General features: G+C 34.8%; 1 protein-coding gene across 1 annotated transcript; it reads left to right on the top strand.

Annotated features, from left to right (window-relative positions):
* Nucleotides 1-12,079: 12,079 nt before the first annotated feature.
* On the top strand, nucleotides 12,080-63,161 carry LOC132548480 (tyrosine-protein kinase Mer-like). Its single transcript, XM_060212350.1, has 21 exons — nucleotides 12,080-12,202; nucleotides 18,858-18,941; nucleotides 19,177-19,239; nucleotides 23,310-23,397; nucleotides 32,154-32,368; nucleotides 33,024-33,153; nucleotides 33,474-33,572; nucleotides 33,733-33,815; nucleotides 43,729-43,900; nucleotides 47,735-47,949; nucleotides 50,688-50,802; nucleotides 51,416-51,478; nucleotides 52,193-52,320; nucleotides 52,739-52,952; nucleotides 53,265-53,452; nucleotides 55,598-55,673; nucleotides 57,568-57,635; nucleotides 57,994-58,208; nucleotides 59,021-59,158; nucleotides 59,490-59,651; nucleotides 62,804-63,161. The coding sequence occupies exons 1-21, from the start codon at nucleotides 12,080-12,082 to the stop codon at nucleotides 63,159-63,161; spliced, it is 2,997 nt and encodes a 998-aa protein (XP_060068333.1).
* The last annotated feature ends 3,852 nt before the right edge of the window (nucleotides 63,162-67,013 follow it).

Here is a 67,013-nt window from a genome sequence, read left to right as displayed (position 1 = left end):
TATCGAAGAGGTAGCACTCTAAATAAACAACTTGCGAAATGGACAAAATTTCTGAAAGAGCAGTGATTCAATATTTGCATAATAGAGGACTAGAACCTAAGAATATCCATACTGATATGACAGGAACACAAGGGAATGATGCCCCTTCAGTACTACAGTGAAAAGGTGGGTTGCAGAATTAAAGCTCGGCAGACAGAGCCTTATCAATGACGCCTGCAGCGGAAAAAACTGTCACTAGCAATCTCAGAAGTAGTTAATAAAGTCGATGATATCGTTATGACCGACAGGTGCGTTACAAAGTGACATATAACCAATACAGTCAGGATTTCACAGGAAAGAGTACATTCTATTCTTACGGAAGAGCGCTATCAGCCCGTTGGATACCAAGACTTCTGACAGTTGATCAGAACCACACCAGATTGATTTTGTCGCGTGCTAATCTGAACCTGTTAGAGGTAGATCCTGCTAACGTTCTGCAGAGGTTTGTGACTATGGATAAAACGTGGGTCCATCAATTCACCCTAGATGCCAAACAAAAGTCTAAACATTGGAAACACCCTGGTTCACCACCGCCGAATAAGGCACATACTGTTCAATCAAATAGAAAGGATATGATCTCGGTTTTCTGGGATGTTCATGGTATTCTGGTATTAGATTATCTGCAAAAGGGACAAGCATTCAATGAAACATATTATGCATCACTTCCTAGGCAGTTGCACCGCGGAACGGTCTATTGTTACACCAGGACAATGCCCCTGTTCACAAGTATTTCATTGCCATGGCTGCCGTTAACGATTGTGGATTTGAATTTATCATGCATCAGCATTATTCACCTCATCTCGCTTCATCAGACTTTCATCTCTTTCCAAAATTGAAAAAGGCCATTTCCGGTATCCAATTTCGGTCAGGTGATGACGTCGTACATACAATGGAGAATTTTCTGAACGGTAAAGAAAAAAAGGAAAAGGACGTCTTTAAAAGTGACAATGATGCCCTTAAACATACCTGGCAAAAGTGATGAATATGTTGGAAAATAATGCAATAAGTCCGCCAAAAGTCAAACCCTTAAATGTGAGACTTACAATATATAAATCATCCCTCGTAGCTGGAAGCAAAATTCGACTGTGCCCAATTTTCATTTCTTGAAAAACTGATGAAAAGCATTGAGTGTATTATGTACTTAAACAAACGGCGGAAAACATCAGTAAATTATATAAAGCATCTAATTAATTCAGTATGGATGATATGAAAATTTTACAGTATCCATTTGCACACCGTATTTGTCTTCAGAAATATTTTCGCCAGACTTTCCACATGTTTCAATGTCAAGAACACAGGATTTTGTTTTCAATACATCTTCATGACTCGTTCTCAGTGAGAGACGAACCCCTAACTTAACGCAGATTAAAAGAAGTCCCAACTTAAATAATTTCTTAAAATCGTGTCCTTATATGGTGTAACGGGATGAGCATGTTGTTCATATGATAGCAACGACAGTAATGCAACACCATGTCTACATTATTTACAACACTTATTTCTTATGTACAATATGAACAATAACTACAAGCTTTTTCACCATTTACAAAGGATACAGTTCCACTCCACCAACGGTCTGATCATGTCTTAATACTAATATCTACACCAGTTCACCATGGAACTCCTTAGCACATCAAATTATAACTTTATTAGTCCTCATTGGACATAACTACAATTTAATGGAAATGTTCCATTATACACCTCTAAAACCACCTGTTATAATACACTATGTTCTAAATTCATCTGGAGTCAAATTACATATTTACAATTACCTACCTACTATGTTTATTATTATACATAAATTCAGCACAAGACACCTTAATATACCGATATGGCCCACATTACAGGCATGAAAACATATCACCAGACTAATGACACTAATATCATACTGACGTCTGACGCTATAAACATCATCAACTGACGTATACCCTATAATCTTAGAATACTACAAAATATCCGTAATTTCCGCATAAAACACTTTATATTGAATAATAGCTAATAATAAGACATGTTTAAGCACGTGACACCTAATACCCGATATCTATAGATAACTATACAAACAAAATGTGGTTGTTTATCTACACAGCAGTTTCGAATCGTATACAAATGATATTTACAGATGGATCTATATGTACAGTACTCACCGGAAGCTGTAACTTACGTGGAAATGCTCAGTATAAAGGTATTTCCAGTAGGTAACACTACACATACTCTCCTTTGGTTACCGCACGAGATAATGTTTCTCTCGTGTATTCCCCGCTCAGTTATCTACATCCGGCGCAAGTTGTCTCTGCGCGCGAAATCTAAAAATTGGATGGTTGATCTTTGCCAGGCCAGCTTTAGGAAATCCCTTGTAAATCAATAAAAATAAAGAGAACTTTGTATGATTGCACTATTTGTTTTGATGCATTAATGACCGTCAAATCAGGTTATATCGCAACTTATGATACCTACCACTGGTTATTAAACGTTTGATTTGTCCGCAAGTGCGATCGTTCGACTGTTTCCTCATCCTCTCGTGAATGTTTAGTTAATGGATTTATCTCACTACAGATGTGTCACGAGATGTAAACACTTTTTGTTTTGTAACACGTTTTCATAGCTGTCACATTGCAACCTCATCTGGAAGTCAAACCAGACTCACCATGATGCTTGCGGAGACCGTTGCATAAAACTAAGACTATTACATGAGAACAAGTTCACTGACTTCTGGTGTTCGTAAATCTAGATTAGCGGGATAGTCAATCATCACCCGGGTAAACCATGACCAATCAGTAAAATCTAGCAAACAACACTGAACAAAACCATTTTTCAACATAAGCAAGATTTGGAAGAAATTTGACATACACCATTAACAACATTAAAGTTTCTAAAATAGCAAGAAAATAATCAATATGTTAATATAATCATAACCCATACTTAAATTCAATAAAACTAGGGGGCAGCACATAAACAAGAGAAAGAATACAGCCAGATATTCCAGAAGAGTAAGCTTCAAAGTTTAAACAGCTATGGTGGCCATTAATGTTGTTCTAACAAAACCTTAGTGTATCGTTCTATGTCTTACATACGACAACACATATGTATCAAATTTTTGTCCAAAATCGTAAGATATTTAAGGTCTAAAATAAATTTTGACGTGGTCATCAACATTCCCACAAACTTTCATTTTAATCTGACCTTAGACAATCAGAGTTTCTGGCCGCAATGTTTGACAAAAGATCGAAATCTAAAAATAGTCGAAAACACTCCACACATCTATTTACGCTCATGTGATATGTTGGATTTTGAGAAATGTGGCGGATGTATTAAGATAAGTAAATAAATATTTATAAAGCTTATAATTAAGTATTTATAAAAGATAATATGATTTTTTATGTTAATTTCTGAAGTGACTACACAACAACTAATACGTAATTATCCTAATTTTATGTTAATGACCGTAGCGACTAAACAACTGATCTGAATACGTCGTGACTAAATTAGATTATCTATCCACATGGGGATATTGTACAGGGTTCCGAAATAAACGGTTTTTAATGTTCAGTCAATAAGCTGATTTGTTTTACAATCATCATTTCGACTGTCTGTCATGTTTAAACGTTTGAAAGAGTCAGTATTGCGAAACTTCTAAATGATCAATCTCAAAAGATAAACATTTTGTAGTCAGCGTAAACGAGGCAGGCTCATATTCTGTTAATCTCAATTTTTGCTGTACTGAATCATGATAACCTTGTATTCCTTGATCCTAAGCTTGCATTATCTGTAGGCAGAGATACCTTGTTTGTCAATTAAGTTTAGTGCAGGAAGATAGCATTCGTGCAATGGCATATTACGAAGTAAAAACTCTTAAATCATTTATTATGGTAAACGTTATGGATGTATGTATATAACCCAGGTGAACATAGCCGACAAACATCCTCTATGAATATCACTAAACATGACATTGACCGTACATATTGTAGACTTACTGGAAGCAAAAAACATAACGCAAAGCCCTGGAGGACTGTGCATTTCCGTCCTAAATAGGTCGCTCTAGTAGGTACTGTATCACTTGCAATACAAGTGTCACGTTAAACCAGGTGTTTGTTACACAAGCATTTTACAAGCCTTCCGTTTGAATAACATCATGTGTAGTTGGGTCGGTTTATTACCTTTCTGCTTTTTACATGATACTTTCACTATCATGCGACTTGGAAAGGATGCAAAAACCCAGTCATGTGTTTATCATACACGATTCATCTTATGCCACCCTAGGTTTTTTTCTGTTCTAGCAATGGTTAACCTTGCTGAATACTTAGTCCTATCATCATGACACCAATTTGTAGAATTTGTGTAGAAATTAAGGACATCTCAATTTCAAATAAATTTAATCCATGGCTTTCTTTTTCAAATCCGATTTTCTCAAATGTCAATTTTTTTGTGTTCATTACAACAACCCCATCATGAACTTCACACGCTACGAGAGCGTTTAAATCTGTGTATTATTCGGCGCGGTTATGAGAAAGGATGTATTAGCGAGCAGTCTCAAATTTAATAAAGTTAACAACACTTGTGTATCATTCGCTGACATGTTTTCTAAACAAGGCTAGAAAAGATTGTTATACACATAACAATCACATTTAATAGCTTATGTTGTTAACGATGCCATTTCCAATCAAATGAAATGCACATAAAATTATATTAAATAAATAACAATCACTATTGGTATAAAGAAAATTGTAAATGCTGTTCTCATTATTTTAGACCTTTAAATTATATATAATGCAGGATTTACTGGAGAAATAAAGCTATTTCCTTCAGCTCAATATATTGAAGTGTCGCTTTATTTCATTTAAAATCATAATAATATATACCATGGTGAACTACAACTATAAGATATCAAGTTACCTAGCCCTGAAAATATAAAAGGAACATTTCCAAGAAAGAAGAAACCAAATGGTCTACCTACCAATCAAGTTATACCTGCATATAGCTATATTTTTAACTATGATTATTTAATTTCAATATTTTAGTTTTTTTCCGCAAAACGTGACCTACTGTAATTTATATTAACACTTTTTCAAATGCGTACCAATCATCAGTATTATCATGGTGACATGACAAAGAAGTGGTTGTTTGTTTGAGGTATACCAGGGACGTGACGTATATCTCTATTATACGTCCCTGGGTATACGTAACAAACAGGATACATGGGGACGGTTTACAAGCAAAAATAAAGGGACGTATTTGTAGTGTGTAACACTGAAGTGTCATTAACCTAGACACAGCACTCATCTGGTCACATCATGTTGGTGATGATATAGTATGATACGGCAATATGGCTGCCAGTTCTTAATCATATCATGTTCTATTTTATTTTACACGATTTGGACAATTCCATGCTACATAACGTATGTCGACACTGAAGGACGTTCGAGATTACGATCGTTTAAAGTATAACAACCCTCCTAAACTACAGGTACAACGAGATCGAATTGACATAAATCGACTTTACAAACTAAGTTAATTAGATGAAAACACGTAATTAAAAGAGATATTCTATTACCCATCTTACACTACTACCAGAGTGAAAGTAACAAAGTTATATGAAAAACAAAATTGCGGTAAAACTATTATTCAAGTGTATGGATAAGTCTCCCTGACAAACAATTTCTAAAAGCCTTTCAATTTAAAATCTAAAAGTTGTGAGGTATTAACAATTATTCTGCCTCTCCTTAATACTATTGATTTTTTTTTACTTTTTATAATCCGGATTACCTAGATTTATCTAGCTGTACAATGAACAATGTGCTCGCGAATGAGATTTATGTCGACATAAGAAGCTGCTGAGAGTTCTCACAGTGTTCAGTATAGCAGTGAATCAATGAGTCTCTGCAGACGCTTCACGCTTGACAAATTAACGAACGAAACAGATGGATTACTTCATACTAAGTTATCAGTGTGTGGTCTGGTTGGATGTTTGCTTAGATAACGGCTACATGATAACATCTGGGAAAATTACAATAATTAGTAAGAAATATGAATTAATCATTTTGTGTAGTGAACCATAAAGTTTGTTCTTGGCTGATTTTCACACCCTGGAAAGATCAAAGCATCCTCTTGTCATCATACCATATCTGTAACAATTTTTGATACTTAAACAAGCCTGATATTATCAGTATTTTATCCATGGATATAGACTTGTAGTGAGTTAATTCAATCAAAACTTTATGTTGCTTATACACAATGACGTCAAATTTCAAAACCCAAAAATTACAAAAAAAAATTAGGAGCTTATGTATTATTCAAATTACAAATCGGCGTTCCGTCGGGGATAGTTTTGTTCCCTCATGTTCCATTACAATCAACCAATTGCTTATCTTGGAAGCATAGATTAACTTACATGGTGTCTATTATTAGCCAGCACTGGCATTTACAGAAAAACATACAAATATATAAACCTTTTTTGGTGATTATCTGTTACAAATGGTCTATTATTAAGGATGTATGGTGGTTCATACCTGACATTTCGCCTTTTCACTTTGATACCCGCGAAAAGACACCGGCCGAAAAAGCAAAAACAAAAAGACGAAAACCAGCCAAAGTGATAAAATGAAATAACACAAATCTGCTAAAACGAAATTACTGAAAAAAAGCAATCCAAAGTAAAAAAAAAAATTGCCAAAGGTTTGCCCGCTTTCAGTTCTGACGAGTTTTCGTTTGTCCGGTTTGGAAGGTTTTCGTCTTTCCAATATTTCCTTTTGTCGCCATGCGTCTTTTCATGACTGACGAGTCCACGAATGACGAAACACAAAACAGCATCATTTCGCGATACAGTACCTTAAACTAAAGAGTGTTCTTCAAAGATATATACTTTTGTAAATTCTGCATAACTTCACACATTGCAGATTAAACATTACCTCCGGTGGTTTCTGTTTTGGAAACATTGGAACGAGCAGGATGGGACCTGCCATATAATGTTCTAGGGAGACGTTGCAGTGGTTTTAGTCCACGATTCTTCTAAGGGGAAGTTGAGAAGACGTCATCAGATCTGACGCCTCTATTGTAACACTTTGAATCCTGTTCAACTCTTTCTTTCTGTCTTTCTTGACTTCAAATGTCCATGGATGTTGCATGGACAATGATCAAGTAAAATCGAGAAAAATTAATTGAATATCGTTAAAGTGCTCTTGTTTGTATAAACAAAATCATTATAAAGTTATAATTGTACCTTATACGAGGGCCATTCCAAAGCGTTGTCTTATTATTGAACTTTATTTGACCTGTAAGCCGCGATGAACATTTCCACTTAAATTACAAATTGATTTTTCAGTGTGGAACCATTAACCGAAAGGATATTGCACCAGGCGCGCCATTGTTGCAGGTGTACTTGAAGCTGTCAACAAATCTCAGTTCATCAAAATAGATCCGGATAGATGCTCGCATGCCGTCTACACACACTATCGATTTCGTTTGTCCGATTCGTAGGAGAGTAGTTACTTATATATTACAAACGTTACGGCAATGGCGTTTTCTTTATATTACCGTGGCATTTATCAAAACTGTACTCGGCCGTCAAAGAGTATTTAGTAAACATGAAATTTCATGTAACTATTATTCGAAATCAGACATGACGTTTGTGATGCCGTCGTCATGAACAGGTCGAATATTTAATGGAAAGTGTTATGTTGTTAAATAACACGATGTTGGTCAAGTTCTGATTGAATTATGATAATTTATTATTGTCATACAAGTCTGTTGATATTTAAGGATCTTCAAACAGAAAAATGTAAAACCAATTACATAGGTCATTGTCTTAATGCAAAGTTTACAAAAACAAATATGATAAGTGAAATTTTAAAAATTCTTGTTTATATAGGTAATTTATTATTTCATTCCTCCTTTTGTCAATTGTGTGCCCATCATGTGATCATGGTTAATTGTCATGTCCTCCCTGTAAATTCATAATTATATGTAATTCAGATTTCAATAGAATCTGCAGCAAATCTTCGTTGGCTTAACTTCCTCAGGCAGATCTCCATTTTATTTCAGATTCATTAACCATTCTTCCGCAGGCAGATCTCCATTTATTTTCATGATATTTGCCTTAACTTCCGCAGGCAGATCTCAATTTATTTTCATGATATTTGCCTTAACTTCTGCAGGCATATCTCTAGTTTTATTTCAGATTCTTTGCCATAGATGCTGCAGGGAGAGATCCAATATTATTTTCAGAAAATTGTATTATAAGTACTCTAAGCACGTCTCCATGGCTTCAACGATTACATGCTAGGTTGATGTATTTTTTTATTTTTTAGCTCAACCCATCACCGACTTCTCCAAGAAATAACTGATATATGTCATTAGCAACTATATTACTATGTAATTCGTCAGGTGACTGTCTTCATAACTATTTGCAATAACATATCAGGTTTTTACAATGTATGACATTACTCATTGAAAGGTTGAACCTTCGTTCTATCTTTAGTAATAAATAATTCCTTCTATTTCGGTAAACTGCAGCGCATTGCTTCCGTCATGCTTTTTTCTCATTCTTTATCATATTTAATTCATTGCTTACCGCTCCTTATGATACCGTTTTCATGCTATTTTACATATTACCAGAACATTTGACTAGGTAAATTGGTAAATTAAACGTTTTCTTAATAAAATGATAAATATGTTTCTTGACATGACAACATCTTAATTGACAAAGCAAAATGCATATGTACATAATTGAATAGCTTCTTTTTGACTTAAACATATTTTATTGTATCAATATATACATTGGAATTGGGCACAAGTTGGCCAACTTATATTAAGCCCTTTCCTGAATAGCTTCTTTCACTAAAGATACAAAATTTGATACGGTAAGGTCAAATGAGGAATGGAACTACTTCATACAGTTGTTCCTGAACATTTTCATCAGGTTGATAATGTCAATAGAATAGAACTTTTTATAACACAATCAGTAGAAGATTTGAGTGTGACGTTTCGATGACTACACGGTCACCTTCATCAGACAAATGAGAAGTGTACTAGGACTGACGTACGTAGTGTTCAGGATGGTACGGCATCGATCAACCTTTTCGGCTTCACCGTAATCCTATGTACACTAAGGTCGAAAATAGAGTGACGAGATGGTAAAGAGATTAAAGACCAAAAAGTACACAAGATGGTAACAATGTACTGTAGTCAATTCTACTAACTTGTTAGTGGTGCTAGAGTTCAATAGTGATAAAGTAACGTCTGTCAAATTTGATGTTACAAATAAACGAATAGGGATACTATCATTACCTATACTTATGGCGCAATCATAAAATGTTTTAATATCAGGCAATATTTTTTTCCGAAAACGCAAGTACATGTCCTTATTCTGTATCATTTCACTATGCCTACTAGTGAAAATATGACATGCAGGATTACGTCAAACCCTGAGGATTATTAAACACTAGCAGAGTTTACCTCATTCAATTTCAATGGATTAAAATATAGCTGTAACATAATCCATGTTTCTGAAATCCATTACATGTAAATATAAAGAGTATGAATCTTATAAGTCATCTTTAGAAATCCAGTAAGGTACCTATAACTGTTCAATATATTAAATATTGGATTGCAATATTGGACTGCAGAAGTTTACTATAAAAGATAACAAAGGCTTTCTTCGATCAAAGTAAACATTATTTTATTCACATATTTCCCTACTAACAGTGTTAACCTTATAACTGATGTATCAAACACAGTTTTCAATAAACAGTTAGAGTAATCCTAAGAATTTCAAAGTGAAAGACACATTATAATTATCACCTTACCCCGTGTTTTCTCTCCCTGTGTGGTGAAAAATATTTTGCTTATCACACACACCAGTTAGCAGCTTACCTACGAGTATTCCCCTGTATGATATCACTGGTATGTTCATAACATTGCACCACCAAAAAGAAAATATCTGTACATCTTATCCAGAATTATGAAGTCCGGTAGCCGTAGAGCCTTTAATGATCCGTACTGCCCACCTCCATGTTACAATTAGACTGTTTTACCTCACTTTGGAAATGGAAATGTATGATGGATGAGGGCATAACAGGCCATTGTAATATCCGGGATATTGTTATCAATAACGATATATAACAAAGTATCCAAAATATTAATAAAATAATTGGCAGGCACGATCTGTTGTCCAATTTAACACAAAACGGGGGCTACGAGATACCTACATGTTGTACATTATAAGCTTTTAACCTATACGTAGCCAAATTACTGCGGAAAATTAAGAATGGTTGAAATGAATATTACTTGTAGGTAGGAAGCTGTATAAAGAGATGTAGATTGATGAGACTATTGCTAAGGTTAATGATATCCATACTAATCTCATTAGAGTATATTCCTTGTGCAATTCGAAAGAAGATGGGGTCGACATAGCAATTATACACGATATCATGGTTATTGATCTTGTGACAGAGCCTACTTTGAGTGACCAAAAATTACTTAGCAGGTATCGTCGATTAAGCAGATGGCGCCTTTCCTTCTGGAAAACATGGTCTTATTCACCTTCTCACCATGTCAATGGTTACGCAGTTGTTGTGACATTACCAGTCGATTTTGGTGGGAAAACATTCAAAAGATCTGACGTTACATACTAATACCAATAACTGTAATTAGATGATCCACAAATATCCATGAAAACAATTTGTTTGGTTAGAGAAGAATAACAGAAATATGGATTCCAAGTCATCTACATATCGTATTATCAACAATTAGGTATTCCTCGACTCCAAACATCACTTACTTTCACAATATTGACAGGCCATCAAACCTCCTGCAGGCATTCATTCATTTTCAACAAAATGAAACCTCTTTTATAAGCAAGACACGAGTACAAGAGCATTCCCGTCATTAAAACCAGTCTATGAGGTTTTTTCTGACAAAGATACGGAAAAACCTTCCTTGACGTGAAAGCATCATATTTTAATAATCGATAAAAATTCATATTTTAAAGGCTGACATTGATTGTGTGTAACAATTGTACAATTAAAATACATATTTATTTAGATTTCATAGATTTAATATTGATGAGGTCAATTTCTATGGAATCATCATATAAGAATTTTCTAAGACTCTTTACGGCTGCATGCCGTTCCCAAAAACGTTTCTTGAACAATTTGCTTCATAAAACTTTTCTTTGTAATACTATCATAACAAAAATGAAGAAATGTGTAAAGATTAAAACCTAGATTTAGCTCCATATCGCACTAGAAAACAAAATATTGAATATTTCCATCTGAGATCATTATGACGACCGACAATTTTGATACTGGGATCAAGTCCTTGAAATCAAATTAACTGCGTGATGTAAACGCCAAAGATTGGATATTAAATAATATAATATAAGGAAATTGAAATGGTCACATTTAAGAGTAAAGTCCTGGTAATCAAAGGTGTGAAGTAACGACATAATAACAATATCTTAATTCAAAATTCAGGAGATTAAAACCATATTAAAATATAAAAAGAATGTATTTCACAATGACCTTTCCTAAAATACAAAGCGAGTATTACCGGATGTTCCGGGATGGTATCCAAACTTTGGCTCGGCTTTTTAATTGACAGTCGGTTTACTTACTTAGTATATCTTACAACCAGAGATATCATATGTTCGTGTGACATCATATTTTAGTGATATACTTCTAGATAAAGGCCAACAATTACATCCAATCCAAATAGGCACAGCCTGTAGATTACATTTATGTGAAAACAGAAGGTAAAGGCAAAAATGTTTTAATTGTGTATGTAAATCAAAACATATGATGAATTCTGTGTGAGTATTTCCTTTTCCCATTGCAGGATTTTCAAAACGAGTCATATGACAATAATGTATTACTTGCCGTATATATTTGTTACTCTAATTCTGGACATTAGAACATTTTTAGTTCAGTGCGTGTTCCACATTAGCCTGCGCAGCTACAGTATTGGCTTGTTTCATCACACAGGTAGATCCCTCACTCAGTAAAGAGGCTCACTTGATGACAGTAGGTACGCAGTGTGCTCTTCGGCCATGCTGATGATGTGGATGTTTCTTGCGATAGTTCATGCTTGGTTTGTTAAAGTTCAGTGTCTGGATAATGGTTCTGAATTAAAAATGGACCTGCTTGATGCACAGTGCACCTCGAAATGCCTTGAAATGGTAAGTTTTTACTATTTCTATCTATAAATTGTGGTCATTTGGAAAAAGCAATGTTAGTTCAGGTTATCTATTTTAGCATAATTTGTATCAATAACATTAAAAATCCCTTTTATTTATTGATTATAAATGTACCGCTATATTCATTAAACCACAAAAATCGATTAAAAGGAATCAAAACAAATTTTAAACTCTTATTCTTATTATTTGTCATACCAAAAATATAAATTGTGTCATTGATATAGAGTTACGACAACTGTAGCTGTCTCTGTCTAAGTAAGTTGAAAGCAACGAATTGTCGTAATACGATATTTATAATCAGTACAAATGACAAATCATTGTAGGTAGATATCACATTGCATTTCAATGCGATATGCTAAGCTCTCCGTCACGTGGAACAGCTATTTTGACGTAATCGTTTCCATGCCCCTAATGATGACAATAAAATGGTAACATTATACGAATTATTTAACAGAAGGACATTTGAGTTGCCCTTTACACATCACATGATACCGCTGTGACAAACTATTTTGGTTATTTATAATATCTCTATTGTATAACAATGTAAATGCCTAGGTCACGTCTAAACGAAATATAGACATCATAAAAGTTATCCATTCGCATGATAGTTTTCTTTCAACAATATGAAACTGTCAACATTGCATGAAATTGATTTCGATATATAGGAATTCATAAATAGTGTTAGTATTTTCTAAAAATATCTATATATCAATGTTTTTGTCGATTGAAATGATATGTTACTATTATGATATTTTCAGTAAGTTTCAGATTTCATCTATTTCGGTAATCTAAAATCAAAATATTCTCTGAGCGTGATCGGATGGAGCATTGGTTACCCACTCACTTTATACCGATTAACTTAAACGTTCGGGGTTCGATTTCCCGAGCGGACGTGAGAAGGCAGAGTGATCAAACCACGTGGGTTTTCTCAGAGTACTCTCATTTCCACCCATAGCAAGACCCCTCGCGGGTTTTCATTTGGGCAGACAAGAGTTTTGAATATAAGCTTGCTATCAAAATAGCATTTTGTTTCATAGTCTCTTTAATGATGATAAAGATATAGATATTGTCATTAGTACTTATGGTAAACATTTTATGTTTTTGAAATGATTCAAAATATTGTGAAACGGTCAATGTGTTGAATTGACCTGCATTAAAATCGATCGTTTGGGAAACAAAACGAGAGAAATAATAACTCATAAAAGCTTTTATTCAACAATTAGTACTTATCATTGTCCATCGACCTTATTCTGTGTCATGCATGATGGAAACCTTACAACGTAGAATATTTTGATTTGATACATCGATTTAAAAATAAAAAAGGGTGTAAAGAGGAAAATAAGGGATATTAAATACCCTTCAAATGTCTATAGCAAGAATCTTTTACAAATGAAATTCTAATATTCAGTTTCATTTTATTTCCAATTTTGCATAAATCAACACCAGCAAAATGTGCCAAAGTTCTAATATTTCCGTGCCGTATCCTCAAACGCTGTTATAGATACAAACATAGGGGATAGCTATGAATCAAAAAAGAGTGATTTAAGAAACGTGTCAAGGGAAAATAAAAACAACCAGATAGCATTTTCAGCCTTTCAATACAAATCTGTAATTTGATCAGAATGTATCTTCATTCTAGGAATCATGTCAATTAATCGAAGGACATGAAATATCATAATAAATGGCCCCTTGCAGCAAAGGATGATAAGAGCTTGCTATTATTACGTCGGGAAGCCACAACCGAAAAATCATTATGTTTGACGGATTTAGTTCCTGAGATGCCGTGTATCAGAATTTGTTTGATATATTCTGCCCAGGGTTATCACAGAGGTATAGTAGATCCCTCATTCTTTACAGCAGCATCTATATCATTACGCGCAATGATGGCTGAAACATCGATTTTGATTTAGTGTTAAGTTTTGGCAGCAGAAAAGGGATCTATGAATATTTTGTCCTTGAATGTAGAGAAATAAATACAATGAAAGATATCATGATAACGAGGTTTATACTCATGACTGACTGGCAGATAAATTTCTTTGTAGTAAATGGAGATTTTCAAACACATTTCTTTCCACGTTTCTACTTTATACTCTGTACAAATCTACGAACAGATAGTCGGTGTACGTTGTCACCTGCAATGCAGCTACGTGTTTAAGTCAGGTCACGGAACGAATGAACTTGGTTGCATTTACAGAAATCCTAATGTTAGACTACATTACCACGTTAGTGTGTTTTAATCCAAATGCTCAAAAAAGTGCTTGCATTTTTTTTTTAAAAGGTCGTCCGAAAGTAATAATACTTCAATGTACTCGGACCAATTAATGCTCTTGCATCATGTAGGGTTTTGAATTGTGGTACCTAATTCATCTGAGAGTTATTTCAGTATATACTATCTAGGAAATACACCATAAAAATTATTTATTAATCTTCAACTGTAGTCTCGTCGCTTTTGTATGAAGATCATCCTCAAAAGTATTAACATTTTATGAATACGTCCTTTCTCTCTCGATTTCTGTTTTAGTGACACTTAATTTTGGAAACATCCCCGATGTCAAGATTTTATGATGTCATTTGAAAGTAACTTTTGGGACAACATGCGGATATCTGAATTACCCCGCTTTCATGCATTGCAGTGTCACAGTTTGAGAAAGCTCCAATCAACATCAGCGGTGTCTTTAGCATTGTAACACTTAAATTCGGCCGAGCTACGGTCTTAATTACTTTTAAGTGATAAAAAAGTTGAACGTCTGAACGGAAAATGGTTTGTTTTCTGTCCCCCTTATCGAATCAATTCATATTCTTTAACATGGGTACCTACTGTATATCATACAGGTTAATCAATGACTGTTGCGTCTGTTGTCTGTGCCCGAGTATGATCTACTGCTAAACCTGTCACGGTTAAAGCAATGCAGCGTGATATCAAGATGAAATTTCCATATCCATTCAGTATTCGGAGACAAAATCTTACTAATTGCAAAAAGAAGGGTTCTGAAAGTGCAGAGTATTTATCATCATCGCTGTAAAGGGCACATACAGGATATTTTTTTCACAATTTAGACAATGGCAAATGATATGTATTACATTACATTTAGTTTCGTTGAAAAATGATCGATGACTATTCACAGCATTTATCTTTGAATTATCAACTTCCATTACATCTAAAATTGTATTTGTTCCTTTGCCAAACAAGGAGCAATGTACACAAGCATTTTATTATGCAAACAGGGTTGTTCAATAATTGGGTCGTTTGCTATATATATGGGAAGCATTGATATATGTTTATTGTGAAAATATAAGCCATTAGGAAATTCTCCTCTCAACCGGAGGTAGCAGTTATTGACCTCATTACGATGTACTTATTTTCATACAATGTGTGTGGTATACTATTTAAAATTAAACAAAACCAACACAATATACTAAGCTGTTGTAGAATTTTCTTCGTGGTTTTCTTTATTTGGAAAACATTGTCCTTAAAGGGTCATACGACAACGGTTGACAAAAGAGAAGGAAAGAAAAAAGAGGACAGGGACGATAGAAATCAATCATGATATTGCAATTACCACATAATAATAAAATTTCTAAGGTTTCTTTACCACCCATATATAAGTGAGGCGTCAGGTCGCAAGAAAATTGCAGGTAGAGTTTAAGGTTTGCAGATTGCTGAGATTTATCAGAAGTTTTAAGGTCGTCATAGTGATCATATTGAGAAATATTTTATTTCTTTGTGCGATATGAAGCTGGACGTGTATAATGCTCGTTAGTTTTCCGGTTGGTTGAGTGTCATAAACCTTGTTCTTATTTACGAACGGGACTTTACTGACTTTGATTGACCATGTGTTATATGGAGGGTGATGTCGATAAGGCAGAGGACGCTTACTCTTTTGGAACACCTGAACTAATTCTCCTTGCAGGAAGTTCCAGAAATCTTCCTGGAATATTTGTTTTCATATTTTGCCGTAGTTTTAATCAATTTGAGGTTGGATTTTGATTATTTAGACTTGTTGATGTTTCCTTATTGTTTTATGTGCCCAAGAATAGACATTTATCTGTCGCCGACAAATGACACAACCCGTAAATTTCATCGTTTGGCGTGAAATAGTGGACCAGAAGCGACAAAGTGAGATAGTATAATGAAATGCTACTAGGACAGAAATGGAAAATTTTAGTCTCCACTTCATGCCACACAATGCATGTGCAATATCTGTGAAAGATGGAATGGGTTTGTAAGTGATCGAATTAACATCTCATTGCGTGGTACGAAAGCATGTAACGCAGATATTCAGGATTTAGTTTTGTTGCTACAAGAATCATTTTGTAATATTTGGAATTGTGAATGTTCAACAAAATATACGACAGACATGAGTTCTCACGTGTCAATAGATATCGAAGGTATTCCTCGCATAAACACCTGAGTGTTGATTCGACAGTACAACAAAATTAATAGATTGAATATACAGCGCCCTAGAGAAAACACATCGATCCAAAACAGTTATAATCATTTCCTGCACTAACATAGTAAACACTGCAAGCATAATCTTTTCTATCTACTAATTTACAGCTTCCGATTGCGATTTTGCTTGTAATTTCATCGTTGAAAGCGCCAAAGTCATTTGAATGCAGTGTCCTTACATGACCACTAAAATGCGCTTTTAAATCCCTTCAACACCGATATGTGTTGACAGAGCAGTATTTCCCTCGGTCGTCTTATACGTTTTAAAATTTAGGCCCTTTGTATCGATAACGAGACCCAAGAGGACAAAACATATGTTATCATGCAGTTTAATTCAATACTCGATTCTAAAGTTTCCTAATTTTATTTGCATTGAACTGGGATTTTGTCTCTTGGTCTTTTGTACAATTTATTGAAAATAAACAGCTCTTCAACATTGCCAAATTTGGACCGCAGATGTTCTTCAAATTAATTTGTTTACTAAGTATTTCAAGCATCGCTTTTCACCATTGTTTTTCTGTCTTAAATTTGTTAGTGTCGTGTAAATATCTGTCTAGCCTTCGAAGTCTTAAATCTATGTTTTCCTTCTTCATCTTGTTGTTACTAATATATTCTAAGGAGCCATGTTCTGAGTAATGACTCTCTCAGCCCCTGTTAGAGTGATGTACCAGTTTCAGGGCGTCATAATTACAGATATGAAAGTACTAGGCATTGTTATCTTAGGCATATGGAATCTCTAAAAGCAAATGTGCATCCTTTGGATGGGGTGATGAGGTGCATTTTTCTACATATCCTGTATCCCTCCATACATATGTATCTTGCGCCCCTCATCGGTGCCGATAATTTGTACCCCATCTTTTTGTTGTACATATAGACTGAAGTTAATGTCATTCAGATCTATATATTATATAACAACAGTGATTGATATTATGGTTGTATTTGAAATGTTCCTGTCATTTAATAAATGACCATTTGACAACATTTCTTTCCACTGTTGTTGTTTTTGTTTATAAGACATGTACAACAAATAACAAGCTGCAGTCTCTGAGCTGGGTTACCGTGCTAACACAAATAAAATTTATTTCATGAAATAAATACATTTGTGTTAGATGGTTACTTTATATATTCATGTATATATATATGTATAATTGTCATAATCCTACAGATGTTCTTCACATTATAATGTTATGTAAGTTGGCTTTTGCATGATTTTGTTATTTGGAATAAGATCTTGAACTCTGACCACCTGGTGACCATCTGTTACCCTATGTAGTTTGTATCTCTTGTTATTTGGATGTTATGTGTGCGCACGTGTTAGCTAAGAGGGCCGTGTAGGGCAACTCGCTATGCGGTCACGGTTTTAGCTTGACCAGTCAGAGGGGCTGTTCACGTGACCAGCGGCAGTAGCCGTGATGCTAGGCGGTCAGGGCCTGGATTGACCAATCAGCGAGGCGCGCACCTCTTCGTGATTTTGACCGCGTCATATCTTCATCACTCCTCATAATTTTTCTGCTGCTGTGATTACGTTTAATATCTTTCGAAGTCCCACCCATACCACACTCCCACATTTTGTTTTGAGCCAGCTTATATATCCATGTTTTTTTTGGTTTTTTTTTTTTTTTTTTTTTTAAATTCAAACTTATGTTTGTATGCCGATAATTTGTACCCCATCTTTTTGTTGTACATATAGACTGAAGTTAATGTCATTCAGATCTATATATTATATAACAACAGTGATTGATATTATGGTTGTATTTGAAATGTTCCTGTCATTTAATAAATGACCATTTGACAACATTTCTTTTCACTGTTGTTTTTTTTGTTTATAAGACATGTACAACAAATAACAAGCTGCAGTCTCTGAGCTGGGTTACCGTGCTAGCACAAATACTATTTCTTGTTCCATTTTCTATTGCTGTACATAATTTTCAATAAAAAAATTGAACTGTTATTTGTTCATAAAATAGTATTCAGTAGACAACAGGTGATGGATGATAACCCGAGAGATATATTAGATGTTCAACGTTGGCTTTTTTGGTAATAGAACAATTGTTGGTGTCATTGTACATTTCAGGAGGCTGCATGTAAATCTTTATTTTTTTCCCATTATGCCCAAGTTCTATTGAATTTGAGTTGGAAATATATTGACGTGTTGTTATTTTCTTTTTATTTGTTTACGTTAAACAGTACGGGGTTCAGAATTCGTTTCCAACCAGCAAGCTGTACAATGTATATACGGCCAGGGAATGTTGGAATGCTGAATGTAAACAAGTATGTATCAGTGTTTTTGTAACATAATAAATGCATTATGTTTAAATGATAGATATACATCTTCTTCTCAATTGTGTTGTAATGAGGTACAGTATTCATATCAGTCATTAGAAAATCAATATTAACATTAATATTTCTGGATATGATATGTTTGAGTCATATCTTGACCAATAATTTTATTTTCGAAATGTCACAAAAAAATCGCAAAGTTTTGTGTTTTAATTGTATATTTCAGTGCAGGAAGACTTGTGAAGACACAGCTGAGAGACAAATGAACGTTACATGTGACAAAGCTTGCGTGAGTCTACAACAGATGCTTTAATATGAGTTATATTAATTAATAGCATTCGGCAATGTTTTTGAAAAAGAAAATGAGTTTACTGTTAGATTTAAGATCTGCCTTCTCGTTAAAAATTGACATAGAAGACATTCTCACCATAGATGCATGACAAGCTCTTCACGAATAGAAAAATAATACTATTTTGACGTAATGAAATCATACGAAAACTTACAACGTCAATAATGCAAACAATATTTAAATAAGTATTTATATAAAAAGAACCATAAAATAAATGACCATAACGACTACACAACAACGACTCCAAGTACATATTTACTACATTAGATAATCTGATCGCAAGAGACCATTGTACAAGATTTGCGATTAAATTACAACGTCCTCTGTTTGTAAATGCCGCCATATTTTACTAAAAATGTTTACCAGCACAATTTTGTCACCACAACAGCTGTCAAAATGTGTCACCCGATCTCCTGACCAACACATTGACTAGGATACTTTATGAAATACCATTTCTTAGACAGAGTCATTTTCAATACATTGACGTGTAAACACATTTTAACGATTAGATTGTAATAACAAAACGAAAATTCCACGTACACAAAACAAAAACCACAAAATATTACAAGAATTGTACAACAGACTAACAAGAGAATAGCACATGTAAGCAAAATGGATGATATTATACATTAGAACTAATCGATTTAAACTGCATCATAAAGCCGTTTCCTTTTATGAATCGTCAGGAATAATTAACACCTACTTTTATCAAATTCTAAGTCTGTCCAATTTAATTCTATACAAAGAATATCATGATTGCAATGTGATTGATACGAAGACATACACGCACAAGGCGATTACCAAATAATAGTACCTTCTACCGTAAAATATGGACAATCAAATACCTACGAGGGCAGATTCATACGTTTTGAGCCTTGTATTGAAGACGTTGAGCAGGGATGTATTTTTTAGATCTTCTATTTCCTGTCTATGTTAGGTTGTGTACCCGTAGACTGATTTCATTTGGTCAGCTTATGTCTAAAGTGAACAAGGCAAGCAACTTTTGTAAAATCGCTGAAATAGCAGTGATTCAATATTTGCACAACAGAGGTCTAGCACCGAAGGATATCCATACAGATATGGTAGCAGCACTAGGGATTATACCCCTTCATATGCTATAGTGTAAAGGTGGGTGGCGGAATTTAAGCGTGGCAGGCAGAGCCTTGGGGATGACGCCCGCTGTCCTGGAAGGCTTGTCACTGTTGCAACACTAGACATGGTCAATGATATTGTTTTGGCAGATAGGCGAGTTACAGAATTATGTATAGTTACTACATTTGGGATTTCATAGGAAAAAGTACATTCCATTCTTACGGAACGAGAATGAGAAAACTCTCAGCCCGTTGGGTACCAAGACTTCCAACAAGTGATCAGAAGCACGCCAGGCTGACTTTATTGCGTGCTAATCTGAAACTTTCAGAGGCAGATCCTGCTAACACTGCAAAAGTGTTGGCGACTATGGATTAAATATGGGTCCATTATTTCACCCCAGCTGCCAAATGGCTGTCAAAACGATGAAAGCACCCTGGTTGACACGCGTCAAAGAAGGCAAAGACTGTTCCATCAGGTCGAAAGTTTATGGACTGACTTTCTCGGGATGCTGATGGTATTCTAATATTAGATTTCTACTAAAGGGACAAACAATCAATGTCGCATATCATGCATCACATCTTAGTCAGTAAGAAAAATATTAAACTAAAGCACCGCAGAAAACTCTACCAGGACAATGCTCCTGTTCATTAGTTTATCATAGCCATCGCGTCGTTAGCAATTGTGGTTTTGAATTAATTGAGCATGCGCCTTACTCTTCCGATCTCGCTCTCTCAGACTTGCATCTATTTCCAAAATTAAAAAAGTCATTTCCGGTAACGCTTTCGTTCAAATGATGACGTGATACATGCAGTGGAGGACTTTCTAAATGGTCAAGAAAAGGACTTCTTTAAAAGTGGCATTGAGGCTCTTAAACATCGCTGGCAAAAGTGTATAGATAGTAAAGCGTAACATTATAAAGATGCAATATATCAACCGAAATTCAACTTATCAATGAAGTAAATATAAGAATTGTAATAAAAACTGAAGGCGACAGCGAAAATCTTGAGCGTTGTAGAACGATACTTGAAGCCCTCGGCAATGTCTTTATATGATGGCACTGCTTCGCAGTTTTAAGCTCTTCTACATCGTCCTTGTTGACCTAATGCAGAACTACGACTAATTGCATACAAATTATAGTTCAGCGTTGACATTACAAGACAGATTTTGTATGTCCAAAAAACCCAGTTGAATGAATAATTTTCTCATGTCAAATAGACACTGAATTATATTACAGCATATACTTATGTCCTACTGTAGAAATGAGTTGGGCTTTTTTACTTGTGGTAAGACTTGTGACTGTGGAGTTTAGCCACATTTTCGCGAAGGTTTAATCATAGTAATCACCGTGATTGGCCGTCCCCATAGGATGGTTTTAAGGGGTGACGATATTAACAATTTAATAATTTCTTTTCTCGTTTTTTATTATCTCTTTCCTAATGTCTCACATTTAGCATGTGTTTAACAGACCTTGAATGTCAAATGAAATGCGACATATAAACGCCAAAGGTTATGGAGGCAGAAATATTCTGGGAATCAACAAATAGAAAATTCATCATTGGGAAGTTGAAATTATCACGCTTATCATCATGCTTGGTTGAAAGTTGTCCATATTGATCGAGATAATCGGCTGATGTTAGAAGAGGCAGTCGTTTGTTTGATTTCCAGTTCTGTTGTGTATATACGATAAACGTTATCAATGAATTTCTTGTCAATATCTCTGAGGGTAGAATTGAACAACTTTGCTAGGTCTTTGAGACTAAATTTAAATAGCCCTTCGACAAATTCAGCCTCTTATGAAACAAAAACAAAAGCCAGAATAGAAGCACAGTTAGTTCCCAAAGGTTAGCCAATAGTTTGCTGAAAGACCTTTCCAATAAATGCCCTACACAGCAATTAATATAAACTCATAGTGTGTTTAAATGTTATATAATCTCATATATATAGGTGTTTGTTTGACTGTCACTACAACTTTGAGGCCGTTTCCACTTTCCCTGAATTACCATTTTCTCGACTTTATAAGTGTTGAAGAGTGGTTAAATGAATAAATCATTTCAACCTCAACGCAATACAAGCAACGACCAAACCGTAAATAGATTGATAATAGGTGCAACACCATCCTAGGCTCGTCCCTTGGTGTCACTGATATAGCTTAATGAATATCTACCTAGTCGTGTCGTGTTACATACAGCTGACGTTTTGGAGTAAAGTAGTCATGATGTATTGATCAGTGCAGTGGTAAAAACCTGTCTTGCCACTTGACGATTGGGTGTCGATTTCGCGATTGGTGCTCTGGGTTTTCGCAAAAGAAGATTCCTTTTGCGCGCTTTCATCGGGACCAATTACGGTAATTGATATAAACTGACAGTTTGTATGATTACATGTTTGCTTACATAAAGATGTTTGTTCGTTGTATTTTTGAAACACTAGCAGAAAATGTGTTTGGTAATTACACATAAAATGCAGAGATTTTAACGAATGAGATTTTTAACACTTCTTGATAAAATTAAGAAAAGATTGAAACCGTAACTAAATAAGTTTTTCCTGACAAACGTCAATCGCTGATATGGCTTTGTTGTATTTGTTGATATCTGCTTGGTGCCCATTATTAGGGTATAGAGTTTTCAGTAAGCTATGGAAAACTCAGTTAAATTCTACCGTCTAGGATGCAATTCTGTGAGATGTTTGAAGAGAGCCACTAAAATGCCACATAATACATGAAGATAGTCTTTATTTCGGATATTCCGAGTATTCCGAGGAAGTTAAACAAAAACCTGAACAGACACATTTTAGACTGTTTATTTCGAGTTGAAATATTCGGACACAAAAGGCGAAAAGAAATGTTTGCCTTACCTTTTCAGTGACCTTTCGTAGATAGCGATTTGTTTAGTTTTATTGACATGTTTTTCTCTCTATTTCAGGAGTCTGCGACTGTTCAGAATGTTTGTCTGCTTGCCTGTATATTTGTAAGAGAACAGCAGACGATATATGATACTGGAATCGTGAAAGGTAAAGTAGTTGTGATTAGAAATATTCCAATAACTTACTTATCTATAACATGAGTTGATTAATAGATGTATGAAAAAAATATGATGAACCACTAATATTAGATCCATCTTGTCAGACGTTTCGTTGTGTTATATTAAATACACGAATTGAGGTAAAGGAACATTTCAGAGAGTCATGTACAAAAAAAATCAATACTCTTCATGATACACCAGTGTTTTTTACATACTAAAACATAATACTATCATCGAAACAAGATGTCATAAACCCAACACATAGAACCATAGACTGGCGAAAGGCTCCCTTTCAAAAAACCTAACACAGGTACCATAGACTGGCGAAAGGCTCCTTTTCAAAAATCCAACCCACATTTTAAATTAATTAACTGTCTGTATGTCTGGTTTGATGTTTCTTTATAGACTTTGAATGAGGAGAAGGAATTATTTTCACGCAGTTAAAATTAAGCATGATTGGTCAACGTTCTGCTATGAATCGAGTAGAAATCAATATATCACCATTTTTACATTTGATTAGTTCTTTAATGTCCATGAACGTCTATATGCTAGATTGAAAATGCCAACATGATAAGAACCCTACACTCGGCACACCGTACCGTCGACAAAGTGAAGAGTAACACCACAATGTCTGCTTGGTCAGTTGGAAATATGTCTGGTACCAAATACAGTTACGCTAACGTTATGCTTTCATTCATTCATACCTGGAGACTTACGCATTATTGAATGACATATACTGTGACGGTGTAAGATTATTCACCTTATGGAGTCATTACAGAAACCGCTAGGTGTCCATCATCATCTCGTTTTCTCTTTTCGTGTTAGAAAAATACAGGTGGGTTCAGCTAGCTTGGATTTATAAAGGTATTGATGATGAAGCACAAAATTTTACGTCCGTCTGTACGAATTGCCATCATCAGCCATTCAACAATTCATTAATGTTGAGTTTGTAAACAAAGAAGTGGATGTTATTAACATCCGTATTAATTTACTTCAGAAATTTGTCAAAGCTTATTCCGTTCCATTCTTCTTGTACAGAGATACGCGTCAATTCCCGTCGTTACTCCAGACATTTCAATCACATACGAATGCTGAAATAACTAAATGTTAATGGCACATGAACGACTCATTAAACCTGTTGTTGTTGTATCTCACATTATGCCTATGGGTATATAATACCATGGCTTTACGTATTAACCAAAAAATAAGCTATATTACCTTTTCATGAAGGACACAAATTATCAAATCTCATCTATTAATTAGTATGTGAATTTCAAGAGACTTACGACTTTCATGGAAAAGTATTTGAGAAAGTGGGTGAACCAAGAGCATACTGTGTTGAATTCACTTTCAGATTGGGTAAGCGTCAAGCTTCAATAACTCCAATCATATGTGATATATGTTAATCTTACAGGACTCCAAAAATCTTTTGGCCAATATAGATCACTCTAAAAAACTTATCATTTCTTAGAATTACTACTAAGTATCCTCTTTTTGTTTGGACGACCGATGGAGGTCTGGATGCCGATCGAAAGATAAAGCCGTTTGCTCCAGTCGAAACTGCCGCTCCTTCGGCTACACTCGGTTTCGGCCATAGTGAGCCGAACGGTCGCTATACATATACAATAGGCCGAACGAACGATTGGTTTTTTGAAAATGGATCGAAATATCAATTGAACGAACTAACGATAAGAAAAGTCATTTTCAACGGTTATCCCTGACCATGTGGTATGAGGGAAAATCCGTAATATACAAGTAAAGGGTACAGATAAGTATAGTTATCAAAATGGGGGAAATGTTTATTCATTTTAGAAATCGCATTGAAAATATTAAGTATAGCTGAGAGTTCATATTTATATTCCTTTCTCTAGTGACATATACAAAAATGTCTTTAAACAGAATTAGACTTGAATGTACACGTACTTACAGTAGTAACCTATTGGTATTTATAAAATTCATTCAAAATATTACAGAACAGAAAGGGTATTATACTGTAAAAGTCGTATCGTAATGCATCAAAAAAAGTGGAAATACATGGTTGTGAACTACACTGAGTATTGCGTTAAAATATATCTAAATCAATGGAGAAATATACAAAGAGCATAATATTAAAATTGCTAGGACCATACAAGTATGTTCCCAGAATTACGACTGTCGTACAACATGTCAGCAATATAGCGAAATTGAGCATATTCTATTTCTCTTTATTATATGACGTAAGACGTGTTTGATGGTCGCTAGCGTGCCTGTTGTTGTCGTTGTTGTATACCTCGTTCTCATTTAGGAACGTGACATCATTTACTTGAACTGACCAATGTTAACATGAGGGATGTCATCAATAAAACAAGCCGCTTTCTTCTCTGGAAAATTTAACTGTATGCTCCTTGTACTTTTCATTTGTAAGTCTTTCTTTGTCATATTTTGTCTTAGTTTAATTGAATTTGAATTTAGAATTAAACGTGGCTGGTGAGAGGATAGTTTCAGTTAAACAGACTTATTACTAGTTGTTTAAAAAACGTCAAAGGGCCGGTTTCCAAAACGGCCCCTTCTCTGATTCAAATTTCCTGTTTGTGGTGCATTGCCCATGCCGTTGTGGTCACAAATCTATAACGTATAAAGATTTAGGTCACTTGGTTTGTTTTTTATGGCTCCTCAAAGTTGTACCTTTCAGAAGCTGTCTAAGTGTTGATAAAATGTGCAAGTTATGTAAAATATTAATGAAAATCTAATCAAATCATGTTTCCATCGCGCCATTTGGCTGTTTTATGGAAGAAACAATCTCAAAAATGCCATTTTCGATGATAACATTTTAGACACAAAAACTGTGTTTTTTTTAGATAATACACCCTTTTATGGGTGTTGGATGCAAACCATTTTATCCTATTAAATAGTACGTAATATGCTATTGATGAGAGGAAAAATCATCAAAATGTAAGTGGTGGAACATTTTCAAATGTTGGGTTGAATTAGCCTATGGTTGAATTGCCGATTTTCGACTTTCTTTAGATAATTAACAAAAAAACGAGAGTATTTGCTCGGTATGTTGAGAATATGTACACAGATATGAAAAAAAGTGAGAGAAACACTTTTTCATAAAAAAATCCAAGATGGCTACTTCACAAGTCCCCGTGGTTGAAGACATTGGCTGACAAATAGACAGAACAACAAACAAAACGTGTTCCTTATGATTTTGGTTGGTTTTCGCATTTACGGGAGTGTTCATAGCTACGGGGGCGATTGTATAATACCTATATTTATAAGTTTGGTTAGTCACATGGTAACGGGGATCTTTCATATCGAGCCCCAAACATACTTTCGACATATGCACTCCGTTGGCGCATGGAAAACTATTTCAAGTTTTGTTGGAATTTCTTTACCTGTGGTTGTAATGGTCGAGGGTTTTCCAGCGTCCTGTAATACCCAAGGTAGTACAAGATACTGGAGATGTGCGCACACATTCCCATCCTTCTCTCTCCAACTGGGCACTGGCAGTAGTAGTCCTTTATTGGGGCCTCAACATCGGGTGAAACAGTGAACCGTATCCAAACGTTATATTTCGTTTGACTTTTGTGTCGAGAATGTATTTGACATCGGAGAAGGTCTGGGAAGTGCTGGTAAACCCACACCTCATAGTCTCCGTTATCACTTAAATGTTCGGCGATGTAACCAGGAGCCAGAGATATCTGATACGTTCCACACGTAATGGTTCTCAAGTAATCAAGATCGAGACGGGGAAACAGTACGGAAGATGCATCCATCTTGACAAACTCGGACCTTGCCCGTCTAGATAGATCCGGATCTATCTTGACTCTCTGAGCTAAACCATTCGGTGTTGTCAAACGGTCCTTCATACGTTCAGCCATTAGCCTATCTTTGGCATCTCTCTCTGGAGATCTCTGGTAGATCGGTCCTCTAATACCATTCAGACAGGCTGTGACGGTTCGAAGCAAAGCCTCAATGACATTGATAAAGCTGTTAGACACCAATTGCGTTCGGAAGAACGTCCAGTGTTTCAGACGACCATGATAGGATTCCACAATCCACCTCGATTTGGTGATAGTTCTGTCAAGATTTACTTGGACGTCAGAATGTTGACTTTGACCGGGTTTCAGGTATGACGGCATGCTAGCATTGAGGCCAGAGGCTTCGAGAACTGGTAGGGCATCTCTAAAACCTCGGACTATCGATGTGTTTAATGCCTGTACTATGGAGTGGAAAGTTTTGGACACACTTGACAGTAATAGAGCATCGTGTGTAGTCTTGGTATATATACCGGATGAAAGATATGGGGAACAGTGCGAGTGGATTTCGAGGAACTGATCTTTGGACCAACCTGTCCAGGCCATGCATGCCGAGTCATCAAGAGAAGAAAAGCTTATTGTAAACGCAGACTGGTTCTGTGGAAGGACGTGCGACACCGGATGTCATTAATGATTTCGGACGATTTTGATGGTAACTGAGATTCCAAGGAACCTCTACCATCAAGGACAACCTCTGTAGACGGATTTAAGTCGTTACCAATAAGGTGAATGGAGCAGACGCGGGATGAGGTGGGACACCACAGTTTGTGTGAATAGATCAGGTGATGTCTTGCACGTTTTGGTAAGACTGATGATTTTGTTCCATTTTTTGGAAAGGTAACAAGACAGAGACAGCATTTTTTGTGTAAAGATGATCCATTCAAAAGATCATGAAAGGTCAGCAACGGCAGGATATGGGACGGGGAGTCGTCTTCTTCCTCTATTTCCTGGTTCTGCTCGGGTTCAGGTTCAGGCTGATTTTTGTTCCGAAGATACTTCATGTAGCACTTCTGGCCCATAAATGCTTGTTCCTTTGCTGACATCAATCCTTGTTGCACCAGCGTATCTAGGAGCCATTTATATTGTGGACTATTTACATTGCGTGCACTTCTGTTCTTATTGCCACTACGTTTCTTGAAGTATACTTGACACTCTTCTCCAACACATTTACCCTCCATCTTGAAACAATAACGATTGGTTTATGAAGCGTCGATAAAGTAACAAAATAGCAAGCCACCGATGATTGCTGTAAACAGCTATTACTTAGTTGTTGGGTACAATTATGCGAAAATGTGTGATAAATAACGAACAAATAATTACACAAAATAACAAGACAATATAATAAATCACATTCAATACCTCCAAGAAGCGCAGAATCGATTGATTACTTAGAACAAAATAAAGTATTTCATATGGATAATCTATCTATTCGATGTGGCGTGGTCGGCAGGCACAAAGAAAGTGAGACAAGTCAGGGTCCCAACCCTGACAGAGCCACAACGCTTTGGAGATGGGACAATAAAACAAGGAAATTGAGACAAGAATAGCTAGCGTCGAGTGAATGATTTCGTAAACGTATAGACAAAGACAAGAAGATACGGATAAATGTACAAGGCCACACGATCAGAAAATTCAGAAGAGGACAGCTTGAGATAGAACAGTATTCATGTATCAGGGTGTCCTCAGTGTAAATCTTTATATCGATACTATTTATTTAGTCGTTACACATCATAAAACTGTCATGAAAATATCCGTTCTGATATTCAGTATAAAAGTTTGTATGAAATAAGCTATATAATAGGGTTTCAGACAAGGTTGTTACTCATTTCCCCTTTTCTTTCAATTTACAACCACATTCAGGCGGCGATATGAGAACGTTCCACCACATGGAATTAGCTGATTTTTGGTACACATATGAAACAAGTAAAGCTCTATCCGATTTTCTGATGGAAATTTGCATCCAAAACTATATAACGGGAGAAAATTGCAAATTTATGGCATTTTTCTTCATAATTGTGTCTCTGCAAGTGCATTTTCATCCGAGAATATTTTTTTTATGTTTTATGAATAAACACGATGTTTTGGAAATATTTATCAAAAGAAATTTATACTATGTTGCGAATTACAATTTCGAGATAACCTTCTTTTATTTACGAACTTATGTCTTTGATGCTGAAATTGACAACTTGATAAAAATACATTTTCACTGAAATTATGAAATCTGGGTGTCGGAAAGGTGTAAAATTATTTTTCGGAAAAGAAAAAAACAGTAGTTGAGCTAGGTAAGAAATTATACGGGGGCAGGCTCCTATGGAGAATTAACATTACTGGAAACAGGCCCTTTCAAATTATTCTGTAAGCGGAGATATCTGCTTCTGATGTATGAAATAGAAAACCACATTAGAGAAAGTTGTAATATCCAAGTAAGAAAACACTTTTATAGCCAGCTCTTTACTAAATGTCTTCCCGGGGCGCCTGGAATGACATGACAGGGTGAGAAGATTGTGAAGCGTTTTATCCACCGGAGTTAGACATTAACACCTATATATTCACCGTTTACACTTCATATGCTAATTTATAAAAAGTAATGACAGCAATGTGAACCTCTAATTACTATTTACATACGATTTCATGATGGCATATTACATCATAAATATGCGACTATATTACTGTCCATACATTACTCATAGATTGAACAAACACACACAGGTGAATATCATTTTTTTCAATTGAAAGTTAGGATTAGATACAGTAAAACTACATGATGAATTAATCTGAATACAACTAAAAAATAAGAAGTCAAATAAGAGCAGAGTTATAGATATTTGTATCACTAGACCAGATCTTCCGATAGTGTTGTTTATCACTGATAGGTATGATATATATACTGATGTCCATTCCATGTAAACATTATGTTCATATCGTGTGATCCACTTTGAAAAAAGAGCATCGGTTTCTTGATCCCGCCATATTTCCAAAAATTAGCACAACTGACATCGGGAAATAAGTCTTCATCAATATATATTTCTCGAAAAACTTGTACAGAAGACTCGCGATTAAATAACACCAGAGGGATCATGGTGCCCACTATTGTTTGATCTTCACTTGCCCTTACTAATATGACATTTGAGATTGCCTCTTAAACATAGCAATAATAGTCGTTGCTTGTCAAATCAAAGCATTTTTTTTTCTGATTAGTCCAATCATCAAAGGAACACAACTAAGGACCAAGGGGAAGCTACTTAGTAAATCTGAAATAGATCCATGTAGAAATTCTCAAATTCTCAAGAGTTGTTCAACGATGGACAGCGGACCGACGCATGCATGACGATTTATTCAAAATTACAACGTTCAACCCCCCCCCCCCGCCTCGTGTAAATTTGTGTTTTAATTTTGTCATAGTTTTATGAAATTCGAGATTGGATAGTAATTATGTTGAAATTTGGTATTTTCTTCTTGGTTCTCGTTAGTGATATCAACATATATGCATAGATTGCAGATCCTTATTCTCGATCCGTTTTTACTCTGCTTAAGATCTGACAACATTCCATAAGAGTTCATGTTCTAGTGAACTCTGCACCATCTGCGGTCACACTTCAGACGAATGAACTATTTCATATGCAGCAAATAATTTCATACTTTCATATCTAACTCTCACTGCATTACTCTTAGCATACCAGTGAAAACGGGATCCGCATTTTAATTGGATTGACATATAGATATGAACTAGCTTTTGTCGACATGTTGTGACGAAATGACTTCATGTACCTTTGGATTAAATACGCTCGTTCGTCGACTTCGTTCATTTTCAGGATTCGATAAGCGAGGAGTAGATTGGTGCAAATGTTCACCACAACATAACTCCGTAGAATTAGGGCAGAATTATTATTGTACTTAGAGCCTTTATTGTTAAAAGTCCAAGAGGGCGACTGATAAATCCAAATTGAACGAATTTCTAAATAAAAGGATTTTAATTACATTTTCTACGAATTATGATTTTCTTCAAATGTGTTATTTATCAAGCCCATAAATGCCATAACAACTCAGATCAATGCTAAACTAGCAAATGATATATATATACTGTAATATACAGAAACTACACACAAACGATGATATCATATTTGAACAGAAGAACAATCTTCACATATTGAAGATACAAATGATTCCTCGGCAGGTAATAAATTACACTGTCTTTAGACTATAATGTTCAAACCTAGGTAAGAAGTGATCGAAGATCGTACTTAATCTTAATCAATATCAGATACCAGATGGGATGGAATACTAAACACAGAATGCGATAATATATTTCAATACTATGTCTTTCAAAAGGACATAAAGTTTAAGTGTATATTCTGAGCCATGCCACTACTCGATCTAATTAAACGTTTGCCAATAACTTTTGTAAAAATTGGTGAATATTCCTCATTTATAAATTACCAAATCAACAAATTACTCTTTTGTGGTATAAGACTTAATCATAACTATTAAATTTGAATAAAGTAACAAAAAAGCAAGAACATTTTTAGCACCATTGTATGTAATGGTTTCATTATCTTCTTGCTATCCTTACTGCGGCGTATAATATATAGACGGAAAATTTCATATGGATGACTGTATTGTGTTCTCCTTGTATGATTACGAACGTTTTGCCCTTGAACTGTGACCTTTCGTTTGCAATTTGTATCAAATTTATAGCGAAACACGTATGGGAAAGTAAATATGCGCCACAATGACGCCCTAGTACAATCCTAGTCGCATTGTTTGTTTACAAAAAAAGACATTTTAATAAACATCATCATTTTTGTATGTGTCATTGATCTCATTATTATGTCACCAACATGAATATTGCAATATAACAACAGATTTTCGTTTTTCTTTACAAATCATCAGTTTCATAAAAAGCCAATAAATGTCCGTCAGTGTCAAAATATGTTATATATTTCAGACGAGACTTCTTTGGTATCAACCTTTGACCCCACAGTCGTCTGTATGCACACAGACAACATAAAGAAAGCAGGAAACCTTCATGTTTCAACTGTATATTTGAAATGGGATTTACAGAAAAAATACACTGGTGCATTACCTCAGCTGCAGTTCATCATATCGCTACAGCGATTCTCCAACACCTCCAAGGAATCCCAATGGGCTTCAATCGGAAAGGTTGCATATTATTTCTTTTTTAATTGTTGAAATCGTGGAAACTTTACAAAATGATCATATTTCCATATCTTTACATTTAATGTGAAGAATAAACGTAAGCATTTGCAATATTTCGAAGTTAATGTAAATTCAATTATCGTCTTCGACTATTAAACTTCTATTAAGAAAGAGTATGACGTCAACTAATCACCCGACCTTTAGATCACAGCAGATGTATTCAACATCGAAACGATTGTTTTCAAGTATGGGAATGTCCAATATTTACCGTTGCATTGCAAAGTCAGTAGATGCAGCTTAACAACCACAATATTTGTATTTATGCGGCGGTTAGGCGCGGTTTAAATTTGAAGAAACATGAAGGACGTCTATATGTAATATTACAATGTATGTGCATTTGTAATTAGTTGATAACAAATTATTTAATAATTTACCTTGGGAAGAGCCTAGTGTTAACGTTGCGTACAATGTTATTTCTTTATAATGTTGTATGAAGATAGATATTATCAAGTGAAAGGATACGATAATTCTTATTCATTTTTTGTATGAGCATCATAATGATTTTACATTGGGTTAACTTAACACTGATTAATGCATACAAGCTTTTGGTAATCAGATTGAAACAAAATTATCTTTGTAACGAGACCTTTTGTTTTAGACCAGTTCTTCGTTTCTGCCAATACGAAATTTGACGTTGAATACAACCTACCGCTTCAAAGTGACCGCTGTGTCATCGAAAGGGTTGGTGGATGAGAGCAAGATGACACAGTTTATTACAACACTTCCTGGTAAATAGACGATGCACCCAAATAGGTGACATAGCATACATAACATTTGTGAAGGTAACGTTCATTGATTGACATGTTAGTATTCTCTCTTTCTTTTTTTATAAAACTCCCCCTTCAGTGATACTGTTTTATCGTGCATTCAACCAGTAAAGTGTGAATGCTGTATTGTCTTGTTGCTGGAATATATGTTCACGGATAGTCGGGAATCACCTATCCCTGATATATGCGCAAAAGACACACAGGTGAATTGCAATTTCCAACATAACTCTATGTTTGTGAGTGATAAATCATTGTGCAATATTTCCGCTTTGTAATTTCAGATAATCACATCCCAAAACCTCCAGTAAATGTCGAGATTAAAAAGCAGACATACTACAAGCAGGCCGTCAGTGCGAAGATAAGCTGGGATGCTGCTCAAGGTAATGCAAGTGGTATTATTGTATAGTTTATTTGAGTTGTAGGATTGTAATTTCTTTACAGTGTAGACTTAAATTAATGTATCATTTCTTTCATGTATATCTTTAATTTCTGCGAGAGTTATGTCAATAAAATATACTTGTCATTTCTTTTCTTCAATAGACAAATCCTGCTTCTACAAAATCTATTGGCTGCCTACCTGTGAGCAAAGTAAAAGAGGAGACTTTATGGAGGAGGAAATAAAGGTAAGCTGCCGATATATTCTATTTTTCGTCATGAAATTATAGAAATATGAAACAAAATCGGAAACACTGTATTAATCAAACAAGATGAAACCACCTTTACGCAAGAGAGGTAACTTGATTTGTGTATTTTACTGAATGCTTCGTAAGCAGCGATAAACAATGAGCAAGTATATTCTATTTCTAGCCTTTTTCGAGGCCAAAACATGAGCTCCAGAGACTTGGTTTCCGTATCTGGACAGCTTCAATCAATTCCTACACTCAATAGGCAGATTTTTAAACACTTATCACATACCTCTCCCTGGAGCATTTGTTTGTTTCTCCTGCTGTAGGTTGTGTGTGAACCGTTATCAATTGCCCGATGACAAGATGCACTTAAGCTTGGTACAGTTGTTTTTGCTAATATACTTTTCTCTCATTATATGCCTTTAATTATCAAAATCTAAGCCTGAAGCTGCTGGTTCTGTCTCGAAAATAGAAATGTGTTTGTCATATTTTCTCCAGTGATGCTTAATTATCTCAAATATTTGATCATTACCTTTCTGTGTTTGACAATAGAGCAATCACTACAGACGTTTAAGCCTTCTGATAACGGTCAACGATTAGCCAATCGCAATATCTTGCACATGTAGGGGAATATTCAATAACGTTCAACCTTTGATTTTCATTGTTGAAGTTTTTTTTATTTCTATTTATCCTAAAGTATTGTGTTGATCTTTCTCAAAATTTATATGTATGTTGGCATTCTTGTGCGTGATAATTTTGAAGTGTTTGTGGAAAACAAATTAGCCGGCGGACAGCTATGTGATATTGGTACGATGGAAGGTTATCGCAATCACATTAAGAATCTCGAAGGTAATTCATTATACACTCAGGACGAAGTTGTCGAAGGATTAGGGTTCGCCCGTACGTACGACGTCACCGCTCTAAAATCTGCATTTCTTGTCTGATTATCACGTAACATCACCCGTGTGTTAAAAATCATCGCTTTATGTGTGATTAAGTATAACTTAGATATAAACCATACATTTCCAATAGAAATGTGGAGCGCGAAGATATATATGTTCGTAGAATTCTGAAACTTTGATATCAGATAAATAAAATGTCCGACAACCGAGTAATTCGACAAGTAATGTTTTTGAGAAGTAGATATCTGGAAAGCAGATGACCAACAGATGGCCATCATGGAGTTTTATAATCAAAAAGTTTTATCTCCTTTTCCTAGAAATCCCACTATAAATATCTTCTAAATATATCAAGGTAATGCTGACTCGTTGTGTGTGTTAGAAATTAGGACTGACTGGATAAAGATAATTACCGTAAATTTTAATGATTTGTTTTTCCATTTCCGATCGAAGTCTCTTTCAATGACTTTTATAGAATTTATCCATCTCCGATCAAAGTCTCTTTCAATGACTTTATATTTTCATCCATTCACAATAAATCAATTTTCGTCTTTTCGTTTCGCGGCTACCCCGGTGAGGAAGGTAATAGTTATTTTCTGTCTTGATATACAATATTTTGAACTGGTTCTTGATGATTCTTGCTTGAGACTCCTTCTGTAATCATGATATCAAACGATACAGTCAAGCAATTAATTAGTATGTCACAGCTGTCAATAGGGTAATAAACAACCATTTCGGAATGGGGTCAGTGAAACATTCTTTAGTCAGATTCTAGAACTGAGTGTTCAGCCTGAAAAGAAGTTCGTTTGATTAGCTATGTGGCTGTCTAGATTGCTTAAGGGAGACAGCAAGCACACTTCTAAATCCGTTCTGGAAATCCTGTTCAAAATCGACTTTATTTATGTCATATCCAACTATTTTACCAATTATTGGTAGGCTAGGAACTATTAATGATTATTACAAGATATTTGTTTTTGATATTCCTATGTCTGAGAAAAACAAATGCTAAAACGACTGATGATTAACGTTTCCGTTATACGTGTATTTCAAAACAAGATGATGATAAAAACTAGATAGCCTGAGGTTCAGGAAATATGATGGCTGGAAAAGCCCATCCCTGGCCAGGGTTATATATCAGTGTTATTTAAGAAGTGATCAGATTCATCATGCATATAAACAAATGTATTTTATATGTTCAATGTGAATGATGTTTTACATTCTCGCGACACCAAATGTCAATCGAAATGATGAAATAGAAATTCAGATAAGCTACAGTAGAGTCAAACCCTGAAGCAACCTGTATCATACCACCGTTTCGTCTTCCTTGGACAGCGAAAGCGAGATATTACAATGTACAGCACTAGATAGAAAACATGTTTTTGAGGAAATCAGATCATTAGTATGCTTAATTGACCCTTTAATGTTACTTTCCAGATTGTGACTGTACGTGTCGATAAAATACGCACTACAGGTCTAATGTTTTTATCTAAACCAGATGTAAGTTTTGTTTTCTACTATTTTCACACCAATGATTCTTGCCTCTCTTCCTTAACCTTTTCACTGTGACCAGTCATTGTCAGTGATGTAATATGTTGTATATAGATTATCGATTTAGTAAATAATTACACATTATTCAAGCACATCCCTTTCATAGTAAGCCAATCAACTGATACTAGATGGGGTAAGGACGCCATTCTTTTCATCGTTGGCTTTATGTCAACTGTAAACCCCAACTGGTAACAGTTTATTAGTTATTTTTCCATTCTCAAATATCTATAAAAAATCAGAACAAAAAAAAAACAAGAACACGTCGTTTAAATTTCTTGCTTAACCAAATACTGACGTCAGCAAATTAAACAGCCGAAATCATATAGTTCCGCGTACCAACAAAAATACCAATTTTATGAAATACTATAATCACAAATTGAACTTGATTTATTAATTAAAAAGAAATGAAATATCGCAACATTTGGAATAATTAATTTAATTTATCACTTTTCATTTGAAATAATGCAGTTTTTATAGCGCATTGATATTACGTAAAGATGGTCTCTCAGTCAGATTTCACGAAACGATGTGCACAGTGTTTCTACGTGAATTAATTTCGTTTTCGTGTCATGGAATGGGTTGATGTGACCATCAGAATAGATTTGCAAAGAAAATTATAACTAAAAGTCTCTCCTTTTAGTAAGTGAGGACATTTTGTTTGTAGCGGATTCAGCTTTTGTATGTTTGAACTGTCAGATCGATGTCCACGCAGGAGGTGAAACTGACAAACTTGAAATTCTCGTGTTATTTGATAATGAGGATTTTGCCTCAAAATTACATGTTTACCAATATATTTGTTCTGTTCTATCTTTATAGCTTTGTAAGGTTACCTTTTTGTTGTGAAGGCCTCTTACTTAAACTTCGGATATGTCAGTATATCGAAATTGAATGTAAAAGACGGCCAGTTTTGTTTACCTGGTAGTAGTATACGGTCTCATATATTATGATTTTGCGTATATGAGCGAATTCAACATTTATTGTAAAATTTACGTTCATATCTAATAGATTGCGTTTAGGTTGATGTGCCACCTTGACCATCGAACATGTATTCATACGCTTTACCCCGGTAGGCGGTCGTGGCCTGATATACTCCGATCTCCTTTACATAAACTATACATGAACTAAATAAGAAAGTGATATATAGAATTAAAATCGGTGTATAAATCTCTGTTATCTATTCTTATTTTACACAACCAGTGTCGGAATCAATACTATCCTGTTGTTCTTGACATTCTTTTCTACATTCTTTACCACACTACAACGTCAACATCTGGTTCACACAGGGATAAATCACGCATCTAGAAATCATGCATGCACTCTCTCCGCATAAATGAGATACCTTAAATGGCAAAAGCTGTTGATAAAACGTGAAACAATAAAAATCCAAACCAAGCTTAACTTTCTCACATATGAAAACTTTAAGTCCAAAACAAACCAATGTTCATTCCGAAGCGATTGTGACGATGCTTACTTCCGATGGAACAGATAAATACTTGCATTTGAAACACGTGGAAAATGCCAATTATCATAATCATGATTCATATTTGTAAGGCCAATTCTCTCATTTCATTTCTGAACGGGAGCACTATATGGCAATTTTATCTAATCAAGTGCATGTATAGATTAAATCGTAGGGATGAAATTACAAATTAAAAAAAAAAACGGAGAATTCTTATATATATATATGATTGCCTTTCCATATAATAGGCAAAATCTTACGGTCGAGTTATTTCCACAAAAAAGTAATATTAAGGAAGATTTACTGTGGTCTACTTTTATAGGTTTCAAGCGTGTTTAATGCACATGGTTAAAGCACTTCAGGGCAAATTACTTTTACTGGTGGTCACTTTCAATGCCCACTCAAAGTAGTCAGTGCAAGTGAAATTTAACGCAGTGTTCACTAAATTTAACATTTCTGAGGAATTGTTTTCCAACCCAAAAACCTACCAATATTTGTCATTGTTGTTTGATGTAGCGACTGTCGTTTTGTATTGGCTATGATTTCCTAAGAGTTGTAGTTGGTCAGTCGTTGGAATATGTTCATCAGGAACCCGTATAAACTATGATTATGGCAGATAATCTACACTGAGAAATATTTCAATTTTAACCATAAGCCTCAACTTACATCCTAATTCCTCTCGTGTTAAACTAACTATTATGTTTTGATTTAAAGTCGATCCATGAAAACAAGCATGCTGCCCCTTTATATATGTTCGTACTCATTGTCAACACAAAAGTATCAAATCTTGCATCGCTTAAAACATTTAACTTTAAAACATTAACAACCATCCTCAGTGGATAGTATTTTATTAAAATTGCGATAAAAACACATTTAATTTCGGTGACCTACTGCAAACACGTGATATTTTTGTTCTCACAATTAAAGATAACAGTGTAAGTTTTAGTCAGTGTCATAGAAAAGGGATAAGTGATTATTATAATACAAACAATAACATGATAACAACATTATGCAAATAAACCTTTGATGGATGAAATTTGATCATCATCAACTTTTGAAAAGTTTTATTATTTCACCTACACCTTTTATATTTATTGATCATCTAAACAGGTGTGAACTTCACAATGTAAAACAAAACAAACAACTGAATTCAACTGTTTTAATAAGCGAATGAAGGATTTAGAAAAAATGGTCATTGATACATCGGCATATGGTCCGTCTGGTTCATCTTATTTGACATGCATATGTAGGGCACCCAGGTAAACACTTACCTGTATACTCTAATTAGAGCAGGTAAGAACACTTACCTGTATACCCTAATAAGAGCATGTTAGAACACTTCCTGTATATCCTAATTAGAGCAGGTAAGAACACTTACTTGTATACCCTAATTAGAGCAGTTAATAACACTTACCTGTATACTCTTATTAGAGCAGGTAGGAACACTTACCTATATACTCTAATTAGAGCAGGTAAGAACACTTACTTGTATACCCTAATTAGAGCAGTTAAGAACACTTACTTGTAGACTCTAATTAGAGCAGGTAAGAACACTTACCTGTATACCCAAATTAGGGCAGGTTAGAACACTTACCTGTACACACTAATTAGAGCAGTTAAGAACATTTGTAGTACTGACTACTGAATATAATGTCAGAGAGTAAACGAAGTACCCATTATTTTATCGCACTACTTTCACATATGAAAGCACATGTAATTGAAATGAAATTGAATAGTATTTACAATTTCACAGTAATTTTCACTGTAATCAAATGCAATTACAAGTAATTGAAAAGGTCTTCAATCACTAATTACTGTCAATTACATACGATTTTGTAATCTATAACAATCGATTACGAATTCACGATACCAATTGCTCTATGTCTGTCCACTTTTATGTTAAAAAATAAGATGACATTGTTCATCTTTTAATTATGAAAATGTGACCTTTCATATTTTCTTTCAATTGATGATATTTCTTTAATAGGTTTTAACTCACAATGCATTGACCCTGGTAAGCTTTTGTGATAGGTCGTTAAGAATATATAATCAATCGGATATAATCTGTTCACCGCATATCACAGCTGAGCCAGGTAGTCGCGTTGTACTTACAACAGATCTACTAGTCCTAAATGTTTATTGAATGCTGAACACTAATCGTAGATCAACGAAAAAGTAATAAGAAGAGTAGAGGAAAGATCAAAACATGAATTGAATTAACTTTCCTTTCTACTAGGCATCAGTTCGAATCAATCAAATTATCAATATTTCTTTTATCCCAATATGTTGTTGAAAAGGAAAACATTTTGTAAAAGCATAGGCTTTGGCCGCACATTTAACAAAGCGACGTTCACAAGTGATATATCCATAGGCTAGCGTTTGAAATCATTATATACTAGCGGAAAAAGGAAATTGTGCATGGGTATAATGTTATAACTTAGTAAGTATATAGGAAATCGCCAAAAGATATTTTAGCAGGGTTTTTATCTGATTTTTATTTAAGACCAGCTCAATTGATACAGCTTTTGCATAAGCAGCGTATTGGATAGAAAATAATTTTCAAAGATGTTCGATAAACAATGTTCAGCTCATCAATACTGTGTATGTCCACCATTGGAATCGATGAATGCTTGACAACGACGTCTCATTGATGCAACAAGTGTGCTGAAAAAATGCCTGGGGAATACCATTGCAGATTGTCACAAGCGTACGTGATAGGTCGGGTAAAGTCAACGGCTTATTTTGGAGACGACGTAAACGACGCTTTATCTCATCATCCGGTGACATTGCAGGCCAGGGCAGCACATTCACATTGTTCTGGATCAATAAGTCTGTGATGGCCCACGCGACGTGCGGGCGAGCGTTATCCTGTTGCACACCTTACACAATCATTACCTACGCCGAATGGACGTCCTTAACCACACAACTGTCATGGAAACGTTCACAACACGACGGTACACTCTAAAACGACCCGTTGCTGCTGTCGAGATGAAACCTGACACATCCGTAAAAAGAACACGTGCTCAGTCCTGCCGCGTGAACTGTATGTGTCGTCTACACCGGGCTTAAAGTGCTACACGATGATATTGTTGGAGAACAGGACCTATAGCTGGACGTCGTGGACGTATGCCACGATCAAGCAATCGATTACGTATCGTTCGGGGACTAATTCTTTTAAAGCAATGAATACTTCAAGCCGTCAAAGAAGCAGTTCTGAATCGTTCACGGAAATTAACGATCCGAATTTACGTATCCTGGCGATTAGACGTTACACATGGACGTCCTGACTGAGGCTGAACTCTTATGGTCTCAAAATGTTGGTACCGTCTCCACAAGGCGTCTACAGTATTTCTGTTCACACTTAATTGTCTGGCAATGTCAGTATGGCGTACATCAGCCTCGGTCATGCTAACGGCATTCATTCAACCTTGGCATGGCGTATCAAAGTCGTTTTATTAAAATGATAATGTTTTTTGTGTTACAGGTAATTACACTGTGCTTGTACACAGGTTTAGGCGACAGACGTGTTTGCAATTGACTGCTGGTCGGAAAAGAACGCGAAAACGAAGAGTTGGGCAAAAATGAACAATATATGAGCCTTTTTACACATGCACCGTTTCTTGTTACCTCTAGTATATTATGTTATATTGTTATATTTTGTTTGACGTTTTAAGTTAAGTTTTACTAATGATGAATTACCTATTTGATGGGGCCCGATCGAGAGCAATCCTTTCAACTCCCTCAACAGTATGAATATTTTATTTGTCACAAACATTCCCTGTTGAATAGAAACTTATTCTTAATTGTCAGGGAGATAAAACTCAAATTTCAACATCCTTGTTCTGCAGACTAGACAGTTAACTTAACCACGTATATCCTTGTGAAATAGCTGTCCTTTTCTGCTGTCCTTTTTCACCTGAAAATAATTGCGAGAAATACATCTTAGCTTGGAATAAATGCCTTTTTAGTTTCTTTTGTTTTTTCTTTTTCTTTTTTTTTTTAATTTCGCTAAATATGCTAAATACGTTTGATGTCAGCAGTTATTTACAGTGTTTTTGCGAATTTATTTCGAGTGTATTTCTGAGCAAACACGATGACATATCATATTAGATATAATAAGATATATGCAAATATTATACCACGTACATACATATTCAAATGAGTTGGCAACATGGAATTAAATAAAGGACGAAAAGTCATATTTGATCCTGATTACATTCTTTAATGCGCTTTGTTTTTTTTTTTTTAGTTTTTTAATTATTCAAGTTTGACAATTTTACACACACACACATATATATTGTTGACTTATGAAGGTCGACATTACAATTTACATATAATTATCGTCTTAGTTGATTATTTATTATAGCATATGACTGACAGCGTGAATACACAAAACATCTTTATAATTTCACATGAAGATATATTGCAATGTAACTATAACATCATAAACATGCATATCTAAACGAGGTAACAACATAGAAAGAAATTAATCTTATACCTCTTGATACTTTTTCGCAATTATTAAGTAATTTGACATAGCCTAACAACTCTTACATATATTTAATCGATAAAACACGAACATTACCGGTCCATTGAATAATTGATATTTTATAACTCGAACTCTTTAAAATACTACCCGTCCTGCTGTGATGATTTGATTTTGCCCAGATTTGTTCTGAAGCACTCTTGGGTGAAAGGAAATCAATTCATTTCTTATATAAGGTGGAACTCAGCCCAATAGTGGAAATAAAGCGATTCTTTAAAATGCTTTTATTGAAACCATTGGATTTTCTCATATTTAGTAGGAAATATTCTTTGGTGAAAAAGAATCTCTCTTGTGGAGATTTTCGTAGGAATGGCTGGGTTCTGTCTCCATTTGTTCTCAGACATGCTTTGGTGATGGGGTTCAATATCAACAGTGAGTTTCGATCCCATGGTGCAGGAGCGAAAGGACCATAAAGTGAAAATAGGGCAAAATCTTTATACCCTTTCTTCTGTTCAAACTGACAACATCTGTGGTGAAGACAACTTAGATTTGTACAAACGTTGCATCTAACCCCCTCTGGGAGGAGGGGCAAGCCTATTACGCAGAAAAAAACATAGAAAGAGTTTTAAATAATTTTCGTTTGTTTAAATTAATAGATTTAAGCAAATTACACCAGGTTACAGGTATTGTGGACCTCTTGTTTGTATTTTGTAATGTAACAATTTCTATTTAAGGAAAAATAGAAGTGCACACATAACTATCAAATTGTTGTTGTCGTTGTTACGTGTTGATTTGAGACTTCTGTTTTGTGTAACAGAAAAGATTTTTTAATATGTCACAAGTGCATAATCATCATAGTGTAGGAGTTACAATGCGAATATGTTTAAGCTTAAGTTTCAAATAATGTTTACATTTGTGCAACATGCATATTTGAATGAAATGATATCATGAGATTAACGAGAAAGTATCGATGTTTTTAAGTTTCATTTTCCAAAATAGTGTTTGATTTTTAGAACGAATTTTAATTTCTTTAATTCGGTTGAACAGAAAAAAAACTGAACTTGTCGATTTGAATGCCAGACGTTAGTGTAGTTCGGTTCAGTCAACATATGTTTATATGCATGGAATGATATTGTGTTTTTGGTTAAGCTCTCATAGACTTCAAATCCATTTAGTTAGCTTACATCTTAGCTTTCCTGAGTAAATATAAGTCTTTTCATGTTTTACAATGACGTACGATAAATATAGATATTGATCATGTAAATGAATATGAAAATGACATGCAATATAAAATTGACGAGGAGAAGAAAAGACTAAGATGATTTCTATGTAAAGATGTCACTATTGTATTGTTCATATTACTATGAAATAATTATGTGATTGAAAGGAAAGGAATCATATTAAAACTAAGATGCGGATTCGATGTTTGTTTACCTTTGACTAGATTGCAGCATATATGCCAATTGCATTTTAATGATATGGATTACCAAGTTTATAACTGTTGTTTTGTTATTTTAGACTCCTCCTGCATTCGTTTATTGGATGAACCGACTCCAATTTGACTGCAATTACACTGTGAGTATATACAGTTATCCTTCTCCACTCTTCACCAGAGGTAGTAACGTCACGAAGATGTCATTCCAAACACTGCAGTGCCTCAGCGCTACAAACTTCAATTATACCGTCTGTAGTAAGTCGCCATACTGTGCATTTGTTCCTCGTCGACTGTTATATTGATACAGATATAATTACTTGTCATATATGATGATATGTTTGTTTTATTATGTTTCCTCTGGACGTTTTTCTGTCTGCAATATCTTGGTCCTAATAAACTTTTTTTCGTAATTTGACGTTAAGAATGTGCCACTCGTAATAATATTGTTGATTGTTGCTTGTGGTATGTAATAATTTCACATTTGTTTTAACGTGTCTAGGTCAATAACATTGTCAACAATTGTGATTCTAGCTTGATATGCTGTTTCTTAAATCTCTAATGAATTTTGATTGGCTTAAAAAATTAGAATGTAATTAACAGGAATATTAATTGCTTTGCGAGTTCATAAGGCTGAACCGTACTGAATTTATGTGTGACATTTCATAAAACCTGTCATGTGTTTATGAGTTACTGAAACCCCAACAGGTTTTTAAGATGAAGTCGAAATTGTTACGTCGCTTTTAAAATCAGATTATGACACATTGATTTATAAACGAAGCAAATTAATGGCATACAGAAGGAATTAATAACATAGACTATGATTGGTATGCAGTTTATGCACATTGATTCATCAATGAAATATAAAACAAAAAATATTGGAATATTAATTGGTTTGATTACTTGTCATATTACTGCCCTTCAGTTAATGTGTGAGATTAAAAATAGAGAAACCATGCTCATTATATTTTGATGACGAAACTAATTTAATAATACTTTAGCTCCAGCACGATCTGGAGATAACCATTTACAATCTTCACGGATATTAGGGAGATCACATGTACGCAGTAACGTCTATTCACTCCTAAGGTAATAAATATTGTTTTTAGTTATATCTGCCACAAACTCTTTACACTTATATACACTGTAAAATGATGTGTCATGTTCATAGTAATAACATAAGCATGACATTGATTCCGTGTATAAATTATTAAAGACTCAATCGGCAAATCATAGAATTATAAATGTCAAGGGCTAGCTTAGTGTAAAAATGTCACATCCTAGTTTAGTCAGGTGATAACAGGAACTTTCGTGTATAAAATTATTTGCTTGATATACATATATATGCATACATGTCCCTGCAGGATATATTCAATGTCTGTCATTTCACTGCAATATCATGACACATGACATCTGGTACCAGACCGGAAGGTAGGGTTTGTATTGTTGAATGATATCTGGATATCTGGGTATCCAATGCAAAAATTGGTAAGAAGTAGATAAATTTGGATATTACTTTTTTTTATCTATTGAAACTTCTATTGCGTGCGTTTCCAAAACGTCCATCGCACTGCTTCACTTTTGGTCTTAAGATGCATGCTTGTCCTAGTTAGGAAACCTTTGAAAACTGTCCCCTGGCCGAGACATACCAGGATCTATAAAATGGTAGTTATTTCTCCTTGCTCATCACAAAGCATTTCAGTAGCACAATTCCGTCCCTTCCCCATTTTCACTCTGAGGTGAAACGATGGAGTGTTCTGCTAGGTGCCTTCGGCAGTATCAATCAGTGTGATAGTACTATCACCTCGGAATCAGTCCCACACTATCTCACGTAGGCATTTACGAACATATAACTGCCTCATTAAGACAAACATTCTCAATACACACACCTCCAACAGACAGAGATGATCCATCAGAGTAACCCTACTTTCTCGAACGGTATACCACAGTTTGTAATTTAATAGACAAGATAAGAAAGTATTATCTCTGAACTTTTGGCGTTATTTTTAACGTTATAATTTGTTAGTAGCGTTCCCTTTTGGGTGTCGTCATGTTTGTCGCAAAAAGGAAGAAAGTGGATGCTGGTTATCCGAACAATTTTCTAAATAATCTAGGTAGCGTGTTGTTTTAACAGTTAAGGTACCTCTAAGGGGGTAGCAAACCTTAATTGTGAAAATGATCAATATTTCCTATTATCGTTAAATAGAATGCAATGAATAGTTGAACCATATTGTTCTTTTATTATATGATTAATTTATGTATTAGTTTAAAAGGACATTCCCATTACGGTAATTAACCGTAGTTCATAAGAAATCTTTTTTTAAAAGTTGATGCTTGTGATTTCCCTGAAATCAACTTAAGGTGAGATGTCACTAATTACTTGTAAATGAGGTAATTTGCTCCAGAGGTAAAATCTTGGCATCAAATAATTTTCAGGTTGTGAATACCCTAGCTAATTTAATTGCTCCAGCGGTAAAATCTTATCTCCAAGTTATCGTAAGTTTGGGAGGTGAAAACCCAAGCTAGTGTAATTGATCCAGAGGTACAATCTACTCATCGAGTAATTATAAGTTTGTGAGGTGAATACCAAAGCTATGAAACAAGTACATTTACAGTCAATTTCTTAGCGACTTCATCATTCTCATAATGGCGAACTATTAAGTGCAAATCCAGTTTACTGCTAATAGACGTGATGGTATGACTCTGCTCCAGGCTGGTTACCGATACATGGTGAAGAACAACTACTGAGACACTACCTAATGTAGATGGTGTGGTCGAGACTGAACCACCGACGACGTTCCTGTGGAAGTTGGCCACCAACACAATCATCTAAGCGATCGCTTCTAGGGGGAGGTTCAGAGGATCACTAACAGCATAATGAAGAGGTGCAGAGAGGGAACTCAAGCACGTACATACCCGCCATCTACGCTGAAGAGGTCGCCATACTACAGATCCTTGGCCATGCAGCTGAGATACAACTACTAGAACAGCTTCCAACCTACACATCCTGCAAGACATCCATTTACCGCTCCAGCAGCAAGCGCCTACCAACGCTACCAACATCCTTAACAGATCCCGACCTGGAAGATGAATACACCCAAAGCAACAATATCGACTAGTTTCTGCTATGTTATAACAACAGAGACAGCCTCCGCATTCTAGCCTCCTCACCACCGGTAACAAAAGAGCCGTAGCAGCAGTTGATACACTATACTGTGACGGGAGTTTCTACATAGAACTATCAGGCTTATCAGAGAAGTCAGAAGCCATCTTCACCAGACTCCTGGAGAAACTGAAATCTGTGTTGGAAAAACCCGACTATAGTTTTCATAGACTACAAGTCTGCTAACCAAAATACCGCCAAAACAATTTTCACCAGAGTCACCTTAAGAGTTCGCTTCTTCCACTTCACACAGTGCAATTGAAGGAAGACCTAACAACAAGGACTCCAGACCTACCACTGAGAGACCGAAGACATCCATATACTAATTCGCCGTGCTGCTGTACTCTCTTTCCTTCCTCCACAGCATGTAAAAGACTACTGGTTCAACGCAATGAATGACCTGGAGGACGTCGACCTACCCGTGGACACCACAGCGTTCACCAACTGTGTAAACTGAACAACTTAGACCTAAAACAACCAACAGCTTAGAAGGATGACACCGCAAACTCAAGACAATGCCCAAGCTCACACTAGCATCTTCATCTTAATTTGAGTACTGAAGGAAATTCAGACTTCGAAAGACATCACATGGATTCAACTGGCTGCCTGTGCTCAAGAGAAGACTATTTCGACTACTGAATAACTCAACTCCGAAACAATGAGACTGACTACATCAAATTCGGCGACAGGGCGACATTAAAATCAATTAAAATGTACATTGAGTATTCCTTAACTCGTTGACATGTTAAAATTTGTATTTCTGGATGCATTACGTTTGAAGTATTTGGGTACAAAATCGGTTTATCGAGATCAGAAGAATACTATAACATTTCGCCATAAACAAAACAAAAAGTGACACTAATGAGATTTAAAACAAAAACCTAAAGCGCAAATAATTATTAGGAATATGAATTATGATTCTTTTCCAGAACCGGAAGAACCTCAAAACATTTCGGCTACAGAAAAGGTAACATATGTGAATGACGGCCTCCTTAGGGGAAACACAACGTTTGTATGGGAGCCTCCACCTCATGTTGGTCCGAACAACAAACTGACTGGCTATATTCTCGAGTGGTCTAAAGAAATCCCGCTGCATATGGGACCCCTCGTGGACCCTGATAAGGGCAGCGTAACTATCGCTCCGGTGAGGCTACTATTAGCGCTGTAGGTTGATCAGTTCGTCACGGTAGGTATCGTTGGAAGGTGTAAAATCATCGCACAAAACACGGACAGCCCGTGGCATGCTATCTAGAGCAACTGAGGTTAAAGATACAACCGCGACAGTATAGGATACTCGTTTTTTCTTGTGAAACACAACCCGCACCAAAAATTCAACATATCTTGCACTAGTGCGATACTCTTCCTACTGAACGACCTCTACATTCAGTTGAATGCCGTTTGGGGTGATAAGAAAATAGATTGACTGAAGGTTATGGGAAACGATTCATATATTTGGAAATGTGTAAAATTGTGCAAGATTATATCAAAACCTTTCAATGTTTTCAAAGATGTCTTTGAAAGTAAGTTGAAAATATGTTATGTATTATATTCTTTTTTTTTTGTTTGAGGTAAGAATCTTTCTCATAATTTCAGATCATTAAAGTGTTGGATGATAACTATCTTATTTTAAAACGAATCTATGATAACTGACGCGTAAAATACGGACAAAACATATTGAAAGATAACAACAATGAAATACCAACATTTCAACATAGTACAAACTCAAATTCTACAGGGGCAAACTATTAACAAAAGACAGATTGTAACGGAGACTCCTGAAAAAGTACAAGGCAAATAAGACCGAGTGTCCCGAACGAGTATTTTATTGTTAACTAAGTCTCAGGAAGGGGAATAATTTTGTGATTGTTAACCCGTGGCGATAGTGGCAGTATATCAAGATGATACACGTGCGTTGTCCACGACCCAGTGTATTAACTGCCAACGGCCAACATGTAATTGATTCATCATGTCTATCAGTTTCATAAATATGTATATTTAACCTATTTACTATAAAAAGAGTCTGTTGCGTGTGTTATTCACACTCGGATCTGCAGATAATATCCGATGGTAACAGTTATAACTGTGTTGATGATGTGGGTTACACAGTTCTCGCTAGTTATACTGTATATGACCTCTGTGACACCGTCTTTTTTTCTATTATTATTATCGTTATTACAGGTAAAAGTATTTATATATCGCTTTATGTTAAATATCTTACTCCCCGGTGTTGTTATATTTGTTTGCAAAAGATGAATACCTTTTTGCTTTTTAATGAATCAAGTAGATACTTACAATATTTTAACCACTTAAATCTATAATTTGAGAGGTTAATAGTATACTCAGGTAACAATGATTTTTATCAAGCTGAACAAGCCATTAGTAATGAAATAAAATTCAATATAAGGAAACTGTTATGAAATGAAGAAAACTTGGATTGGAATTTAAATAGTCTTTATTCATCTCACTTAGTCAAAATATACTCAGAACATTTGTTGTTAAAGTGACTAAGGTCATTGACAAGAAAATATTATATACATATTTATTTAGTTATTATCCTTCCTCTATTATAATAATTTTGTTTCTACTCAATTTGTCTAGTATTACTTTGTTCCTTCACCTGGCCCGACACTTTTTCAGAGTTTATGACAAAAATCACCGACCTTCCATTCGTCAGTTGTTTCTTATAATCGCCACTTGTCAAACACGACTGAGCGGCTTTTAACCAAAGTTAGGTATATAGACATTCTAAATGGAAATAGAAACCTTTCGGACAAAAAGTAGCATTGGTGTCATTTCATATAAGCTAGAAGCTTGAGGTAAGTGTGTTTCGCGATATACTAGGCAATGCCAAAGTTTCTATCTTGGTATGACGTTATATATCACACTTGTCAGACGCATTGACAAACCCTTATTGGATATGTTCGGTTCAGAACAATTTTATAAATGATGGGTCTTGGAGTTCCAACTCACCACCCCTAAGAAAAAAGGATAGGCCAATTATGGAACCAGGAGACTTGTCAGAAATCGTTTGTCAGGATCCTTCTCCACAATGAAATCGAATTGCTGAACTGTTAAGTGATACAGGCTCGTTATGTGCCCTTTTGTTTTGGTCTTAATTATGAATTTAGCAGCAGCCAGATATACTGTAATTCAAATACACTTGTAACCGTATCTAAATAGATCAAGATCGTCGTCGTCATACTGAAATTTACATTCTAAAATCTCACTACTTCAGGAATACAGCGGCTTAGATTTTCAATCCGCTGGATCACTACAGTTGCTATTATGTCCCACCATAAAGGCAGCTATCCTATGATATTGTCTCCTACGTTACCTGGAATATTCTCTGATTTGTACACAAGGAACCAATGCAACAAAGATTTTTACAATTTAACATTTGTTATACACCTTGGCCTACAATCTGATCCAAAAATATTGCCAACATGAAATCTACTGCAAATTAGATAATAAATTTTGTCATTTTAACAGTCGACAAAAACAAAATGCGAACAAATGACGAATAGATGTACACGAAACTAAAGATATCCTAAATAATACATCAACTCATACCATTTTGTGTATTGTTTTTTGCATTCTTTTCAGATTATTTTCACCGAGAAAACTAAATAAATCAAAGCTGCGAAAGATGCGGCTTCTAAATTAAATTAAATTAATGAAAAGGAGTTTAGGTCATACAATAGTTTTGTTATGGGTTATGTGTTTACTTCTGATACCTTGTACATATTATCCACTTGGTCCATTCTCCTTGTACTTTTTCATGAGTATCTGTGTGAATGATGATATTGACATACGAAGCTCTGTAGAGATAAGCAGACTAATCTGTGATTGTGATCAGCTAAGACCTGTTATCTTTCTTCTCAGAATCAGTCCAACTATGTGATCCCAGAGATGCACTGGAGCAGTAAATATAGAATTCAGATCCGTGCAACATCTACAGGTGGCACTAGCGACCCCTTCACTACATTTGTTGACCTAGGTAAGTGACTTAATATTATCTAGGAGTTGTTTACCGTGTTTATATCTAGTCTGATGACGTTTCATGTGTCATAAGTGTATGTAATTCATTTCATCAAACTGTATTTACAAGATAGAGAATATGCAAAGCCGATATAGATTATCAACTACGAGAAATTAATAGATGATCAATGAATATGGCTTATTTTAAAACGAACAAGAAATAAGCTTTAAAAACAAAACTCGGAGATTGACACAAGGCAAAGAGGAAGTTAGTCATAAAAGATACTTGCCATACACACTCGCACAAACTTAAAGTAGATGTACAGATACATAAATTTCAGTGTAAAGATAAAATTTCTGAGACAGACATTTTATGCACGTAAAAATAGTTTAAAGCGTTCCAACAGATACAAAACAAAAAATTATAAAAATATCACTGATATCCATGATGTATGACTTTGAGATGCCGTTGGCAGCTTTTATCCACGAATTGTATTTTCCTTAAGGCTGCTCGACCGGCATGAAAGTAAATTTTCAGGAAAACAGTTCATTGTATTCTTGATACCCTTTAAACGACTTCAAATGTTTAAAAGATAAAGTAAATCGATCATTAATTCATTGAAATGCCATAGGTTCTGTGGATTACAGTGAAGAGACAAATAATGCAACCACAGCGACAATTATGGATATACCAGGTACGTAATTGTTTTAAGTTGCACAAACTTGCACTTTATGGATAATGTTTGTAAATATATTATTGTGCTGGCTACGCAAGATACCGCATAAAATTGTTATGAAGACTACAATACGAGTAAGATTGCCACGTCATTTAAGGTTTAAGACGAGATTCAACATTTTTATTAACTAATTTGGATCTGACCTAAAGTTATATGACAGTTGTAGTCGATAAACCAGCAAATGTCAGTCCTTTCTTATTACATGAATTTTGTTTTCAAATTGAAGGTTTTTTTTTTATTTCGACTTTCTTGTATTATATCTTATTATGATTTAATGCGTGAAATATAAGAATGTTAAATAAACACTCCATAATCATAATATCAATATAATGTTTCTTTATCATGTGCCATTACTATCTATTATTATCATTCAACCTATCTGCCTTCTCTTCCTTAAATATAATTATCATCCTTTATATACATTTACACTTTTTCATTGAAAATTTCATTGCGAATTCATTGTGAGGTGCCCTTTTGTTAGCACAATGCCAAATTCTTAAAAAATCGTTTTCGATTCGTAAATTAAGGAAAATCGTATACCTTACTCCAGCGAATTTAGTGGTACGAATGTATTTAAATGACATTTTCAAATGAATTGTGAGAAGAGTACCATGTGGTGTCGAAAAATAAAACATATAGCATTTTGATACTGATTTTCTCTTATTTTTTTAGATAATAAAGTGTTCATTGGTTCTTCTGTTGCTGTATCGATAGTGGTCCTTGCAATTGCAATTCTTCTTTTCCGTTATACCAACAGGAAAAGGCAACAAATCCGTGTAAAACGGGCCACCAGAACGGAGGTAAGGATAAAAATGAAATGTTTATATTTTTGAAAATATCTATGAATATTTATGAGAGGTCTCTAGATGATAAAGTACTGCATCAAACGTATTAACGAAGCAGAATACGCCGTTAAGTGTCCGTATTCTGATAATTAAAACGGTGTCAGAACATTAAAAATATCTTTATTGACAATGTTGAATGAATTGGAGCTGGGATCATTGATGAATGAAAACAATGAAAATAAGCAAATGTTGAAGGTAAGATAAGGGAACAAGTCTGGTAAAAGGTTATCACAAAATCAATTTGTATTGACCTGCCTCAAATATAGATATGGACATAAATTACCTGATGTTCTAGAAGGTTTCATGAAAAATATACCCAGTTTTGAAATATCTTGACCGTTTGTAAAAGTCCTTATATGTGACTGTATTTCAGGAGACCAACCCACTTTATGACAATTCCTATGCTAGTAATGGGGGTGATGTTCCTATCATTCTTGACGAATATGAAGTCGATTTTTCGATGTTGCTGCTTCTAAACAACCTTGGCGAAGGTGCATTTGGAAAGGTTGTCAAAGCCGAGTTGGTGATCCCTGGAAAAGACGGAAAAGAAATGAAGAAAGTAATCGTAGCTGTGAAGATGTTGAAAGGTATTTCAACTTTATTTACATTTGTTATATTAGAAATCAAGTTCTGCTATATTCATTCTAATAGTATAAATGGTAATGATTTTTTCATCATAAAAAGTTAATGTATATCTAAATAATTAACTCGCAAGATCTAGGAATATTTTCTTCAGTCACATAACAGCGCTATACTTAAATGTTGAAGATACCTCTGCCTGACTCCATGCAGAATGACAATTACAATTAAAATGATAACTTTGCGTTGTTGCCAATAAGATTGTTTTCCTTTTTTCACATTAATTATCTGATTTGATCAAACAAAGAACTTTTTAACAGATCGCCCTGATACTGTTGAAAAAAGAAGCCTTTTGAAGGAGATTGAAGCTATGAAGCAGCTTGGACATCATCCTAATATTGTCAGCATTATAGGATGCTGTACAAAGACTGATAATCAAATATGTCTTATAATGGATTACTGTCCTCTAGGTGATTTAAGGCAGTATTTACATCGACTGAGACCTCAGGTAAGTTTGTCGAGCAAAACTTTAAAATGTACCGCCCTTCAGAAAGGATTTTTCAAAAGATGAATTATCGGATAGCACAAGAACAATTTTATTCATTGTATATGCGAAACCATGAATTACATATGTTTAGCCCGTCTAGGAATCTTGATTGATGACCTTAACTGTGAAAATCTAGGATGATATATAGACACATACATTCAGTCGCAATAAAAACATGTGGGAATATCTCATTTTAATGCTGCGACCTTCATATTCCTTTGTACACTATACCGTGCATTAGTGTCCTTAGACAGTCTTTGAAAAGTATTTTCTCAATGTTTTATTTTTTCTGTTTTGACGATTTAAATATTTCCCTTGGGACTATGATATAAGATAACACATCGGTTCTCTCACAATATCGCCATCCTACTGAGAAACTCATTTCCAGCAGTTATAAAAGGTAGATTTTGGAGGAATGAAAGGTAATTTGTGAGTATGCAAGAATGTAATATGTTTATAAAATACGCCAGTTGAATGAGTACTTAACGCCCGAAAAGTTAAGGTGTGAGGAAAACTCTCGACAAGCTCTGATTATCAAATAGCTAGTAAAAGGACATTTATCATCTTGGTCATACGTGAATGACCTAAGCCTCGCAATATTCAAAAGATCGTTGCTTTACATATATGCCATATATTTGAAATTAATTCGAACATCGCATTACGTTTTTATCAGTGTTTTGCAAGTGAATTATTTCCATGCATACGAGGATAAAGCGCCTATATTATATATCAATAACAACAAAGAGAAAAAGATACATCCAATAATGTCATTCTATAAAATGATGAATAACATGGCAGACATGGTAACAACAATGTCAACCATGTTGTACAATCATATTTGCAACAAAAACAATATCATATTCTAATATAGCAAAAAGATGGAGCAAAACATACGCCACAGAACTGTAATGCTGCCCTTCATAGCAGTCCAGAATTGATACAGTACAGCCAAAAATTGAACTTAACTGAAGTATACAGCCGTTTCGTTCTTCTGATACAATAAAGCTAAACACTTAAACTCCATCATAAAATTTGCAGGGTCCCCTTCTCTTATTCATATTTCAAATTATGTCTTTTTTACCAATATGTTGATAATCTGCTCGTGTTGGAGATATTAAGATGTGATCTCCATGATCAAACTTATTGCAGGTTCTTGCTTTTAACGAACATTTATGGCCTATTTGTTTTGTGCATCGTAGTGTGCTTGACTTCTTGTGAAGTCTTTCGGCGGCGATTTGTCTGAAGTAGCCGGAAGCTACCCCGATGAACAACATACACGGGGCATACAACATATATGTACTTTCAAAAACAATGTTGGTGAAATGTATTGTTATTGAAATGCATTTCCGCTTTTTAGTTTTGTCTATAAATGCAAATGTGATTATTTCATTTTTTCTTTTAACAATTTTGAGATTTTATCGTTTTGCATTTTCTTTTATTTGATGTTGGTTCCCTTTTTTATTCCCCTTACATTGGCCTTAAAGAACCTGTCTGTGTTAATGGGTGGTCGAGCAAATAATCTTGATTATGGATTCAACAGTTTGAGAAACCCGCATATGTCATGGAAGGGAATGAACCCGGAATGGACCATAATCTTAAGGTCAATTTACTTGCTCTACGATCTCATCTAACGTGGCAAGTTTTAACTTATTAAAACGTTTTGTTTATCCTATAATTTGTAACATGTATGATCGGTTAGTTGCTGTAATAATCTGGATGTAATCTTTCATTCAACCTAGACCAGGCAGGTATGAGTTAAGTGCTTGCGGACTAAAAGGTTCTTAAATGACACTGTTATCTATAAATATATCAACATTATTTATATAAATACCCAAATCTACTGTATGAAAAAAAAACCTAAACCCATACGGTCCAGCAAGTGACTCCGTTCCTTTTCACTTTTCACAGCGCCTCCGGATCATAGCTTTGTAAAGTGATCTCCGTTGCTATGGTGATGTTGTATCGATACAAAATGTTCTGATTCTGTAAATATAACGCCACATATTTATTTTTATGACTAAACGTTTCATTTCCATGGCTGAGCGTGACAATTGTATCCTACTATTTCCTGAATCACTCCGGGACCTGCTACTTTTTATGTTGTAGACACAATATCAGTCCAGATCGAGGATGAGGCACGAAGACAGTGGCATGTTCTCTAATATGACTGCAGAAACAAATGGTATACCTTTCATAAACCAACACCCCTGTATATTTACATATATTTACATGTTTAATTCATATACAAACATGTTTGTATGATTCAGAAATTAATAGAGACCTATGATTAAAAATCTTAAACATAACGTTGAAAAAAAATATTCATGGCCACTAATTAGGAATAATAATCACTTTATTCATAACTAATTTACACATACACAAGTGTATCACTAATGTAAGAAATATATCAATGTCTCCTGCACAAATTTCGTTCATTTTCCTTTCATATCATTATAACACCAAACTCTAAACCTCATTTGATTATTTTGTTCATTGGTCAAAAATTCAATAATTTGGAAATAACAAGGTTGCTCACAAGATATCTCATAAAACCCAGGACAGTTATTGTACTGATTAAAATAAAAGTGATAATTTAATTGCGGATGGAACTACATTTCGCATACGTCGGAATGCAAAGATGGGTACTTTGCACACAAACAGATTTTCTGTATTCGATCCATAATATAACTTTTATTTACTTCTAAAATACACATTTAACAAGAGGCAGGCTTGTTTTATAACACCAACAGGAAAGTTAAATCAGAGAGGTTACATGTCTAATGAGCGTATACCTTCTAACACAAATCATACACTTAGTTACATCAGAGATGTATTTATTCGCCCTTGCTTACAATAAACTAATCGGAAAAATGCTTTTAACAACGATGAAAATTGAATTTGATGTTTATCAAAATAATGACATACCAGTTTTTTATTGTTTAAACTCTTACTCTGTGCAAAATACACTCGGTTCAGTATATTTAAGTATCGGCCGCCAAATTAAATATTTTCGCATTCAGGAAATTACAGATTCATGTATATGTGAGCCTACTACGCTTCTATGTAAGGCTGCCGGAGTAGTCATATTTGTTGTGTCACTGACAACTAAGTAATACAAATATACTAAGTGACAAGAAAAAACATTGGAATGTGATTTTTTTACCATTCAAAACAAGTATATTTACAAATACAGATCGAATATATTGACTACCAATTAAATAGTCTGGAGCAATCGATACTAGCCTATCTTTGATTGAAAAGGGAAATTTTACATATTAGGCCATTTTCGACTCTTTTCTCAGGGATGGATCCGATAAATTATACGAATCATTATAAGATAATTTTATGTTTTAATTCAATTTCTCATTGTAAACAATCATTCCTTAAAATTGATATTTAAACATACACATTGTAATAAGTTACCTTAGTCCTTTCTGCGATGCTATCTGTTATATTTAACAAGTGAACTTCATATTGTTGAATAAACATTTATAGGACATGAAGCAAATTGTCGACATTTTAGCTAAATATACTATTTTAGTCTCTTACCACAGTATCTGAGGATGAGGCTATCAAATTAACAATTGTTAACTGCTATTTCATGTTTATTATCTAACTCAAATCGTAAACAATTCTAAAATAAGATGTTTTATTGAATAAAAGCGATTTATTTGTAAAAAATGCACTTTCTGGTCAATGTCAATGGAATTCTTGAAAGGTGAAAGAAATTTTCGCCAATAATGATAGACATTTTTTTTAGCGTAGATGGATCTAAAATTATTGAACTGAATTGGAACCCTTGGGAATTTATACTCTTATTGACCGTTTATATTGACAATTATGCCAATGGACAAATGCAATTACTACTCTACAAAATATTGTTCTACTTACCTGTCATGTGGAAATTGTCGTCCTTACCATAGTATTCAGATATAAAGGTAGCTTAGATCAGCCTGCAGTACATATATATCAAACGTGAATCCACAACAAAACCAATAATGTACCAAACAAGACCAATGTAAACATGATATCAAAACCATTATCTTTGTTGAAATATTTATTTTCATTTAATACAGAATCTGAAACCCAACCAATAACTCAGTCAAAATTGTTGTCCTTCGCGCGGCAGATCGCATTGGGAATGGTGAGTTTATACAACATTGATAAGGGACATGATTCGGATACTCTTTCACTAAACCTGTTCTTATTCTTGTACATTTTCATGAGTCTTATTGTAAATTTGTTGTTCATATCTTGCCCTAGTGTTATTGAATGTATTGGAGCTTTAAAGTAGAATATATATTTTTATAACGAAGTCATAAAGCAGCCCATAGATTTATAATTTTTCAAGTACATATTCTATCCATTTTTGCGATTGTATTTCATCCAAGTAATGACATTGATTTATAGTCAAAATGATGATAGTTAAAACTCCCAAAAAGCTCAAATTTGCAATACACAATACAAAACAATACAGTCAAACATACTTGTGGTTTCTTCAGGAGTACCTTGCTGATAAGAAATACGTTCATCGAGATCTAGCTGCTAGAAATATACTGATGTCCGATTGTGACAGACTGAAACTTTCTGATTTTGGCCTAACCCGTGACGTGTACGAAACAAACATGTATCAGCCTACATCGGCGAGAAAACTACCATATAAGTGGATGGCTCTGGAGGCAATCTACGACCAAGTCTTTACCACGAAATCCGATGTGTAAGACATTATCATTAGAAATAAATCTTACGTTCACGAGTCAATGATTGTTAACGCATTTGACATGTTTTAGCTATACAGGTATGTTATGTGTGTTATGTATTAATCCAACTGTGTAAGCTTTGTTTTTCTCAAATTACGTCTGTTCATATCGTTAAAAATTCTTTGTTGTCTGTGATGAAAACATTAGTTAACACACAGCATAGTTCATGAATATTTAAATATATATATATGAAGTACCTCTTCTGATAACTCCATGGTGGAGACTTTCTTCTCAAAATCCAGTGTTGGCCTCGAATATGAGTTTAAGTAAAAGTCGAAAAGACTTTTGAGTGAAATTAGGTAAAACATACTTAAGAATGTCACAAAACTTGAAGCATTGAAACCTGTACTCTCATCATATCAAGCATGTGATACATTAGCCATAATTACTAAAACCCGGTGGCTATGTGGTAAGCCGGTCATCAGCCTCCGAGAGTTTAAATCTATCAGTTTGTTTTCAAATTAAACAATAATTTGTCAGTAACATGGTTAATGAATATTTCGTCAACATGCTCTCGTGTAAAGGCTTATATGGATTTGTATTAACATTGTACTATTATTCCTCAGAGGTCCAAAATCAATGGACACCATCTTTAAGTGGCTTGACCTTTGAGAAAAGCCACTCACAAGCAGCATACACATCACCCTTCTGACCTTCCATTCCGATTAAAGTATTAAGTGTCCCTTATATGACAAATAATCCATGCTCGACTTTCTCATGGTCTAGGAAACAATCATTAACAATCTATTTTCTATATCCATTTTACTAGGTGGTCGTTTGGAATTGTCCTTTGGGAAATTGTTACTTTGGGAGGCAGTCCTTACCCCGGAATTCCAAATGAGGACTTATTTCGATTGTTAAAAGACGGGTACAGAATGGAAAATCCTGGCAACTGTGGAACTGATATGTAAGTAAATGTGGATATATGTCGAACAAAAAAATATGACTGATCAAGGAAATACATTACGTTGATGTACATAAACTCAATGTTAAGCCAGTTTTTCTTGGTCCTCCTCTTAAGTTTAACTACCATGTGTGTTTATAATGGGTTTTATTATCGTAGTAAATTTCGCCATGTTAATAATGCTTTTCGTGTCAAATTGATTTAAATGTGTCCTAAATATTGACTCGCTTAATTGTAAAATTCGATAATTGGCGATGTGCAAGGCACCGATGTGAATTTGATATCACGACCAAAATACACAAATTATGTTGAAATAATTATCATTGCAACACAGATATCAAATCATGCTGTCATGTTGGCATCCACGACCCACCAGCAGACCTGCATTCGCCGACTTGCGTCAGAAGCTGGAAGCAATGCTTGAGGTTACCAAGGCCTATATCAATCTGTCCGTGTCTGTGTCTGATGATTACTATAATTCGTCGGACTCCTACAGGTATATAAATAAAAGCTGGGGTTGTTTTTTAGAAATGATCGGGATATTGTTATTTCTTCGCTTTGAAAAGTATTTTGAAATATACTGACATCAATCAGACGAACCATCGCAGTTGGATGCAGTCAATTTTGTAGTTAACGAAACACAAGAACGTGGGATTGCGATGATCGAGAAACAAATATTACATGCATTACATCACATACATACCACAAGTACAATCTTATCAAATTCAATCGAGGGCGGTGGTATAAATTTAGGTGTCTCGATAATCACTTTGGCAGATGGACGCCAAAGGCTCTATAATAGTAACAAGGGGTGTAACCCCTAAGAATGAAAAACTAAAAATCTGCACGTATTTTTTCAACTACGTTTTTTATACTCTAGGGGCATCAGATTTTATACCACGTGCATTTTCTTAAACATAAATGTTTTATCTTTCCAATGAGTGTTTAATGAACGAGATTGACCAAGTATAAACCAAGTTATAATCTGACCAATTTGGAAATGTAGGTAGAAATGTCCAGGTAGACATTTCCTTGTCGGTTGAAACTCGCTGTCGTCACTAATGAGTACTTGTGGAATATCATGATGGAAACTGATGAAGGATGGTGAAGTTCACGAGTGAAGTGTTCTTGTTTATTGGTGTGTGTGTGGGGGGTGGGGGGGATTGTTCTCCTGTGCGTATCTGGATACCTACTCAGTATCAGGATACAGAAAGGGTTTATAAACCACTTCTAACAAAAGGAAGGGTAGAACGTTTGCCAGATGCAATGATCGTAGATCCGGAGATAATATTATCAGTGTGGCCATGTGTAGGACAGGTTCATCATCACATGAATTGTCACGATTGTGTCGAGTACGGCTGACAATGTTAAAGTTGGGTTATGCAAATTTGTGTTTTTGCGCGAGGTCGAGAAGTATGTTGCGATGTAGGGTTGGTTATTTAATAAAGTTGTGACGGTAGTAGCATTAGCTGTTAGCATTTCTAAATCATAATCGGTTGTGTTCTGCTGTGAATGTCTAGCCATTTCATATGAAAACATATTAATAATGTATATAATGAAAACTAATTCATGGTACAAAATCCCCACATAAAAAAACAAAGTAAATCTACGTTGTTCGTACTTCGCTGAAGTGGCCACGCAGGTTTTTTTTTCACCAATTTGCGCCAACTTGTTGAAATTTGTTGAGATCTGATAAAGGATGAACTCCACAAGTGTAGTGTAGTGTCGTGTTTGTGTTTATTAGTGTATGTGTGATGTGTACAGGGGATGTTCGCTGATACCTACACAGTATCAAGATACAGAAAGGGTTTAACAAGGATGAGTGATCCATAAAAAGATGAATGATCAAGGTAGCCAGGCTGAACTTGTCAGACATATATAAGATCTAATGATATGGTATTGGTACCAATTATATCTCGTTACTAATAATTATGCCGAAATCGTAAAATCTTTTAGCGTTATACAATACCAATGATCTTGTCCACACATCGTGACCTTTGATGTTGTCATGTCTCATATATTGTAGGATTTCTCGTAGATTTCTAGCGTACGCCGCACCCGGTCTCGGCCTGGATCCCAATACCTAGTATAGGATTATAATATATATCTCTAAATCTTTTTTCTTTCATTACTGTATCTTATTTGTTTATATCAGGGAAGTATGGTGTTGATATCGACGTTTTTCATTTAAATGGAATGAAAATGTGAACGCAGCACTCAAACGTGAAATTGTAATGAATTCATGTATTTGCACAATTCGTAGATATGGTATCAGATGTATAGATGTATACAGGACACCGGATACGCACACAATAACATACTTATCAAAAAACAATTTATCACATATACCCACGAATGCCTCTAAATTATAAACACATATGTACGCCTTGCGATTATGCAGTGGAATACAGCACAATGTAGTATTGGACTCTCCAATGTCCCCTCAACAGCAGACATCGTAAAAATTCGACATGCATTGCGGGGATATTATTTCCTCGTTTCCGCACTTGTTTGAAGGTTCATCGATCACATTATTTAATTGTGCTTGTAATTTAGACAATTAAAAAGTCCAAGTAAGTATAATGTTCTAGCTTTTTTTATCTGAGTGTGTAGTTCTTCGTTGTAAATATGACTGAGCCCAGGACTGTCTGTTTAAGAAGTTTATTGGTCTGTGGACGTACGAATGTGCGTCCTAGAGATCGACTGTTTAATACAATTTCTTACCAGCTTTTATAGAGATGGACAAGGAAAAAAATTGTTACATTATATAAGAAATTACATGCACCACGCCAACATGTTAGATATACTGATATAAGATTGGAGTACTGAATAAGGATTACATATTTAGTATCCAGGTAACCAGGTAAATTTGAAAGATAATGACCAAAGGCTAAATAGGTAACGACCATAGGATCGTCGACTAGGCACGAACCTACATGTGTGACATGTGTATATCCTTGGGACATATTGAACAGAATGATATTGATAAAGAATTTATTAGATTTACCAAAATACTTCATTATAAAATACCAAATTATGCTTCATAAGTGGAGCACATAGTTATTCAATATCATGATATAAATTGCTTTCAATACTGATGATTGATTTCAGTTGTTCAATTGTTGCAGCAATTGTTTGTAGTTATACATTTTGGAGGCAACGGGCTTGTAGGAAATGAAGGCAATTTTGGTGGAATATTACCTTGAACAGACTTCTGTTGTCAAATAATGCTGGTTTGAATAGCATCAACTCCTTTATTTACAAACTCAATTTTCATAAATTGGCGAGTTGTTGGAGGATCACGGTTATCTGTACACAGGTTTTAAAAACCTGATTTGTGCTACATGAAGTCTCCAAGCTGGTTTCCACATTTCACCAGAAGCAGTATTAGCTGAATCTGCTTGAAGTTTGAGTAGCGCAGAGAGAGGAAGCAAATAAAATGTAGTCAAACATGTCCATGGCTCTCAGAGCTTATGTTTAATTTGAGTCTTAAAAATAGTAATGTCATTTATTCTTCGTCAACTGGGTTGAATAAATAGTTTGCCTCTCCCACAGTTACGCCTTAGCTATACTAAGTTGTTTGGGTTTTTTTCTAAACCAAACACTCAAACAGTTATCAAATTATTTTTTCCTCTTCTTCTCTTTCAGTGACAAAGAAAATCAACCTTGTTCCATAAAGGAAGAAAATTCTGAAATATCTTACCTGAAGGCAGACAAATTTGATAAAAATCAAATTTATAGCCGGAACCTCAGTGATACTGATGTGCCTTCACTTTTACAAGGCGGCTACCACAACGTGTTTGTGAACGAACGGAATGACGGAATACAGCATGACTTGTGTAGCTCTATGTGTCGTTTCTGCAACATTCCAAGGAGCCCACGGGGTGATTCCAAACTTTTACCGGACAGATCATCTAATCTGTATGAGGAACCTGTTTCTTTGATTGATTTACGTCGTGCCTCAGGATCAAATAAGGATTCGGGAAATGACACTTTAATTAGGTAGAAAACTGAAAGTATGTCAGTCTGTGATAAACATGTTATGCGTCAATTTTATTTTTGTTATGTATACTCTCGATTATGTTTAAAGAGGAATTGGTTGTGTTTGACAATTCAAAAAAAAAATCAATGCATCAATATTTTATTATTCTGTACATTCAGAAAATTTATATTGTCAGTAATGTGATAGTTATCATAAATGTTTTACAAATAATAGTATTGAACAGCATGAGATTTAAACTCTCGGTTATGTTTAAGGCGAAATAGAACTGACGTGAACGGCAGACAATGAGTATGCGATCGGTAAGGCGGTACTAATATGTACAATACACGATATTAGATTATCGGTAATTTTAAGGTAAAAAGAAATCATGGTGAACTGCAAACATTAGCTGTCTCATATATAATCATATAGTATCACTCTCTGAAGAGTAAAGGAAAGTGACGCTATCTGTAGTTTATAGGGCAAATAGAATTATGAGTGAGGGTTATCAATTAACATTATCATTAACCTGCGCATGCCCTGTACAACAACACGTTTTGAACTATCGGTAATGTTAAAGGACAAACAGAGTAGTATAGATCGCTTGCATTGACCGTAAAAGTTCAATTACGGGCAAACGTGTGCCCATTCAACACGATCAATTTCACAAGTAACTAGCACGAAATATTTTTTATCGGATTTAAATGTCTCTTTATGTATTCATTGTACTGAGACTGAAGTTCTTCAGGTCTGTTATAGAGCGATTCTAGCTCAATTGCTGTTCAATGCGATTTGACAAAAGAATGTAATATAATACGTTCAATGGTGTCTGTGTAACATGATTTAAGATTACTTACTACTTTTGTGTCCTGAGATTATAAAATATATAGCGGGTACAAATTTCTCGTAACTAATTCATGTTTTAATTTGTTTTGTCTGTTTACCTTTTATTAACTTGCAACGTGAATATCATAGCTACTATCAATTCAACCAAAGAGAGTTTTGCTATGGAATTCTTTTCATCACTGAGTAAAATCACATGCACTAGTAAATTGTTTTGCTGTGTTTTACGATTCCTATGTTTTGATAACTCAAATGGTTTTACATGTATTGACTATATTTCATTTTTCATATCAATATCTTGAAGGAACATTGTGATGATCATGCATCTGTTTAAGACGAACATAGCTTGATGCCGTTTCTTATTATCATAGTTTTCTCGGCAAATTTTCGAATGAGAACTTCATCTGTATATATATATTTTTTTTAATAAAACAATACAATATTTTTTTCGTCGCCCTGATGTTGACCAAAGGTTTTTTTCTAGACAAATCCTCTTTCGTGCATTTGATTCCATGTAAAATTGAATAAAAACATCAATATTTGAAGATTTCCAATTCACGAACAATATCTCAGATTTTCTCAAAAAAACAAAATATCTTGGTATAGAATTATTGACTACAAATATCAATTTCTATTTTCAGTTTTCAATAGATTGTTTGTGTTTATGTATAAGTGTTTTGTTTATCCATGTGTCTTGGAAGAAGACTTATATAAGAAACAGTCTGCTGTCTAATCTTTTTGTTATTGATATCAATAAAACATTCTTTGGAAATGAAGATAAGTATGATTATGGCGAATAATATGGTAAATTATATATTCTTTCTAACATGATATTGATTTTGTGGTGTCGGTAGAATAAAAAACCGATCCCCGGATACCTGACTTTGGGATAGTATGGATAGAGTCATATTTCATTTATTTTTGTTGTTTTTTAAGCCTAGATAAATGAGCTAAAATGAAACACACACTAACATCAGGATCTTAGCAGTCCGTCTTCCTGTTCACTTACTACATACCCGTTACCAGCTTTTGATATCATGTGTTACATACTGCTGGTAAACATTAAGTCCTCGAGGTTTGCTTTAACCTGCATGCCACGTTTTAATTCAATCAAATTGCGGTACGGTTCCGATTATACAGATGTACTTGACGCTGTTCTTAACTCGTCTGGTATAAGAAAATTAAGAAATTTACGATTGCATTTTGGATTTTCCTCAGTCACCTCCTAGGCTTCAAAACTTACTGACGAGTCAAAGCAGGACGAAACAGCTGTTTGATGCAGTTTGCGTCATTGTATGGCTCGATGGTATCTAACTTTACATTATCAAGAGGTGCTATTCACTTGTGTGTCTTTTATTCAATCGTTCTGTTAAGTGTTATATATGTGCTTGAGAAAATTACTTTTCATGAAATGCTTGCAACATGACGCGTCTGTAAAGATATGCTTTCATCTAAATTGTATCAAATTTTCATTGATTACTTATCCATTGTTGTATCAGATATTGCTGTTTTCAACGGTAGGTTACATCTCTGTTGATCAATACAATAAAAAGTACCAGTATAAAAGATGGTATTATCTACTGTAACGTCTCCGCTGGGATTCAAACCGGAAGCTCTGCCTTACCAGTCTGATGCTCAACCGATCGAGCTAAAGAGCAGTTCTTACTAGTGCTAGAATTTTATTAGGTTTACAAACGTCTTTTTCTAGGAAATAGCTCGACTTTGAGTTTCCATGGGTTACAATACAGCGATGCTTGGGGAAAGTGTGAAGTATCAGTCCTAAGTCTCTACATTTGGACCATTTTAACAGACATTATTATTAATCTATTTCAATGCCTCTGCTAGGATCCAAATCAGCGACCTCTGGTTTACTAGTTTGACGCTCAACTAGTCGAGCTGAATACCTAAAGTTCTCACAAGCCTTACGGTACATTAAGTGAATTTTACCATGGTTACCCAGGTATGACGGTGACTTTCATTTTTCCTGGTTAGTCAAGTCAAACAAAATAACAAGGCGTTATCGACAATGCTTTGTCCTTAGTAAAAAAACAATTCAAACAAAGTCTATCTATAATCGAATGCAGTCGCTTAGCTTTACTGGTTTCTAACCCTTGATAAGTATCTGTGCGCGGCATGACTTCCAAATTTATTATTAGTTTTTATTTTAAACCAATGGCAAACGTTTTTTTATTGAATACGTGTACACAAGAACATCGCTACTATACATTATAGCGGCATCAGGGTTACCGATGCTTTATCTTCGTAAGAATCTATCTGAACTTAGAAATTGATATATGAACTGTTGTACCGCAATGAACTAATAGTTAAATCACATAAGTTCATATGTAAGCTCCAAAAAGCATATTACGTTATAATGTTGTGTTTCGTAGGCGTCTAATTTGGCATCAAATGTTTGGTTAACATTGAAGAATGTTGTGAATGCTCGTTTACTATAATTAAGTTTTCTGTCTACTATTAGCTTCATTAAGATATATTTTACTCAATGATATATCTTGCTATGTTGTTGCGGTAGATTTCTGTTCCGTTAAGAGCAGAATTCCATGCCATAAGAACAGCACTTATATTGGATTAAAAAAATTTTTTTTTGTAATTTATTTTGTTACAGGATTTCAAATAATGTATAAATACCGCCATTAAATTGTTTATTGTTGTTTCTTTGTACATGTTTAGCATTATCAGATATACATATATATAAATGCATATTCAAACATACCCGTCCATCTTTTTTAAACGACCGACTCTATGTTAGAGACAGTCTCTGCATCGATCGTGGTTGTGTATTTACGTGTACCAGGTCATTCCCGTGTGTCATAATTTCTTTAATTTTAATTGTTTAATTCTGAGATGGTAATTATTAACATATTTAAGATTTTAAACACACTTTGAAGCTGAAAACAATGCCTGTTTGAGGGTGACTAGGTTATTCATTTTAAAATATAAGGCACATATTGACAACATATAATTCACACATTGATCTACTTCCCCAATAATTCAATTCCATAGTATGATAAA

The sequence above is a fragment of the Ylistrum balloti genome, unplaced genomic scaffold (assembly GCF_031769215.1).
Source record: "Ylistrum balloti isolate Yb309-2 unplaced genomic scaffold, AGI_CSIRO_Ybal_v1 Utg369616, whole genome shotgun sequence".
NCBI lineage: Eukaryota > Metazoa > Mollusca > Bivalvia > Pectinida > Pectinidae > Ylistrum > Ylistrum balloti.
This window is presented reverse-complemented; position numbering and strand designations above follow the sequence as displayed.

Coding starts and splice junctions, on each gene's coding strand:
- LOC132548480 (XM_060212350.1), top strand. CDS start 12,080: ATGATGTGGATGTTTCTTGCGATAGTTCATGCTTGGTTTGTTAAAGTT. Junction 33,816..43,728: donor TTATGGAGGAGGAAATAAAG/GTAAGCTGCCGA, acceptor TTGTTATTTTAG/ACTCCTCCTGCATTCGTTTA. Junction 53,453..55,597: donor TACATCGACTGAGACCTCAG/GTAAGTTTGTCG, acceptor TTTATGTTGTAG/ACACAATATCAGTCCAGATC.